The sequence below is a fragment of the Oculina patagonica genome, chromosome 1 (genome assembly GCF_052425735.1).
Source record: "Oculina patagonica isolate OP01 chromosome 1, crgOcupat, whole genome shotgun sequence".
NCBI classification, from domain to species: Eukaryota; Metazoa; Cnidaria; class Anthozoa; order Scleractinia; family Oculinidae; genus Oculina; species Oculina patagonica.
In genome coordinates this window covers 15,324,924-15,396,568 of record NC_135758.1, presented here as the reverse complement: position 1 = coordinate 15,396,568, position 71,645 = coordinate 15,324,924, and the positions used below count along the sequence as shown (strand labels likewise).

At 42.2% G+C, this 71,645-nt stretch overlaps 1 protein-coding gene across 4 annotated transcripts; it reads right to left on the bottom strand.

Annotated features, from left to right (window-relative positions):
* Positions 1-36,260: 36,260 nt before the first annotated feature.
* Positions 36,261-71,431, bottom strand: LOC144658877 (uncharacterized). Of its 4 annotated transcripts, XM_078519366.1 has the most exons (4): positions 70,980-71,050; positions 68,047-68,126; positions 60,216-60,435; positions 36,261-37,402 (listed from the first exon to the last, which is right to left on the bottom strand). In XM_078519366.1, the coding sequence occupies exons 3-4, from the start codon at positions 60,406-60,408 to the stop codon at positions 37,242-37,244; spliced, it is 354 nt and encodes a 117-aa protein (XP_078375492.1). In that variant the 5' UTR covers positions 60,409-60,435; positions 68,047-68,126; positions 70,980-71,050; the 3' UTR covers positions 36,261-37,241. The 4 variants fall into 4 exon arrangements, with proteins under 4 accessions (XP_078375492.1, XP_078375509.1, XP_078375501.1 ...); XM_078519383.1 differs by lacking the exons at positions 68,047-68,126; positions 70,980-71,050 and adding an exon at positions 71,334-71,431; XM_078519375.1 differs by lacking the exon at positions 68,047-68,126 and having other exon boundaries at positions 70,980-71,056.
* Between the last annotated feature and the right edge of the window lie 214 nt (positions 71,432-71,645).

The following is a 71,645-nucleotide window of genomic DNA, read 5'->3' as shown; positions in this document are numbered from 1 at the left end:
CCTGGGCTCACCAAAAAGCGGCCTTTAGCAAAATCGAACCGAAACGCTCAGACAGGCCTGCAAAACCGTTTGCAGCCTTTTTCAAGGGGTTAGCTCACCAAATGGCGGCCTGTTGAAAAATCGCTCAGAAACGCTCAGAACGGCCTGCAAACCTTTTTCCCCCAGAGTGAAAATGGTTTCCAGGAAATTTCAAGACGTTTGCTCGCAAAAAAAATTTCAGCTCATAATTTGACCTGGGCTCACCAAAAAGCGGACTTCAGCAAAATCGAGCCAAAACGCTCCGAGAGGCCTCCCAAACCGTTTGCAGCCTTTTTCAAGGGGTTAGCTCACCAAATAACGGCCTGTTGAAAAATCGCTCAGAAACGCTCAGAACGGCCTGCAAACCTTTTTCCCCCAGAGTGAAAATCGTTTGCAGCCAATTTCAAGACGTTTGCTCAAAAAAAATTTCAGCTCGTAATTTGACATGGCTCACCAAAAAGCGGACTTCAGCAAAAACAGCCAAAACGCTCCGAGAGGCCTGCAAAACCGTTTGCAGCCTTTTTTTAGGGATTAGTTCACCAAATGGCGGCCTGTTGAAAAATCGCTCAGAAACGCTCAGAACGGCCTGCAAACCTTTTTCCCCCAGAGTGAAAATCGTTTCCAGGAAATTTCAAGACGTTTGCTCGCAAAAAAAAATTTCAGCTCATAATTTGACCTGGGCGCACCAAAAAGCGGACTTCAGCAAAATCGAGCCAAAACGCTCCGAGAGGCCTGCAAAACCGTTTGCAGCCTTTTTCCAGGGGTTAGTTCACCAAATGGCGGCCTGTTGAAAAATCGCTTAGAAACGCTCAGAACGGCCTGCAAACCTTTTTCCCCCCCAGAGTCAAAATTGTTTCCAGGAAATTTCAAGACGTTTGCTCGCAAAAAAAATTTCAGCTCATAATTTGACCTGGGCTCACCTAAAAGCGGACTTCAGCAAAATCGAGCCAAAACGCTCCGAGAGGCCTGCAAAACCGTTTGCAGCCTTTTTCAAGGGGTAAGCTCACCAAATGGCGGTCTGTTGAAAAATCGCTCAGAAACGCTCAGAACGGCCTGCAAACCTTTTTCCCCCAGAGTGAAAATCGTTTCCAGGAAATTTCAAGACGTTTGCTCGCAAAAAAAATTTCAGCTCATAATTTGACCTGGGCTCACCAAAAAGCCGACTTCAGAAAAATCGAGCCGAAACACTTAGACAGGCCTCCCAAACCGTTTGCAGCCTTTTTCAAGGGGTTAGCTCACCATATAACGGCCTGTTGAAAAATCGCTTAGAAACGCTCAGAACGGCCTCCAAACCTTTTTCCCCCAGAGTGAAAATCGTTTTCAGCGAATTTCAAGACGTTTGCTCACCAAATGGCGGCCTGTTAAAAAATCGCTGAGAAACGCTCAGAATGGCCTGCAAACCTTTTCCCCCAGAGTGAAAATCGTTTGCAGCCAACTTCAAGAGGTTTGCTCACAAAAAAAATTTCAGCTCATAATGTGACATGTACTCACCAAAAAGCGGACTTTAGCAAAATCAAGCCGAAACGATCAGAGAGGCCAGCAAAACCGTTTGCAGCCTTTTTCAAGGGGTTAGCTCACCAAATGGCGGCCTGTTGAAAAATCGCTGAGAAACGCTCAGAAGGGCATGCAAACCTTTTTCCCCCAGAGTTAAAATCGTTTCCAGGAAATTTCAGGACGTTTGCTCAAAAAAAATTTCAGCTCGTAATTTGAAATGGGCTCACCAAAAAGCGGACTTCAGCAAAATCGAGCCAAAACGCTCCGAGAGGCCTGCAAAACCGTTTGCAGCCTTTTTCCAGGGGTTAGTTCACCAAATGGCGGCCTGTTGAAAAATCGCTTAGAAACGCTCAGAACGGCCTGCAAACCTTTTTCCCCCAGAGTGAAAATCGTTTTCAGCCAATTTCAAGACGTTTGCTCACCAAATGGCGGCCTGTTAAAAAATCGCTGAGAAACGCTCAGAATGGTATGCAAACCTTTTTCCCCCAGAGTGAAAATCGTTTGCAGCCAATTTCAAGACGTTTGCTCAAAAAAATTTTAGCTCGTAATTTGACATAGGCTAACCAAAAAGCGGACTTCAGCAAAATCGAGCCAAAACGCTCCGAGAGGCCTGCAAAACCGTTTGCAGCCTTTTTCAAGGGGTTAGCTCACCAAATGGCGACCTGTTTAAAAATCGCTGAGAAACGCTCAGAATGGCCTGCAAACCTTTTTTACCCAGAGTGAAAATCGTTTGCTTCCAAGTTCAAGACGTTTGCACACAAAAAAAATTTCAGCTCATAATTTGACCTGGGCTCACCAAAAAGCGGACTTCAGCAAAATCGAGCCAAAACGCTCCGAGAGGCCTGCAAAACCGTTTGCAGCCTTTTCCAAGGGGTTAGCTCACCAAATGGCGACCTGTTGAAAAATCGCTGAGAAACGCTCAGAATGGCCTGCAAACCTTTTTTACCCAGAGTGAAAATCGTTTGCTTCCAATTTCAAGACGTTTGCACACAAAAAAAATTTCAGCTCATAATTTGACCTGGGCTCACCAAAAAGCGGACTTCAGCAAAATCGAGCCAAAACGCTCCGAGAGGCCTGCAATACCGTTTGCAGCCTTTTTCAAGGGGTTAGCTCACCAAATGGACGCCTGTTAAAAAATCGTTGAGAAACGCTCAGAATGGCCTGCAAACCTTTTCCCCCAGAGTGAAAATCGTTTGCAGCCAACTTCAAGAGGTTTGCTCACAAAAAAAATTTCAGCTCATAATGTGACATGTACTCACCAAAAAGCGGACTTTAGCAAGATCAAGCCGAAACGATCAGAGAGGCCAGCAAAACCGTTTGCAGCCTTTTTCAAGGGGTTAGCTCACCAAATGGCGGCCTGTTGAAAAATCGCTGAGAAACGCTCAGAATGGCCTGGAAACCTTTTTTACCCAGAGTGAAAATCGTTTGCTTCCAATTTCAAGACGTTTGCACACAAAAAAAATTACAGCTCATAATTTGACCTGGGCTCACCAAAAAGCGGCCTTTAGCAAAATCGAACCGAAACGCTCAGACAGGCCTGCAAAACCGTTTGCAGCCTTTTTCAAGGGGTTAGCTCACCAAATGGCGGCCTGTTGAAAAATCGTTCAGAAACGCTCAGAACGGCCTGCAAACCTTTTTCCCCCAGAGAGAAAATGGTTTCCAGGAAATTTCAAGACGTTTGCTCGCAAAAAAAATTTCAGCTCATAATTTGACCTGGGCTCACCAAAAACCGGACTTCAGCAAAATCGAGCCAAAACGCTCCGAGAGGCCTCCCAAACCGTTTGCAGCCTTTTTCAAGGGGTTAGCTCACCAAATAACGGCCTGTTGAAAAATCGCTCAGAAACGCTCAGAACGGCCTGCAAACCTTTTTCCCCCAGAGTGAAAATCGTTTGCAGCCAATTTCAAGACGTTTGCTCAAAAAAAATTTCAGCTCGTAATTTGACATGGCTCACCAAAAAGCGGACTTCAGCAAAAACAGCCAAAACGCTCCGAGAGGCCTGCAAAACCGTTTGCAGCCTTTTTCCAGGGATTAGTTCACCAAATGGCGGCCTGTTGAAAAATCGCTCAGAAACGCTCAGAACGGCCTGCAAACCTTTTTCCCCCAGAGTGAAAATCGTTTCCAGGAAATTTCAAGACGTTTGCTCGCAAAAAAAATTTCAGCTCATAATTTGACCTGGGCGCACCAAAAAGCGGACTTTAGCAAAATCGAGCCAAAACGCTCCGAGAGGCCTGCAAAACCGTTTGCAGCCTTTTTCCAGGGGTTACTTCACCAAATGGCGGCCTGTTGAAAAATCGCTTAGAAACGCTCAGAACGGCCTGCAAACCTTTTTCCCCCCAGAGTGAAAATCGTTTTTAGCCAATTTCAAGACGTTTCCTCACCAAATGGCGGCCTGTTAAAAAATCGCTGAGAAACGCTCAGAATGGTATGCAAACCTTTTTCCCCCAGAGTAAAAATCGTTTGCAGCCAATTTCAAGACGTTTGCTCAAAAAAATTTCAGCTCGTAATTTGACATAGGCTAACCAAAAAGCGGACTTCAGCAAAATCGAGCCAAAACGCTCCGAGAGGCCTGCAAAACCGTTTGCAGCCTTTTTCAAGGGGTTAGCTCACCAAATGGCGACCTGTTGAAAAATCGCTGAGAAACGCTCAGAATGGCCTGCAAACCTTTTTTACCCAGAGTGAAAATAGTTTGCTTCCAATTTCAAGACGTTTGCACACAAAAAAAATTTTAGCTCATAATTTGACCTGGGCTCACCAAAAAGCGGACTTTAGCTAAACCGAGCCGAAACGCTCAGAGGGGCATAGAAAACCGTTTGAGGCCTTTTTCCAGGGGTTAGTTCACCAAATGGCGGCCTGTTGAAAAATCGCACAGATACGCTCAGAATGGCCTGCAAACCATTTTCCCCCAGAGTGAAAACCGTTTGCAGCCAATTTCAAGATGTTTTCTCACAAAAATATTTCAGCTCATAATTTGACCTGGGCTCATCAAAAAGCGGACTTCAGTAAAATCGAGCCGAAACACTTAGACAGGCCTCCCAAACCGTTTGCAGCCTTTTTCAAGGGTTTAGGTCACCAAATGGCGGCCGTTTGAAAAATCACTTAGAAACGCTCAGAACGGCCTGCAAACCTTTTTCCCCCAGAGTGAAAATCGTTTCCAGCCAATTTCAAGACGTTTGCTCGCAAAAAAAATTTCATCGCTTAGAAACGCTCAGAACGGCCTGCAAACCTTTTTCCCCCAGAGTGAAAATCGTTTTCAGCCAATTTCAAGACGTTTGCTCACCAAATGGCGGCCTGTTAAAAAAACGCTGAGAAACGCTTTGAATGGCCTGCAAACCTTTTTCCCCTAGAGTGAAAACCGTTTGCTGCCAATTTCAAGACGTTTGCACACACAAAAAAATTCAGCTCATAATTTGACCTGGGCTCACCAAAAAGCGGACTTTAGGAAAATCGAGCCAAAACGCTCAGACAGGCCTGCAAAACCGTTTGCAGCCTTTTTCAAGGGGTTAGCCTACCAAATGGCGGCCTGTTGAAAAATCGCTGAGAAACGCTCAGAATGGCCTGGTAACCTTTCTTACCCAGAGTGAAAATCGTTTGCTGCCAATTTCAAGACGTTTGCACACAAAAAAAATTACCGCTCATTATCTGACCTGGGCTCACCAAAAAGCGGACTTTAGCAAAATCGAGCCGAAACGCTCAGACAGGGCTGAAAAACCGTTTGCAGCCTTTTTCAAGGGGTCACCTCACCAAATGGCGGCCTTTTGAAAAATCGCTGAGAAACACTCAGAAAGGTCTGCAAACCTTTTTCCCCCAGCGTCAAAATCGTTTGCAGCCAATTTCAAGACGTTTGCTCAAAAAAATATTTCAGCTAATAATTTGACCTGGACTCACCAAAAAGCGGACTTTAGCAAAATCGAGCCGAAACGCTCAGACAGGCCTGAAAAACCGTCTCCAGCTTTTTTCAAGGGGTTAGCTCACCAAATGGCGGCCTGTTGAAAAATCGCTTACAAACACTTAGAAAGGTCTGCAAACCTTTTTCCCCCAGCGTCAAAATCGTTTGCAGCCAATTTCAAGACGTTCGCTCACAAAAAAACTTTCAGCTCATAATTTGACCTGGACTCACCAAAAAGCGGACTTCAGTAAAACCGAGTCGAAACGCACAGACAGGCCTCCCAAACCGTTTGCAGCCTTTTTGAAGGGGTCACCTTACCAAATGGCGGCCTGTTGAAAAATCGCTCAGAAACGCTCAGAATGGCCTGCAAACCTTTTTCCCCCAGAGTGAAAATCGTTTCCAGCCAATTTCAAGACGTTTGCTCAAAAAAATATTTCAGCTCATAATTTGACGTGGGCTCACCAAAAAGCGGACTTCAGTAAAATCGAGCCAAAACGCTTAGACAGGCCTCCCAAACCGTTTGCAGCCTTTTTCAAGGGGTTAGCTCACCAAATGGCGGACTGTTAAAAAATCAGTTAGAAACGCTCATAACGGCCTGCAAACCTTTTTCCCCCAGAGTGAAAATCGTTTCCAGCCAATTTCAAGACGTTTGCTCGCAAAAAAATTTCAGCTCATAATTTGACCTGGGCTCACCAAAAAGCGGACTTTAGCAAAATCGAGCCGAAACGCTCAGACAGGCCTGAAAAACCGTCTCCAGCTTTTTTCAAGGGGTTAGCTCACCAAATGGCGGACTGTTAAAAAATCAGTTAGAAACGCTCATAACGGCCTGCAAACCTTTTTCCCCCAGAGTGAAAATCGTTTCCAGCCAATTTCAAGACGTTTGCTCGCAAAAAAATTTCAGCTCATAATTTGACATGGGCTCACCAAAAAGCGGACTTTAGCAAAATCGAGCCGAAACGCTCAGGTAGGCCTGCAAAACCGTTTACAGCCTTTTTCAAGGGGTTAGCTCACCAAATGGCGGCCTGTTGAAAAATCGCTTAGAACGCTCAGCACGGCTGCAAACCTTTTCCCCCAAAGTGAAAATCGTTTCCAGCCAATTTCAAGACGTGTGCTCACAAAAAAAATTTCAGCTCATAATTTGACCTGGGCTCACCAAAAAGCGGACTTTAGCAAAATCGAGCCGAAACGCTCAGACAGGCCTGAAAAACCGTCTCCAGCTTTTTTCAAGGGGTTAGCTCACCAAATGGCGGCCTGTAGAGAAATCGCTGAGAAACGCTCAGAATGGCCTGCAAACCTTTCTTACCCAGAGTGAAAATAGGGCTTTCCACAAGTTGCTCGGCAACTTTTTGGCAACTTTTCACATTTCGAGCAACTTTTTCCCCTTCGAGCAACTTTTTTCCTCTCAAGCAACTAGTTGCATTTTGAGCAATTTCCAGACCGAAGATCTCCGAAGATTATCCGAGTGTTGTTCTAAAGCCATACGAACGTTTCCGGCGATTTACGAAGTTTTCCGAAGATTTTCGAGGAACATCTGAAGACGTTTCAACTTTCGGCTCATTCTGCATTAAAACAATACAAACTCAGTCAGCAAACATGACGTCATCAATATCTTCACGATTTTTCTCAGTGAAAGAAATCCTTGTTATTTGACAAATTTTCCCTTTAACACGTTAATTTAGATACTTCTTTTGCTGTAAAATCGGATAAAACAGCTAAGAAATCTTTCCCTCAAAGGGAAACTAGTACATATTTAGTGAAATTCTCTTGATTAGAAGCAGCGTTTTGGATTTTTTGGAGCAACTTTAGAGCAACTTTTGTTATCAGAAGCAACTTTTTGGGATTTTTGGAGCAACTTTTGAGCAACTTTTTGAGAAATTGCGGGCAACTTTTTGGGAAATCTCGAGCAACTTGTCGAAAGCCCTAAGTAAAAATCGTTTCCAACCAATTTCAAGACGTTTGCACACAAAAAAAAATTTCAGCTCATAATCTGACCTGGGCTCACCAAAAGCGGACTTTAGCAAAATCGAGCCGAAACGCTCAGGTAGGACTGCAAAACCGTTTGCAGCCTTTTTGAAGGGGTCACCTCACCAAATGGCGGCCTGTTGAAAAATCGCTCAGAAACGCTCAGAATGGCCTGCAAACCTTTTTCCCCCAGAGTGAAAATCGTTTCCAGCCAATTTCAAGACGTTTGCTCACAAAAAAAATTTCAGCTCATAATTTGACCTGGGCTCACCAAAAAGCGGACTTTAGCAAAATCGAGCCGAAACGCTCAGAAAGGCCTGAAAAACCGTTTCCAGCCTTTTTCAAGGGGTCACCTCACCAAATGGCGGCCTGTTGAAAAATCGCTGAGAAACGCTCAGAATGGCCTGCAAACCTTTTTCCCCCAGAGTGAAAATCGTTTGCAGCGAATTTCAAGACGTTTGCTCAAAAAAATATTTCAGCTAATAATTTGACCTGGACTCACCAAAAAGCGGACTTTAGCAAAATCGAGCCGAAAGGCTCAGACAGGCCTGAAAAACCGTCTCCAGCTTTTTTCAAGGGGTTAGCTCACCAAATGGCGGCCTTTTGAAAAATCGCTCAGAAACGCTCAGAATGGCCTGCAAACCTTTTTCCCCCAGAGTGAAAATCGTTTCCAGCCAATTTCAAGACGTTTGCTCACAAAAAAAATTTCAGCTCATAATTTGACCTGGGCTCACCAAAAAGCGGACTTTAGCAAAATCCAGCCGAAACACTCAGACAGGCCTGAAAAACCGTTTGCAGCCTTTTTGAAGGGGTCACCTCACCAAATGGCGGCCTGTTGAAAAATCGCTGAAAAACGCTCAGAATGGCCTGCAAACCTTTTTCCCCCAGAGTGAAAATCGTTTGCAAAGCCAATTTCAAGACGTTTGCTCACAAAAAAAATTTCAGCTCATAATTTGACCTGGACTCACCAAAAAGCGAACTTTAGCAAAATCGAGCGGAAATGCTCAGAGAGGGCTGCAAAACCGTTTGCAGCCATTTTGAAGAGGATAACTCACCAAATGGCGGCCTGTTGAAAAATCGCTGAGAAACGCTCAGAATGGCCTGCAAACCTTTTTCCCCCAGAGTGAAAATCGTTTGATGCCAATTTCAAGACGTTTGCTCAAAAAAATATTTCAGCTAATAATTTGACCTGGACTCACCAAAAAGCGGACTTTAGCTAAACCGAGCCGAAACGCTCAGAGGGGCCTAGAAAACCGTTTGAGGCCTTTTTTTAGGGGTTAGTTCACCAAATGGCGGCCTATTGAAAAATCGCTCAGATACGCTCAGAATGGCCTGCAAACCATTTTCCCCCAGAGTGAAAACCGATTGCAGCCAATTTCAAGATGTTTTCTCACAAAAATATTTCAGCTCATAATTTGACCTGGGCTCATCAAAAAGCGGACTTCAGTAAAATCGAGCCGAAACACTTAGACAGGCCTCCCAAACCGTTTGCAGCCTTTTTCAAGGGGTTAGCTCACCAAATGGCGGCCTGTTGAAAAATCACTTAGAAACGCTCAGAACGGCCTGCAAACCTTTTTCCCCCAGAGTGAAAATCGTTTTCAGCCAATTTCAAGACGATTGCTCACCAAATGGCGGCCTGTTAAAAAATCGCTGAGAAACGCTCAGAATGGCCTGCAAACCTTTTTCCCCCAGAGTAAAAATCAATTGCTGCCAATTTGAAGACGTTTGCATACAAAAAAAATTTCAGCTCATAATTTGACCTGGGCTCACCAAAAAGCGGACTTTAGCAAAATCGAGCCGAAACGCTCAGACAGGCCTGCAAAACCGTTTGCAGCCTTTTTCAAGGGGTTAGCTCACCAAATGGAGGCCTGTTGAAAAATCGCTGAGAAACGCTCAGAATGGCCTGGTAACCTTTCTTACCCCGAGTGAAAATCGTTTGCTGTTAATTTCAAGACTTTTGCACACAAAAAAAATTTCCGCTCATTATCTGACCTGGGCTCACCAAAAAGCGGACTTTAGCAAAATCGAGCCGAAACGCTCAGACAGGCCTGAAAAACCGTCTCCAGCTTTTTTCAAGGGGTTAGCTCACCAAATGGCGGCCTGTTCAAAAATCGCTGAGAAACACTCAGACAGGTCTGCAAACCTTTTTCCTCCAGCGTCAAAATCGTTTGCAGCCAATTTCAAGACGTTCGCTCACAAAAAAACTTTCAGCTCATAATTTGACCTGGACTCACCAAAAAGCGGACTTCAGTAAAACCGAGCCGAAACGCACAGACAGGCCTCCCAAACCGTTTGCAGCCTTTTTGAAGGGGTCACCTCACCAAATGGCGGCCTGTTGAAAAATCGCTGAGAAACACTCAGAAAGGTCTGCAAACCTTTTTCCCTCAGAGTGAAAATCGTTTCCAGCCAATTTCAAGACGTTTGCTCACAAAAAAAATTTCAGCTCATAATCTGACCTGGACTCACCAAAAGCGGACTTTAGCAAAATCGAGCCGAAACGCTCAGGTAGGCCTGCAAAACCCTTTGCAGCCATTTTGAAGGGGATAACTCACCAAATGGCGGCCTGTTGAAAAATCGCATAGAAACTCTCAGCACGGCCTGCAAACCTTTTTCCCCCAGAGTGAAAACCGTTTGCAGCCAATTTCAAGATGTTTTCTCACAAAAATTTTTCAGCTCATAATTTGACCTGGGCTCATCAAAAAGCGGACTTCAGTAAAATCGAGCCGAAACACTTAGACAGGCCTCCCAAACCGTTTGCAGCCTTTTTCAAGGGATTAGCTCACCAAATGGCGGACTGTTAAAAAATCAGTTAGAAACGCTCATAACGGCCTGCAAACCTTTTTCCCCCAGAGTGAAAATCGTTTCCAGCCAATTTCAAGACGTTTGCTCGCAAAAAAATTTCAGCTCATAATTTGACCTGGGCTCACCAAAAAGCGGACTTTAGCAAAATCGCTTAGAAACGCTCAGACAGGCCTGCAAACCATTTCCCCCACAGTGAAAATCGTTTCCAGCCAATTTCAAGACGTTTGCTCGCAAAAAAAATTTCATCGCTTAGAAACGCTCAGAACGGCCTGCAAACCTTTTCCCCCAGAATGAAAATCGTTTCCAGCCAATTTCAAGACGTTTGCACACAACAAAAATTTCAGTTCATAATTTGACCTGGTGTCACCAAAAAGCGGACTTTAGCAAAATCGAGCCGAAACGCTCAGAGAGGCCTTTAAAACCGTTTGCAGCCTTTTTCAAGGGGTCACCTCACCAAATGGCGGCCTGTTGAAAAATCGCTCAAAAACGCTCAGAACGGCCTGCAAAACTTTTTCCCCCAGGGTGAAAATCGTTTGCAGCCAATTTCAAGACGTTTGCTCAAAAAAATATTTCAGTTCATAATTTGATCTCGGCTCACCAATAAGCGGACTTCAGTAAAATCGAGCAGAAACACTTAGACAGGCCTCCCAAACCGTTTGCAGCCTTTTTCATGGGGTTAGCTCACCAAATGGCGGCCGTTTGAAAAATCACTTAGAAACGCTCAGAACGGCCTGCAAACCTTTTTCCCCCAGAGTGAAAATCGTTTGCTGCCAATTTCAAGACGTTTGCACACAAAAAAAATTTCCGCTCATTATCTGACCTGGCCTCACCAAAAAGCGGACTTTAGCAAAATCGAGCCGAAACGCTCAGACAGGGCTGAAAAACCGTTTGCAGCCTTTTTCAAGGGGTCACCTCACCAAATGGCGGCCTGTTGAAAAATCGCTGAGAAACACTTAGAATGGCCTGCAAACCTTTTTCCCCCAGAGTGAAAATCGTTTGCAAAGCCAATTTGAAGACGTTTGCTCACAAAAAAAAATTTCAGCTCATAATTTGACCTGGGCTCACCAAAAAATCGAGCCGAAACGCTCAGAAAGGCCTGAACAACTGTTTGCAGCCTTTTTCAGGGGGTTAGCTCACCAAATGGCGGCCTGTTGAAAAATCGCTGAGAAACGCTCATAATGGCCTGGAAACCTTTTTTACCCAGAGTGAAAATCGTTTGCTTCCAATTTGAAGACGTTTGCACACAAAAAAAATTTCAGCTCATAATTTGACCTGGGCTCACCAAAAAGCGGACTTTAGCAAAATCGAGCCGAAACGATCAGAGAGGCCTGCAAAAGCGTTTGCAGCCTTTTTCAAGGGGTCACCTCACCAAATGGCGGGCTGTTGAAAAATCGCTGAGAAACGTTCAGAATGGCCTGCAAACCTTTTTCCCCCAGAGTGAAAATCGTTTGCAGCCAATTTCATGACGTTTGCTCAAAAAAATATTTCAGCTCATAATTTGACCTGGGCTCACCAAAAAGCGGAGTTCAGTAAAATCGAGCCGAAACACTTAGACAGGTCTCCCAAACCGTTTGCTGCCTTTTTCAAGGGGTTAGCTCACCAAATGGCGGCCTGTTGAAAAATCGCTTAGAAACGCTCAGAACGGACTGCAAGCCTTTTTCCCCCAGAGTGAAAATCGTCTTCAGCCAATTTCAAGACGTTTGCTCACCAAATGGCGGCCTGTTAAAAAATCGCTGAGAAACGCTCAGAATGGCCTGCAAACCTTTTTCCCCCAGAGTGAAAATCGTTTGCAAAGCCAATTTCAAGACGTTTGCTCACAAAAAAATTTCAGCTCATAATTTGACCTGGACTCACCAAAAAGCGAACTTTAGCAAAATCGAGCGGAAATGCTCAGAGAGGCCTGCAAAACCGTTTGCAGCCATTTTGAAGGGGATAACTCACCAAATGGCGGCCTGTTGAAAAATCGCTTAGAAACTCTCAGCACGGCCTGCAAACCTTTTTCCCCCAGAGTGAAAATCGTTTCCTGCCAATTTCAAGACCTTTGCTCACAAAAAAAATTTCAGCTCCTAATTTGACCTGGGCTCACCAAAAAGCGGACTTTAGCTAAACCGAGCCGAAACGCTCAGAGGGGCCTAGAAAACCGTTTGAGGCCTTTTTCCAGGGGTTAGTTCACCAAATGGCGGCCTGTTGGAAAATCGCTGAGAAACGCTCAGAATGGCCTGCAAACCATTTTCCCCCAGAGTGAAAACCGTTTGCAGCCAATTTCAAGACGTTTTCTCACAAAAATATTTCAGCTCATAATTTGACCTGGGCTCATCAAAAAGCCGACTTCAGTAGAATCGAGCCGAAACACTTAGACAGGCCTCCCAAACCGTTTGCAGCCTTTTTCAAGGGGTTAGCTCACCAAATGGCGGCCTGTTGAAAAATCGCTTAGAAACGCTCATAATGGCCTGCAAACCTTTTTCCCCCAGAGTGAAAATCGTTTGCTTCCAATTTCAAGACGTTTGCACACAAAAAAAAATTTCAGCTCATAATTTGACCTTGGCTCACCAAAAAGCGGACTTCAGCAAAAAAAGCCAAAACGCTCCGAGAGGCCTGCAAAACCGTTTGCAGCCTTTTTCCAGGGATTAGTTCACCAAATGGCGGCCTGTTGAAAAAACGCTCAGAAACGCTTAGAACGGCCTGCAAACCTTTTTCCCCCAGAGTGAAAATCGTTTCCAGGAAATTTCAAGACGTTTGCTCGCAAAAAAAATTTCAGCTCATAATTTGACCTGGGCGCACCAAAAAGCGGACTTCAGCAAAATCGAGCCAAAACGCTCCGAGAAGCCTGCAAAACCGTTTGCAGCCTTTTTCCAGGGGTTAGTTCACCAAATGGCGGCCTGTTGAAAAATCGCTTATAAACGCTTAGAACGGCCTGCAAACCTTTTTCCCCCAGAGTGAAAATCGTTTTCAGCCAATTTCAAGACGTTTGCTCACCAAATGGCGGCCTGTTAAAAAATCGCTGAGAAACGCTCAGAATGGTATGCAAACCTTTTTCCCCCAGAGTGAAAATCGTTTGCAGCCAATTTCAAGACGTTTGCTCAAAAAAATTTCAGCTCGTAATTTGACATGGGCTAACCAAAAAGCGGACTTTAGCAAAATCGAGCCGAAACGCTCAGTAAGGCCTGAACAACCGTTTGAAGCCTTTTTCAAGAGGTTAGCCCACCAAATGGCGGCCTGTTGAAAAATCGCTTAGAAACGCTCAGAATGGACTGCAAAGCTTTTTCTCCAGAGTGAAAACCGTTTGCAGCCAATTTAGAGACGTTTGCTCACAAAAAATTTTCAGCTCATAATGTGACCTGGACTCACCAAAAAGCGGACTTTAGCAAAATCGAGCCGAAACGATCAGAGAGGCCTGTAAAAGCGTTTGCAGCTTTTTCAAGGGGTTAGCTCACCAAATGGCGGCCTGTTGAAAAATCGCTGAGAAACGCTCAGAATGGCCTGCAAACCTTTTTTACCCAGAGTGAAAATCGTTTGCTTCCAATTTCAAGACGTTTGCACACAAAAAAAATTTCAGCTCATAATTTGACCTGGGCTCACCAAAAAGCGGACTTTAGCAAAATCGAGCCAAAACGCTCCGAGAGGCCTGCAAAACCGTTTGCAGCCTTTTTCAAGGGGTTAGCTCACCAAATGGCGACCTGTTGAAAAATCGCTGAGAAAGGCTCAGAATGGCCTGCAAACCTTTTTTACCCAGAGTGAAAATCGTTTGCTTCCAATTTCAAGACGTTTGCACACAAAAAAAATTTCAGCTCATAATTTGACCTGGGCTTACCAAAAAGCAGACTTCAGCAAAATCGAGCCAAAACGCTCCGAGAGGCCTGCAAAACCGTTTGCAGCCTTTTTCAAGGGGTTAGCTCACCAAATGGCGGTCTGTTGAAAAATCGCTCAGAAACGCTCAGAACGGCCTGCAAACCTTTTTCCCCCAGAGTGAAAATCGTTTCCAGGAAATTTCAAGACGTTTGCTCGCAAAAAAAATTTCAGCTCATAATTTGACCTGGGCTCACCTAAAAGCGGACTTCAGCAAAATCGAGCCAAAACGCTCCGAGAGGCCTGCAAAACCGTTTGCAGCCTTTTTCAAGGGGTAAGCTCACCAATTGGCGGTCTGTTGAAAAATCGCTCAGAAACGCTCAGCACGGCCTGCAAACCTTTTTCCCCCAGAGTGAAAATCGTTTCCAGGTAATTTCAAGACGTTTGCTCGCAAAAAAAATTTCAGCTCATAATTTGTCCTGGGCTCACCAAAAAGCGGACTTCAGTAAAATCGAGCCGAAACACTTAGACAGGCCTCCCAAACCGTTTGCAGCCTTTTTCAAGGGGTTAGCTCACCAAATAACGGCCTGTTGAAAAATCGCTTAGAAACGCTCAGAACGGCCTGCAAACCTTTTTCCCCCAGAGTGAAAATCGTTTTCAGCCAATTTCAAGACGTTTGCTCACCAAATGGCGGCCTGTTAAAAAATCGCTGAGAAACGCTCAGAATGGTTTGCAAACCTTTTCCCCCAGAGTGAAAATCGTTTGCAGCCAATTTCAAGACGTTTGCTCACAAAAAAAATTTCAGCTCATAATGTGACGTCGATTCCCCAAAAAGCGGACTTTAGCAAAATCGAGCCGAAACGCTGAGAGAGGCCTGAACAACCGTTTGCAGCCTTTTTCAAGGGGTTAGCTCACCAAATGGCGGCCTGTTGAAAAATCGCTTAGAAACGCTCATAATGGCCTGCAAAGCTTTTTCCACCAGAGTGAAAACCGTTCCAGGAAATTTTAAGACGTTTGCTCACAAAAAAAATTTCAGCTCATAATTTGACCTGGGCTCACCAAAAAGCGGACTTCAGCAAAATCGAGCCAAAACGCTTTGAGAGGCCTGCAAAAGCGTTTGCAGCCTTTTTCAAGGGGTTAGCTCACCAAATGGCGGCCTGTTGAAAAATCGCTGAGAAACGCACAGAATGGCGTGGAAACCTTTTTTACCCAGAGTGAAAATCGTTTGCTTCCAATTTCAAGACGTTTGCACACAAAAAAAATTACAGCTCATAATTTGACCTGGGCTCACCAAAAAGCGGACTTTAGCAAAATCGAGCCGAAACGATCAGAGAGGCCAGCAAAACCGTTTGCAGCCTTTTTCAAGGGGTTAGCTCACCAAATGGCGGCCTGTTGAAAAATCGCTTAGAAACGCTCAGAACGGCCTGCAAACCTTTTTCCCCCAGAGTGAAAATCGTTTGCAGCTAATTTCAAGACGTTTGCTCACCAAATGGCGGCCTGTTGAAAAATCTCTCAGAAACGCTCAGAACGGCCTGCAAACCTTTTTCCCCCAGAGTGAAAACCGTTTCCAGGAAATTTCAAGACGTTTCCTCGCAAAAAAAATTTCAACTCATAATTTGACCTGGGCCTACCAAAAAGCGGACTTTAGTAAAATCGAGCCGAAACACTTAGACAGGACTCCCAAACCGTTTGCAGCCTTTTTCAAGGGGTTAGCTCACCAAATAACGGCCTGTTGAAAAATCGCTTAGAGACGCTCAGAACGGCCTGCAAACCTTTTTCCCCCAGAGTGAAACTCGTTTTCAGCCAATTTCAAGACGTTTGCTCACCAAATGGCGGCCTGTTAATAAATCGCTTAGAAACGCTCAAAACGGCCTGTAAACCTTTTTCCCCCAGAGTGAAAATCGTTTGCAGCCAATTTCAAGACGTTTGCTCACCAAAAAAATTTCAGCTCATAATGTGCCGTGGACTCTCCAAAAAGCGGACTTTTATCAAAATCGAGCCGAAACGCTCAGAGAGGCCTGAACAACCGTTTGCAGCCTTTTTCAAGGGGTTAGCTCACCAAATGGCGGCCTGTTGAAAAATCGCTTAGAAACGCTCATAATGGCCTCCAAAGCTTTTTCCCCCAGAGTGAAAACCGTTTCCAGGAAATTTCAAGACGTTTGCTCGCAAAAAAAATTTCAGCTCATAATTTGACCTGGGCTCACCAAAAAGCGGACTTCAGCAAAATCGAGCCAAAACGCTCCGAGAAGCCTGCAAAACCGTTTGCAGCCTTTTTCCAGGGGTTAGTTCACCAAATGGCGGCCTGTTGAAAAATCGCTCAGAAACGCTCAGAACGGCCTGCAAACCTTTTTTACCCAGAGTGAAAATCGTTTTCAGCCAATTTCAAGACGTTTGCTCGGAAAAAAATTTCAGCTCATAATGTGACCTGCACTCACCAAAAAGCGGACTTTAGCAAAATCGAGCCGAAACGATCAGAGAGGCCTGCAAAAGCGTTTGCAGCCTTTTTCAAGGGGTTAGCTCACCAAATGGCGGCCTGTTGAAAAATCGCTAAGAAACGCTCAGAATGGCCTGGAAACCTTTTTTACCTAGAGTGAAAATCGTTTGCTTCCAATTTCAAGACGTTTGCACACAAAAAAAATTACAGCTCATAATTTGACCTGGGCTCACCAAAAAGCAGACTTTAGCAAAATCGAACCGAAACGCTCAGACAGGCCTGCAAAACCGTTTGCAGCCTTTTTCAAGGGGTTAGCTCACCAAATGGCGGCCTGTTGAAAAATCGCTGAGAAACGCACAGAATGGCGTGGAAACCTTTTTTACCCAGAGTGAAAATCGTTTGCTTCCAATTTCAAGACGTTTGCACACAAAAAAAAATTACAGCTCATAATTTGACCTGGGCTCACCAAAAAGCGGACTTTAGCAAAATCGAGCCGAAACGATCAGAGAGGCCAGCAAAACCGTTTGCAGCCTTTTTCAAGGGGTTAGCTCACCAAATGGCGGCCTGTTGAAAAATCGCTTAGAAACGCTCAGAACGGCCTGCAAACCTTTTTCCCCCAGAGTGAAAATCGTTTGCAGCTAATTTCAAGACGTTTGCTCACCAAATGGCGGCCTGTTGAAAAATCTCTCAGAAACGCTCAGAACGGCCTGCAAACCTTTTTCCCCCAGAGTGAAAACCGTTTCCAGGAAATTTCAAGACGTTTCCTCGCAAAAAAAATTTCAACTCATAATTTGACCTGGGCCTACCAAAAAGCGGACTTTAGTAAAATCGAGCCGAAACACTTAGACAGGACTCCCAAACCGTTTGCAGCCTTTTTCAAGGGGTTAGCTCACCAAATAACGGCCTGTTGAAAAATCGCTTAGAGACGCTCAGAACGGCCTGCAAACCTTTTTCCCCCAGAGTGAAACTCGTTTTCAGCCAATTTCAAGACGTTTGCTCACCAAATGGCGGCCTGTTAATAAATCGCTTAGAAACGCTCAAAACGGCCTGTAAACCTTTTTCCCCCAGAGTGAAAATCGTTTGCAGCCAATTTCAAGACGTTTGCTCACAAAAAAAATTTCAGCTCATAATGTGCCGTGGACTCTCCAAAAAGCGGACTTTTATCAAAATCGAGCCGAAACGCTCAGAGAGGCCTGAACAACCGTTTGCAGCCTTTTTCAAGGGGTTAGCTCACCAAATGGCGGCCTGTTGAAAAATCGCTTAGAAACGCTCATAATGGCCTCCAAAGCTTTTTCCCCCAGAGTGAAAACCGTTTCCAGGAAATTTCAAGACGTTTGCTCGCAAAAAAAATTTCAGCTCATAATTTGACCTGGGCTCACCAAAAAGCGGACTTCAGCAAAATCGAGCCAAAACGCTCCGAGAGGCCTGCAAAACCGTTTGCAGCCTTTTTCAAGAGGTAAGCTCACCAAATGGCGGTCTGTTGAAAAATCGCTCAGAAACGCTCAGAACGGCCTGCAAACCTTTTTCCCCCAGAGTGAAAATCGTTTCCAGGAAATTTCAAGACGTTTGCTCGCAAAAAAAATTTCAGCTTATAATTTGAAATGGGCTCACCAAAAAGCGGACTTTAGCAAAATCGAGCCGAAACGCTCCGAGAGGCCTCCCAAACCGTTTGCAGCCTTTTTCAAGGGGTTAGCTCACCAAATAACGGCCTGTTGAAAAATCGCTTAGAAACGCTCAGAACGGCCTGCAAACCTTTTTCCCCCAGAGTGAAAATCGTTTTCAGCCAATTGCAAGACGTTTGCTCACCAAATGGCGGCCTGTTAAAAAATCGCTGAGAAACGCTCAGAATGGCCTGCAAACCTTTTCCCCCAGAGTGAAAATCGTTTGCAGCCAACTTCAAGAGGTTTGCTCACAAAAAAAATTTCAGCTCATAATGTGACATGTACTCACCAAAAAGCGGACTTTAGCAAAATCGAGCCGAAACGATCAGAGAGGCCAGCAAAACCGTTTGCAGCCTTTTTCAAGGGGTTAGCTCACGAAATGGTGGCCTGTTGAAAAATCGCTCAGAAACGCCCAGAACGGAGTTCAAACCTTTTTCCCCCAGAGTGAAAATCGTTTTCAGCCAATTGCAAGACGTTTGCTCACCAAATGGCGGCCTGTTAAAAAATCGCTTAGAAACGCTCAGAATGGCATGCAAACCTTTTTCCCCCAGAGTGAAAATCGTTTGCAGCCAATTTCAAGACGTTTGCTCAAAAAAAATTTCAGCTCGTAATTTGAAATGGGCTCACCAAAGAGCGGACTTTAGCAAAATCGAGCTGAAACGCTCAGTAAGGCCTGAACAACCGTTTGCAGCCTTTTTCAACGGGTAAGCTCACCAAATGGCGGCCTGTTGAAAAATCGCTTAGAAACGCTCATAATGGCCTGCAAAGCTTTTTCCCCCAGAGTGAAAACCGTTTGCAGCCAATTTAGAGACGTTTGCTCACAAAAAAATTTTAGCTCATAATGTGATTTTGACTCACCAAAAAGCGGACTTTAGCAAAATCGAGCCGAAACGATCAGAGAGGCCTGCAAAAGCGTTTGCAGCGTTTTTCAAGGGGTTAGCTCACCAAATGGCGGCCTGTTGAAAAATCGCTTAGAAACGCTCAGAATGGCCTGCAAACCTTTTTTACCCAGAGTGAAAATCGTTTGCTTCCAATTTCAAGACGTTTGCACACAAAAAAAATTTCAGCTCATAATTTGACCTGGGCTCACCAAAAAGCGGACTTCAGTAAAATCGAGCCGAAACACTTAGACAGGCCTCCCAAACCGTTTGCAGCCTTTTTCAAGGGGTTAGCTCACCAAATAACGGCCTGTTGAAAAATCGCTTAGAAACGCTCAGAACGGCCTGCAAACCTTTTTCCCCCAGAGTAAAAATCGTTTTCAGCCAATTTCAAGACGTTTGCTCACCAAATGGCGGCCTGTTAAAAAATCGCTGAGAAACGCTCAGAATGGCCTGCAAACCTTTTCCCCCCCAGAGTGAAAATCGTTTTCAGCCAATTTCAAGACGTTTGCTCACCAAATGGCGGCCTGTTAAAAAATCGCTGAGAAACGCTCAGAATGGCCTGCAAACCTTTTCCCCCACAGTGAAAATCGTTTGCAGCCAATTTCAAGACGTTTGCTCACAAAAAAATTTCAGCTCATAATGTGACGTGGACTCTCCAAAGAGCGGACTTAGGCAAAATCGAGCCGAAACGCTCAGAGAGGCCTAAACAACCGTTTGCAGCCTTTTTCAAGGGGTTAGCTCACCAAATGGCGGCCTGTTGAAAAATCGCTGAGAAACGCTCAGAATGGCCTGCAAACCTTTTTACCCAGAGGGAAAATCGTTTGCTGCCAATTTCAAGACGTTTGCACACAAAAAAAATTTCAGCTCATAATTTGAAGCGGACTTTAGCAAAATCGAGCCGAAACGATCAGAGAGGCCTGCAAAAGCGTTTGCAGCCTTTTTCAAGGGGTTAGCTCACCAAATGGCGGCCTGTTGAAAAATCGCTGAGAAACGCTCAGAATGGCCTGCAAACCTTTTTTACCCAGAGTGAAAATCGCGTGCTTCCAATTTCAAGACGTTTGCACATAAAAAAAAATTTCAGCTCATAATTTGACCTGGGCTCACCAAAAAGCGGACTTCAGCAAAATCGAGCCAAAACGCTCCGAGAGGCCTGCAAAACCGTTTGCAGCCTTTTTCAAGGGGTTAGCTCACCAAATGGCGACCTGTTGAAAAATCGCTGAGAAAGGCTCAGAATGGCCTGCAAACCTTTTTTACCCAGAGTGAAAATCCTTTGCTTCCAATTTCAAGACGTTTGCACACAAAAAAAATTTCAGCTCATAATTTGACCTGGGCTCACCAAAAAGCGGACTTCAGCAAAATCGAGCCAAAACGCTCCGAGAGGAGCCAATTTCAAGACGTTTGCTCAAAAAATTTCAGCTCGTAATTTGACATGGGCTAACCAAAAAGCGGACTTTAGCAAAATCGAGCCGAAACGCTCAGTAAGGCCTGAACAACCGTTTGCAGCCTTTTTCAAGGGGTTAGCTCACCAAATGGCGGCCTGTTGAAAAATCGCTGAGAAACGCTCAGAATGGCCTGCAAACCTTTTTTACCCAGAGTGAAAATCGTTTGCTGCCAATTTCAAGACGTTTGCACATAAAAAAAATTTCAGCTCATAATTTGACCTGGGCTCACCAAAAAGCGGACATTAGCAAAATCGAGCCGAAACGATCAGAGAGGCATGCAAAAGCGTTTGCAGCCTTTTTCAAGGGGTTAGCTCACCAAATGGCGGCCTGTTGAAAAATCGCTGAGAAACGCTCAGAATGGCCTGCAAACCTTTTTTACCCAGAGTGAAAATCGTTTGCTGCCAATTTCAAGACGTTTGCACGCAAAAAAAATTTCAGCTCATAATGTGACATGTACTCACCAAAAAGCGGACTTTAGCAAAATCGAGCCGAAACGATCAGAAAAGCCAGCAAAACCGTTTGCAGCCTTTTTCAAGGGGTTAGCTCACCAAATGGCGGCCTGTTGAAAAATCGCTCAGAAACGCTCAGAACGGCCTGCAAACCTTTTTCCCCCAGAGCGAAAATCGTTTCCAGGAAATTTCAAGACGTTTGCTCGCAAAAAAAATTTCAGCTCATAATTTGACCTGGGCTCACCAAAAAGCGGACTTCAGCAAAATCGAGCCAAAACGCTCCGAGAGGCCTGCAAAACCGTTTGCAGCCTTTTTCCAGGGGTTAGTTCACCAAATGGCGGCCTGTTGAAAAATCGCTTAGAAACGCTCAGAACAGCCTGCAAACCTTTTTCCCCCAGAGTGAAAATCGTTTTCAGCCAATTTCAAGACGTTTGCTCACAAATGGCGGCCTGTTAAAAAATCGCTGAGAAACGCTCAGAATGGCATGCAAACCTTTTTCCCCCATAGTGAAAATCGTTTGCAGCCAATTTCAAGACGTTTGCACACAAAAAAAATTTCAGCTCACAATTTGACATGGGCTCACCAAAAAGCGGACTTCAGCAAAATCGAGCCAAAACGCTCCGAGAGGCCTGCAAAACCGTTTGCAGCCTTTTTCAAGGGGTAAGCTCACCAAATGGCGGCCTGTTGAGAAATCGCTCAGAAACGCTTAGAACGGCCTGTAAACCTTTTTCCCCCAGAGTGAAAATCGTTTGCAGCCAATTTCAAGACGTTTGCTCAAAAAAAATTTCAGCTCGTAATTTGACATGGGCTCACCAAAAAGCGGACTTTAGCAAAATCGAGCCGAAACGATCAGAGAGGCCTGCAAAAGCGTTTGCAGCCTTTTTCAAGGGGTTAGCTCACCAAATGGCGGCCTGTTGAAAAATCGCTTAGAAACGCTCATAATGGCCTGCAAAGCTTTTTCCCCCAGAATGAAAACCGTTTCCAGGAAATTTCAAGACGTTTGCTCGCAAAAAAAAATTCAGCTCATAATTTGACCTGGGCTAACCAAAAAGCGGACTTCAGCAAAATCGAGCCAAAACGCTCCGAGAGGCCTGCAAAACCGTTTCCAGCCATTTTTAAGGGGTAAGCTCACCAAATGGCGGCCTGTTGAGAAATCGCTCAGAAACGCTTATAACGGCCTGCAAACCTTTTTCCCCCAGAGTTAAAATCGTTTGCAGCCAATTTCAAGACGTTTGCTCAAAAAAAATTTCAGCTCGTAATTTGACATGGGCTCACCAAAAAGCGGACTTCAGCAAAATCGAGCCAAAACGCTCCGAGAGGCCTGCAAAACCGTTTCCAGCCTTTTTCAAGGGGTAAGCTCACCAAATGGCCGCCTGTTGAGAAATCGCTCAGAAACGCTTAGAACGGCCTGCAAACCTTTTTCCCCCAGAGTGAAAATCGTTTGCAGCCAATTTCAAGACGTTTGCTCAAAAAAAATTTCAGCTCGTAATTTGACATGGGCTCACCAAAAAGCGGACTTTAGCAAAATCGAGCCGAAACGATCAGAGAGGCCTGCAAAAGCGTTTGCAGCCTTTTTCAAGGGGTTAGCTCACCAAATGGCGGCCTGTTGAAAAATCGCTTAGAAACGCTCATAATGGCCTGCAAAGCTTTTTCCCCCAGAATGAAAACCGTTTCCAGGAAATTTCAAGACGTTTGCTCGCAAAAAAAATTTCAGCTCATAATTTGACCTGGGCTCACCAAAAAGCGGACTTTAGCAAAATCGAGCCAAAACGCTCCGAGAGGCCTGCAAAACTGATTGCAGCCTTTTTCCAGGCCTGTTGAAAAATCGCTTAGAAACGATCAGAACGGCCTGCAAACCTTTTTCCCCCAGAGTTAAAATCGTTTTCAGCCAATTTCAAGACGTTTGCTTACCAAATGGCGGCCTGTTAAAAAATCGCTGAGAAACGCTCAGAATGGCATGCAAACCTTTTTCTCCCAGAGTGAAAATTGTTTGCAGCCAATTTCAAGACGTTTGCTCAAAAAAAATTTCAACTCGTAATTTGACATGGGCTCACCAAAAAGCGGACTTTAGCAAAATCGAGCCGAAACGCTCAGAAAGGCCTGAACAACCGTTTGCAACCTTTTTCAAGGGGTTAGCTCACCAAATGGCGGCCTGTTGAAAAATCGCTGAGAAACGCTCAGAATGGCCATCAAAGCTTTTTTACCCACAGTGAAAATCGTTTGCTTCCAATTTGAAGACGTTTGCACACAAAAAAATTTCAGCTCATAATTTGACATGGGCTCACCAAAAAGCGGACTTTAGCAAAATCGAGCCGAAACTCTCAGACAAGCCTGCAAAACCGTTTGCAGTCTTTTTCAAGGGGTTAGCTCACCAAATAACGGCCTGTTGAAAAATCGCTTAGAAACGCTCAGAACGGCCTGCAAACCTTTTTCCCCCAGAGTAAAAATCGTTTTAGGCCAATTTCAAGACGTTTGCTCACCAAATGGCGGCCTGTTAAAAAATCGCTGAGAAACGCTCAGAATGGCCTGCAAACCTTTTTCCCCCAGAGTGAAAATCGTTTCCAGGAAATTTCAAGACGTTTGCTCGCAAAAAAAATTTCAGCTCATTATTTGACCTGGGCTCACCAAAAAGCGGACTTCAGCAAAATCGAGCCAAAACTCTCCGACAGGCCTGCAAAACCGTTTGCAGCCTTTTTCCAGGCCTGTTGAAAAATCGCTTAGAAACGCTCAGAACGGCCTGCAAACCTTTTTCCCCCAGAGTTAAAATCGTTTTCAGCCAATTTCAAGACGTTTGCTCACCAAATGGCGGCCTGTTGAAAAATCGCTGAGAAACGCTCAGAATGGCATGCAAACCTTTTTCCCCCAGAGTGAAAATCGTTTGCTGCCAATTTCAAGACGTTTGCTCAAAAAAAACTTCAACTCGTAATTTGACATAGGCTCACCAAAAAGCGGACTTTAGCAAAATCGAGCCGAAACGATCAGAGAGGCATGCAAAAGCGTTTGCAGCCTTTTTCAAGGGGTTAGCTCACCAAATGGCGGCCTGTTGAAAAATCGCTCAGAAACGCTCAGAACGGCCTGCAAACCTTTTTCCCCCAGAGTGAAAATCGTTTCCAGGAAATTTGAAGACGTTTGCTCGCAAAAAAAATTTCAGCTCATAATTTGACCTGGGCTCACCAAAAAGCGGACTTCAGCAAAATCGAGCCAAAACGCTCCGAGAGGCCTGCAAAACCGTTTGCAGCCTTTTTCCAGGGGTTAGTTCACCAAATGGCGGCCTGTTGAAAAATCGCTTAGAAACGCTCAGAACGGCCTGCAAACCTTTTTCCCCCAGAGTTAAAATCGTTTTCAGCCAATTTCAAGACGTTTGCTCAAAAAAAATTTGAACTCGTTATTTGACATGGGCTCACCAAGAAGCGGACTTTAGCAAAATCGAGCCGAAACGCTCAGAAAGGCCTGAACAACCGTTTGCAGCCTTTTTCAAGGGGTTAGCTCACCAAATGGTGGCCTGTTGAAAAATTGCTGAGAAACGCTCATAATGGCCTGCAAACCTTTTTCCCCCAGAGTGAAAATCGTTTGCAGCCAATTTCAAGACGTTTGCTCACAAAAAAACTTTACGCTCATAATGTGACCTGTACTCACCAAAAAGCGGACTTTAGCAAAATCGAGCCGAAACGATCAGAGAGGCCAGCAAAACCGTTTGCAGCCTTTTTCAAGGGGTTAGCTCACCAAATGGCGGCCTGTTAAAAAAATCGCTTAGAAACGCTCATAATAGCCTGCAAAGCTTTTTCCCCCAGAGTGAAAATTGTTTCCAGGAAATTTCAAGACGTTTGCTCGCAAAAAAAATTTCAGCTCATAATTTGACCTGGGCTCACCCAAAAGCGGACTTTAGCAAAATCGAGCCGAAACGCTCAGAAAGGCCTGAACAACCGTTTGCAGTTTTTTTGAAGGGGTTAGCTCACCAAATGGCGGCCTGTTGAAAAATCGCTTAGAAACGCTCATAATGGCCTGCAAAGCTTTTTCCCCCAGAGTGAAAACCGTTTGCAGCCAATTTAGAGACGTTTGCTCACAAAAAAATTTCAGCTCATAATTTGACCTGGGCTCACCAAAAAGCGGACTTTAGCAAAATCGAACCGAAACGCTCCGAGAGGCCTGCAAAACCGTTTGCAGCCTTTTTCCAGGGGTTAGTTCACCAAATGGCGGCCTATTGAAAAATCGCTTAGAAACGCTCAGAACGGCCTGCAAACCTTTTTCCCCCAGAGTGAAAATCGTTTTCAGCCAATTTCAAGACGTTTGCTCACCAAATGGCGGCCTGTTAAAAAATCGCTGAGAAACGCTCAGAATGGCCAGCAAACCTTTTCCCCCAGAGTGAAAATCGTTTTCAGCCAATTTCAAGACGTTTGCTCAAAAAAAATTTCAACTCGTAATTTGACATGGGCTCACCAAAAATCGGACTTAGGCAAAATCGAGCCGAAACGCTCAGAAAGACCTGAACAACCGTTTGCAGCCTTTTTCAAGGGGTTAGCTCACCAAATGGCGGCCTGTTGAAAAATCGCTTAGAAACGCTCATAATGGCCTGCAAAGCTTTTTCCCCCAGAGTGAAAACCGTTTGCAGCCAATTTAGAAACGTTTCCTCACAAAAAAATTTCAGCTCATAATGTGACCTGGACTCACCAAAAAGCGGACTTTAGCAAAATCGAGCCGAAACGATCAGAGAGGCCTGCAAAAGCGTTTGCCGCCTTTTTCAAGGAGTTAGCTCACCAAATGGCGGCCTGTTGAAAAGTCGCTGAGAAACGCTCAGAATGGCCTGCAAACCTTTTTTACCCAGAGTGAAAATCGTTTGCTTCCAATTTCAAGACGTTTGCACACAAAAAAAATTTCAGCTCATAATTTGACATGGGCTCACCAAAAAGCGGACTTTAGCAAAATCGAGCCGAAACTCTCAGACTGGCCTGCAAAACCGTTTGCAGCCTTTTTCCAGGGGTTAGCTCACCAAATGGCGGCCTGTTGAAAAATCGCTCAGAAACGCTCAGAATGGCCTGCAAACCTTTTTCCCCCAGAGTGAAAATCGTTTGCAGCCAATTTTAAGACGTTTGCTCACAAAAAAAATTTCAGCTCATAATGTGACCTGTACTCACCAAAAGGCGGACTTTAGCAAAATCGAGCCGAAACGATCAGACAGGCCTGCAAAACCGTTTGCAACCTTTTTCCAGGGGTTAGTTCACCAAATGGCGGCCTCTTGAAAAATCGCTTAGAAACGCTCAGAACGGCCTGCAAACCTTTTTCCCCCAGAGTGAAAATCGTTTTCAGCCAATTTCAAGACGTTTGCTCACCAAATGGCGGCCTGTTAAAAAATCGCTGAGAAACGCTCAGAATGGCATGCAAACCTTTTTCCCCCAGAGTGAAAATCGTTTGCAGCCAATTTCAAGACGTTTGCTCAAAAAAAATTTCAACTCGTAATTTGATATGGGCTCACCAAAAAGCGGACTTTAGCAAAATCGAGCCGAAACGCTCAGAAAGGCCTGAACAACCGTTTGCAGCCTTTTTCAAGGGGTTAGCTCACCAAATGGCGGCCTGTTGAAAAATCGCTTAGAAACGCTCATAATGGCCTGCAAAGCTTTTTCCCCCAGAGTGAAAACCGTTTGCAGCCAATTTAAAGACGTTTGCTCACAAAAAAAATTTCAGCTCATAATTTGACCTGGACTCACCAAAAAGCGGACTTTAGCAAAATCGAGCCGAAACGATCAGAGAGGCCTGCAAAAGCGTTTGCAGCCTTTTTCAAGGGGTTAGCTCACCAAATGGCGGCCTGTTGAAAAATCGCTTAGCAACGCTCAGAACGGCCTGCAAACCTATTTCCCCCAGAGTGAAAATCGTTTTCAGCCAATTTCAAGACGTTTCCTCACCAAATGGCGGCCTGTTGAAAAATCGCTGAGAAACGCTCAGAATGGCCTGCAAACCTTTTTCCCCCAGAGTGAAAATCGTTTGCAGGCAATTTCAAGACGTTTGCTCACAAAAAAAATTTCAGCTCATAATGTGACGTGGACTCTCCAAAAAGCGGACTTAGGCAAAATCGAGCCGAAACGCTCAGAGAGGCCTGAACAACCGTTTCCAGCCTTTTTCAAGGGGTTAGCTCACCAAATGGCGGCCTGTTGAAAAATCGCTCAGAAACGCTCAGAACGGACTACAAACCATTTTCCCCCATAGTGAAAACCGTTTGCAGCCAACTTCAAGAGTTTTGCTCACAAAAAAAATTTCAGCTCATAATTTGACATGGGTTCACCAAAAAGCAGACTTTAGCAAAATCGAGCCGAAACGCTCAGACAGGCCTGCAAAACCGTTTGCAGCCTTTTTCAAGGGGTTAGCTCACCAAATGGCGGCCTGTTGAAAAATCGCTGAGAAACGCTCAGAATGGCATGCAAACCTTTTTCCCTTAGAGTGAAAATCGTTTGCAGGCAATTTCAAGACGTTTGCTCACAAAAAAAATTTTAGCTCATAATGTGACCTGTGCTCACCAAAAAGCGGACTTTAGCAAAATCGAGCCGAAACGCTCAGAGAGGCCTGAACAACCGTTTGCAGCCTTTTTCAAGGGGTTAGCTCACCAAATGCCAGCCTGTTGAAAAATTGCTAAGAAACGCTCAGAACGGACTACAAACCATTTTCCCCCATAGTGAAAACCGTTTGCAGCCAACTTCAAGAGTTTTGCTCACAAAAAAAATTTCAGCTCATAATTTGACATGGGCTCACCAAAAAGCGGACTTTAGCAAAATCGAGCCGAAACGCTCAGAGGGGTCTGCGAAACCGTTTGCAGCCTTTTTCAAGGGGTTAGCTCACCAAATGGCGGCCTGTTGAAAAATCGCTCAGAAACGCTAAGAACGGCCTGCAAAACTTTTTCCCCCAGCGTCAAAATCGTTTGCAGCCAATTTCAAGACGTTTGCTCACCAAATGGCGGCCTGTTAAAAAATCGCTGAGAAACGCTCAGAATAGCATGCAACCCTTTTTCCCCTCAGAGTGAAAATCGTTTGCAGCCAATTTCAAGACGTTTGCTCAAAAAAATTTCAACTCGTAATTTGACATGGGCTCACCAAAAAGCGGACTTTAGCAAAATCGAGCCGAAACGCTCAGAAAGGCCTGAACAACCGTTTGCAGCCTTTTTCAAGGGGTTAGCTCACCAAATGGCGGCCTGTTGAAAAATCGCTTAGAAACGCTCATAATGGCCTGCAAAGCTTTTTCCCCCAGAGTGAAAACCGTTTCCAGCCAATTTAGAGTCGTTTGCTCAGAAAAAAATTTCAGCTCATAATGTGACCTGGACTCACCAAAAAGCGGACTTTAGCAAAATCGAGCCGAAACGATCAGAGAGGCCTGCAAAAGCGTTTGCAGCCTTTTTCAAGGGGTTAGCTCACCAAATGGCGGTCTGTTAAAAAATCGCTGAGAAACGCTCAGAATGGCCTGCAAACCTTTTTTACCCAGAGTGAAAATCGTTTGCTTCCAATTTCCAGACGTTTGCACACAAAAAAAATTTCAGCTCATAATTTGACCTGGGCTCACCAAAAAGCGGACTTTAGCAAAATCGAGCCAAAACGCTCAGACAGGCCTGCAAAACCGTTTGCAGCCTTTTTCCAGGGGTTAGTTCACCAAATGGCGGCCTCTTTGAAAATCGCTCAGAAACGCTCAGAACGGCCTGCAGAACTTTTTCCCCCAGAGTGAAAATCGGTTGCAGCCAATTTCAAGACGTTTGCTCAAAAAAATATTCCAGCTCATAATTTGTCCTGGGCTCACCAAAAAGCAGACTTCAGTAAAATCGAGCCGAAACACTTAGACAGGCCTCCCAAACCGTTTGCAGCCTTTTTCAAGGGGTTAGCTCACCAAATAACGGCCTGTTGAAAAATCGCTTAGAAACGCTCAGAACGGCCTGCAAACCTTTTTCCCCCAGAGTGAAAATCGTTTTCAGCCAATTTCAAGACGTTTGCTCACCAAATGGCGGCCTGTTAAAAAATCGCTGAGAAACGCTCAGAATGGCCTGCAAACCTTTTTCCCCCAGAGTGAAAATCAATTGCTGCCAATTTCAAGACGTTTGCACACAAAAAAAATTTCAGCTCATAATTTGACCTGGGCTCACCAAAAAGCGGACTTTAGCAAAATCGAGCCGAAACGCTCAGACAGGCCTGCAAAACCGTTTGCAGCCTTTTTCAAGGGGTTAGCTCACCAAATGGAGGCCTGTTGAAAAATCGCTGAGAAACGCTCAGAATGGCCTGCAAACCTTTTCCCCCAGAGTGAAAATCGTTTGCAGCCAATTTCAAGACGTTTGCTCAAAAAAAAAATTTCAGCTCATAATGTGACGTGGACTCTCCACAAAGCGGACTTAGGCAAAATCGAGCCGAAACGCTCAGAGAGGCCTGAACAACCGTTTGCAGCATTTTTCAAGGGGTTAGCTCACCAAATGGCGGCCTGTTGAAAAATCGCTCAGAAACGCTCAGAACGGCCTGCAAACCTTTTTCCCCCAGAGTGAAAATCGTTTCCAGGAAATTTCAAGACGTTTGCTCGCAAAAAAATTTCAGCTCATAATTTGACATGGGCTCACCAAAAAGCGGACTTTAGCAAAATCGAGCCGAAACGCTCAGAGGGGTCTGCGAAACCGTTTGCAGCCTTTTTCAAGGGGTTAGCTCACCAAATGGCGGCCTGTTGAAAAATCGCTCAGAAACGCTAAGAACGGCCTGCAAAACTTTTTCCCCCAGCGTCAAAATCGTTTGCAGCCAATTTCAAGACGTTTGCTCACCAAATGGCGGCCTGTTAAAAAATCGCTGAGAAACGCTCAGAATAGCATGCAACCCTTTTTCCCCCCAGAGTGAAAATCGTTTGCAGCCAATTTCAAGACGTTTGCTCAAAAAAATTTCAACTCGTAATTTGACATGGGCTCACCAAAAAGCGGACTTTAGCAAAATCGAGCCGAAACGCTCAGAAAGGCCTGAACAACCGTTTGCAGCCTTTTTCAAGGGGTTAGCTCACCAAATGGCGGCCTGTTGAAAAATCGCTTAGAAACGCTCATAATGGCCTGCAAAGCTTTTTCCCCCAGAGTGAAAACCGTTTCCAGCCAATTTAGAGTCGTTTGCTCAGAAAAAAATTTCAGCTCATAATGTGACCTGGACTCACCAAAAAGCGGACTTTAGCAAAATCGAGCCGAAACGATCAGAGAGGCCTGCAAAAGCGTTTGCAGCCTTTTTCAAGGGGTTAGCTCACCAAATGGCGGTCTGTTAAAAAATCGCTGAGAAACGCTCAGAATGGCCTGCAAACCTTTTTTACCCAGAGTGAAAATCGTTTGCTTCCAATTTCCAGACGTTTGCACACAAAAAAAATTTCAGCTCATAATTTGACCTGGGCTCACCAAAAAGCGGACTTTAGCAAAATCGAGCCAAAACGCTCAGACAGGCCTGCAAAACTGTTTGCAGCCTTTTTCCAGGGGTTAGTTCACCAAATGGCGGCCTCTTTAAAAATCGCTCAGAAACGCTCAGAACGGCCTGCAGAACTTTTTCCCCCAGAGTGAAAATCGGTTGCAGCCAATTTCAAGACGTTTGCTCAAAAAAATATTCCAGCTCATAATTTGTCCTGGGCTCACCAAAAAGCAGACTTCAGTAAAATCGAGCCGAAACACTTAGACAGGCCTCCCAAACCGTTTGCAGCCTTTTTCAAGGGGTTAGCTCACCAAATAACGGCCTGTTGAAAAATCGCTTAGAAACGCTCAGAACGGCCTGCAAACCTTTTTCCCCCAGAGTGAAAATCGTTTTCAGCCAATTTCAAGACGTTTGCTCACCAAATGGCGGCCTGTTAAAAAATCGCTGAGAAACGCTCAGAATGGCCTGCAAACCTTTTTCCCCCAGAGTGAAAATCAATTGCTGCCAATTTCAAGACGTTTGCACACAAAAAAAATTTCAGCTCATAATTTGACCTGGGCTCCCCAAAAAGCGGACTTTAGCAAAATCGAGCCGAAACGCTCAGACAGGCCTGCAAAACCGTTTGCAGCCTTTTTCAAGGGGTTAGCTCACCAAATGGAGGCCTGTTGAAAAATCGCTGAGAAACGCTCAGAATGGCCTGCAAACCTTTTCCCCCAGAGTGAAAATCGTTTGCAGCCAATTTCAAGACGTTTGCTCAAAAAAAAAATTTCAGCTCATAATGTGACGTGGACTTTCCACAAAGCGGACTTAGGCAAAATCGAGCCGAAACGCTCAGAGAGGCCTGAACAACCGTTTGCAGCATTTTTCAAGGGGTTAGCTCACCAAATGGCGGCCTGTTGAAAAATCGCTCAGAAACGCTCAGAACGGCCTGCAAACCTTTTTCCCCCAGAGTGAAAATCGTTTCCAGGAAATTTCAAGACGTTTGCTCGCAAAAAAATTTCAGCTCATAATTTGACATGGGCTCACCAAAAAGCGGACTTTAGCAAAATCGAGCCGAAACGCTCAGAGGGGTCTGCGAAACCGTTTGCAGCCTTTTTCAAGGGGTTAGCTCACCAAATGGCGGCCTGTTGAAAAATCGCTCAGAAACGCTAAGAACGGCCTGCAAAACTTTTTCCCCCAGCGTCAAAATCGTTTGCAGCCAATTTCAAGACGTTTGCTCACCAAATGGCGGCCTGTTAAAAAATCGCTGAGAAACGCTCAGAATAGCATGCAACCCTTTTTCCCCCCAGAGTGAAAATCGTTTGCAGCCAATTTCAAGACGTTTGCTCAAAAAAATTTCAACTCGTAATTTGACATGGGCTCACCAAAAAGCGGACTTTAGCAAAATCGAGCCGAAACGCTCAGAAAGGCCTGAACAACCGTTTGCAGCCTTTTTCAAGGGGTTAGCTCACCAAATGGCGGCCTGTTGAAAAATCGCTTAGAAACGCTCATAATGGCCTGCAAAGCTTTTTCCCCCAGAGTGAAAACCGTTTCCAGCCAATTTAGAGTCGTTTGCTCAGAAAAAAATTTCAGCTCATAATGTGACCTGGACTCACCAAAAAGCGGACTTTAGCAAAATCGAGCCGAAACGATCAGAGAGGCCTGCAAAAGCGTTTGCAGCCTTTTTCAAGGGGTTAGCTCACCAAATGGCGGTCTGTTAAAAAATCGCTGAGAAACGCTCAGAATGGCCTGCAAACCTTTTTTACCCAGAGTGAAAATCGTTTGCTTCCAATTTCCAGACGTTTGCACACAAAAAAAATTTCAGCTCATAATTTGACCTGGGCTCACCAAAAAGCGGACTTTAGCAAAATCGAGCCAAAACGCTCAGACAGGCCTGCAAAACTGTTTGCAGCCTTTTTCCAGGGGTTAGTTCACCAAATGGCGGCCTCTTTAAAAATCGCTCAGAAACGCTCAGAACGGCCTGCAGAACTTTTTCCCCCAGAGTGAAAATCGGTTGCAGCCAATTTCAAGACGTTTGCTCAAAAAAATATTCCAGCTCATAATTTGTCCTGGGCTCACCAAAAAGCAGACTTCAGTAAAATCGAGCCGAAACACTTAGACAGGCCTCCCAAACCGTTTGCAGCCTTTTTCAAGGGGTTAGCTCACCAAATAACGGCCTGTTGAAAAATCGCTTAGAAACGCTCAGAACGGCCTGCAAACCTTTTTCCCCCAGAGTGAAAATCGTTTTCAGCCAATTTCAAGACGTTTGCTCACCAAATGGCGGCCTGTTAAAAAATCGCTGAGAAACGCTCAGAATGGCCTGCAAACCTTTTTCCCCCAGAGTGAAAATCAATTGCTGCCAATTTCAAGACGTTTGCACACAAAAAAAATTTCAGCTCATAATTTGACCTGGGCTCCCCAAAAAGCGGACTTTAGCAAAATCGAGCCGAAACGCTCAGACAGGCCTGCAAAACCGTTTGCAGCCTTTTTCAAGGGGTTAGCTCACCAAATGGAGGCCTGTTGAAAAATCGCTGAGAAACGCTCAGAATGGCCTGCAAACCTTTTCCCCCAGAGTGAAAATCGTTTGCAGCCAATTTCAAGACGTTTGCTCAAAAAAAAATTTCAGCTCATAATGTGACGTGGACTTTCCACAAAGCGGACTTAGGCAAAATCGAGCCGAAACGCTCAGAGAGGCCTGAACAACCGTTTGCAGCATTTTTCAAGGGGTTAGCTCACCAAATGGCGGCCTGTTGAAAAATCGCTCAGAAACGCTCAGAACGGCCTGCAAACCTTTTTCCCCCAGAGTGAAAATCGTTTCCAGGAAATTTCAAGACGTTTGCTCGCAAAAAAATTTCAGCTCATAATTTGACCTGGGCTCACCAAAAAGCGGACTTCAGCAAAATCGAGCCAAAACGCTCCGAGAGGCCTGCAAAACCGTTTGCAGCCTTTTTCAAGGGGTTAGTTCACCAAATGGCGGCCTCTTTAAAAATCGCTCAGAAACGCTCAGAACGGCCTGCAAAACTTTTTCCCCCAGAGTGAAAATCGTTTTCAGCCAATTTCAAGACGTTTGCTCACCAAATGGCGGCCTGTTAAAAAATCGCTGAGAACCGCTCAGAATGGCCTGCAAACCTTTTCCCCCAGAGTGAAAATCGTTTGCAGCCACTTTCAAGACGTTTGCTCAAAAAAAAAATTTCAGCTCATAATGTGACGTGGACTCTCCAAAAAGCGGACTTAGGCAAAATCGAGCCGAAACGCTCAGAGAGGCCTGAACAACCGTTTGCAGCATTTTTCAAGGGGTTAGCTCACCAAATGGCGGCCTGTTGAAAAATCGCTCAGAAACGCTCAGAACGGCCTGCAAACCTTTTTCCCCCAGAGTGAAAATCGTTTCCAGGAAATTTCAAGACGTTTGCTCGCAAAAAAAATTTCAGCTCATAATTTGACCTGGGCTCACCAAAAAGCGGACTTCAGCAAAATCGAGCCAAAACGCTCCGAGAGGCCTGCAAAACCGTTTGCAGCCTTTTTCAAGGGGTTAGTTCACCAAATGGCGGCCTCTTTAAAAATCGCTCAGAAACGCTCAGAACGGCCTGCAAACCTTTTTCCCCCAGAGTGAAAATCGTTTGCAGGCAATTTCGAGACGTTTGCTCACAAAAAAAATTTCAGCTCATAATGTGACCTGTACTCACCAAAAAGCGGACTTTAGCAAAATCGAGCCGAAACGCTCAGAGAGGCCTGAACAACCGTTTGCAGCCTTTTTCAAGGGGTTAGCTCACCAAATGGCGGCCTGTTGAAAAATCGCTCAGAAACGCTCAGAACGGACTACAAACCATATTCCCCCATAGTGAAAACCGTTTGCAGCCAACTTCAAGAGTTTTGCTCACAAAAAAAATTTCAGCTCATAATTTGACATGGGCTCACCAAAAAGCGGACTTAAGCAAAATCGAGCCGAAACGCTCAGAGGGGTCTGCAAAACCGTTTGCAGCCTTTTTCAAGGGGTCACCTCACCAAATGGCGGCCTGTTGAAAAATCGCTCAGAAACGCTAAGAACGGCCTGCAAACCTTTTTCCCCCAGCGTCAAAATCGTTTGCAGCCAATTTCAGGACGTTTGCTCACAAAAAAAGTTTCAGCTCATAATTTGACCTGGGCTCACGAAAAAGCGGACTTTAGCAAAATCGAGCCGAAACGCTCCGAGAGGCCTGCAAAACCGTTTGCAGCCTTTTTCAAGGGGGTTAGCTCACCAAATGGCGGCCTGTTGAAAAAATCGCTGAGAAACGCTTAGAGTGGCCTGCAAACCTTTTTCCCCCAGAGTGAAAATCGTTTGCAGTCAATTTCAAGACGTTTGCTCAAAAAAAATTTCAGCTCGTAATTTGACATGGGCTCACCAAAAAGCTGACTTTAGCAAAATCGAGCCGAAACGCTCAGAGAGGCCTGAACAACCATTTGCAGCCTTTTTCAAGGGGTTAGCTCACCAAATGGCGGCCTGTTGAAAAAACGCTGAGAAACGTTAAGAATGGCCTGCAAACCTTTTTCCCCCAGAGTTAAAATCGTTTGCAGCCAATTTCAGGACGTTTGCTCACAAAAAAAGTTTCAGCTCATAATTTGACCTGGACTCACCAAAAAGCGGACTTTAGAAAAATCGAGCCTAAACGCTAGGAGAGGACTAAAACCATTTGCAGCCTTTTTCAAGGGGTCAGCTCACCAAATGGCGGCCTGTTGAAAAAATCGCTCGGAAACGCTCAGAACAGCCTGGGAACTATTTTCCCCCAGAGTGAAAACCGTTTGCAGCCGTCTTCAAGACGTTTGCTCACAAAAAAAATTTCAGCTCATCATTTGATCTGGGCTCACCAAAAAGCGGACTTAAGCAAAATCGAGCCGAAACGCTCAGACAGGCCTGTAAAACCGTTTGGAGCCTTTTTCAAGGGGATAGCTCACCAAATGGCGGCCTGTTGAAGAATCGCTTAGAAACGCTCAGCACGGCCTGCAAACCTTTTTCCCCCAGAGTGAAAATCGTTTGCAGCCAATTTCAAGACGTTTGCTCACAAAAAAAATTTCAGCTCATAATTTGACCTGGGCTCACCAAAAAGCGGACTTTAGAAAAATCGAGCCTAAACGCTCAGAGAGGCCTTTAAAACCGTTTGCAGCCTTTTTCCAGGGGTAAGTTCACCAAATGGCGGCCTGTTGAAAAATTGCTCAGAAACGCTCAGCACGGCCTGCAAACCATTTTCCCCCAGAGTGAAAACCGTGTGCAGCCATTTTCAAGATCTTTGCTCACAAAAAAAATTTATGCTCAAAATTTGACCTGGGCTCACCAAAAAGCGGACTTTAGAAAAATCGCGCCGAAACGCTCAGAGAGGCCTGCCAGACCGTTCGCGGCCTTTTTCAAGGGGTTAGCTCACCAAATGGCGGCCTGTTGAAAAATCGCTCAGAAACGCTCAGAACGGCCCTCAAACTTTTTTCCCCCAGAGTGAAAATCGTTTGCAAAGCCAATTTCAAGACGTTTGCTCACACTTCTTGTACCCCCATTGGTTGTTATTTGCAAGGTCATGTGTGCTAACATATGAAGTGACTGTAGCTGCGACACAAAACTCCATTATCTTGCCAGGCACACTAAGAAGTGAGATCGGTCGATAATTTAATTTATCAGTCTCGTCATGGTTCTTGTATACAGAGGACACGTTAGCGGATTTCCACATTACTTTAACCGTATTGGTTAACGCACTTTATTTAATTATTGACAGCAGTGATGGCACGATCGCATTTCTTGCTAGCTTGAGGAGCTTGGGTGCTACTTTATCTGGACCACTTGCCTTGTCTTTCTTTAGTTTTGTCGAGTTGTAGCGTTACGCGAGCCAACTACGAGCCCGAGTCAAGCTGTTGTCGAACTTTTGGAAAATATTCTTCTGTAAAGGGAAGTCATGCCTCTGTGATCCTTCAGAGTATTTTTTTTACACTATATAGTGCTAAAAAAACTATATAGTGCTAAAAAAACAAGTTTGGCTTGACTCGGGCTCTTAGTTGGCTCGCGTAACGCAACAACTCATGTGAAGAATGAAAACAAGGTCTTCAAATACTCTTTAGGCTCTTTAATTCGATGACTCGCTTGATGTACAGACTCAATTCTAAGATTTTCTAACGAACGAGATTTTCCTTCTGCAATGGATGAATGAACAGCTACTGAAAGTTTCAGCATAAAAGAGTACATCCTCTTTTCAAAAAATCTTAAGGGGTGGAATCACCCCCCCCCCCCCCTTGTACGTCCGAGGGTGAAAAAAATCGTCATTAATTTATGTGCAAAATCATGCTACATTAGAGATAGTTCTTAAGACAGCAAAACCCGTGTTAGTATGTTCATATTAGGACATTTTATCCATCTGCTGTATTTAAGTTACAGTTTTAAACGTATGCCGGCTCAGTAGAGCTTGCTAAGAACTCCAGCCATTTTATAATGTTATCTGTAGTGTCATGTCAATTTTTGACACTGAAAGTATAAAGGACAAATAAAGGAAACAACGACCCTCTTAACGTTCGGATTTAGCAACCTTTTTCTATCGCTCCTGTTGGTGGTTCGTAACTTTCCAGGGGATCGCTACTTACGGGTACATAAAAGGTGTACACTCTTTTTTTAAGAACCATTTTTATAAGAACGTTGAGGCTGAGATTTGTTCCAAAATTTAAGAAAATGTATGAACTAAAATAAGAACATCCTCAGGCTCAGCCAAATTTTACGCGTTCTTATAAAAAAAGAGTGTATCAGAAATCAGAAATGACAAATTTTGTTGTATAACTGATATTGTCTGCGAAAAAAGTGTCATCTTAAGATCATTTTAATGAACCTACCTGTTATTTCCATTGTTTGTCATAACACGTCAAATTATGCCTCTGTGGTCCCTTCGAAATTGTACGTTCGGAACTTTACAGTAATTAGATTATTGATTATTGATTTCTATCCTAAAATATGGTGTCCGTTATTTACGGCAGGTTAAGCAACCTGATTCTGTGATATCTGAAATTCTGAAATGTCTTTAATCACGAGATTATCCGCTTCATCTGTAAAATCACAAGACTTCCTTTAACAGTCAATTTCAGAATCCGTGCTCAGCCTTCTGTTGCCATTTTGTTCTCTTGTAAATTCACCCAAAGAGGCTTCTTGATCATTCCCAGCAGTTGATGGTTTCTTTATCTTAGGAATCCTGACTGAGTAACGTTCGCAGCAGTAGCAAGAAACCGCACCTAAAAACAACATATATTCTGAGTGTGACCTTGTCTTTTCCACTAATCGTCATTACCTTAGGAAACGTTATGTGGCATAAGCTGGAAAGTAGAGAATTTCCTCTATAGCCTGTCAACATTTTGCTCCCACTGAGCTTGGGGAGTGAGTAGAGTGGAATGGGGCTAGGATGAGCCTGTTCACAAAGCAATTCGGAAATAAAGGAAACAGATAGGGAATACAGTGTAACCCCCCTTCCCTTGACGACCACTTTACCAGACCCCCAAGTTACTTCGTCCACTATTTTGGTCCAAACAGAAATTCAGTCAAGTTTTTGTCCGAAAACTCCGTTGATCCAACCACATTTTTAATCCGCCCAATGAGCATTATTTTAGTGTCCCTAATCATTATTTTGTTTTTTAATCTTCCCTTCAATACGAGTTTTCGAAATGACCGGCGAGATAGATGACACCAAGTTAATAGAAATTGATTAACAACAGCTATATACGAAAGGAATTTAAATGATGACGTCAACAATCTGGCAACTTGGTTTTGCAAGAATGAACTGATCATTAATCTCAAAAGAAGGAAAACAGAAACGATGATCTTCAGAACTGTAAAAAGGTTGAGTCGTAGCCAAGGTAAACAGCTCAATCTGACGGTAAATGGATTACCCATCAACAGTGCAACGACCTACAAGTACTTGGGTATCCACTTATATCCTACATTGAATATTGAAACCCACTTCAACAAAATCTACAAGAAAGCGGCCGGGAGAGTCAATCTACTGCGGAAAATTCGTTCCTCGATTACTTGTGCAGCTGCAGAAAGCATTTACAGGGCTATGATCATGCCTGTTTTTACCTATTGTAGTTTAATTACACTAAGTAACTAAAATACACGCAGGCAACTTATTCGCAATATTGAATATCGTGGCCTAAGCTGCATATCTTCAGGTCTGGAAAACAAGACTGACATTCGTATTCCATCAGTTGACAGCTATTTGAAAAGAAAAGTTTGTTTGTATGTGTTTCATTGTTTACTTGGTAATGTATGTACGCCTTTTAAGAACTATTTCAAAAGGAGAAGTCACAGTGTCAACGCAAGGAATAGATTTTCCTCAATCGAACTGCCGAAAATGAACCTGGAGTTTGGCCGCCGGAGTTTTGCGTTTTTAGGAGCCTCACTTTTTAACAGTTTACCGTTCGACACAAGAAAACAGAACTCTATTATTATTTGTTTTCACTGTTCTGCGAACAGTCGATTGAGACTCGCAATTAGGTTTAACGTTTCGTGGCATCATCAAAAAGGTCCTTGTTCTGGTGCTCACCGTATGAATATGACAACTGCATACAACCACCCCGCGTATCATTTGGTTGCATAAACGGGCTTCCATTGTTATAATTCATTAAGGTCGTGCAGGACCCTTCTTCGCAGTTTGTATATATTTATATAGAGGAGCTCCCCAGCGCGTCCCAGCATTGTCACTAGAAGTGAACGAAGTGCAAACAAAAATGGAGAGTACTTTTCGTCGGCGACACGAAGGTAAGGTACTTTTTAAGCAGTTGCAGAAAACAATACATTAGGAATGAACTCGATTTAAGAGTGTGTCCATGAGAGAACAGGGCAGAACCAGGGAACAGGTGATACAGCTCAAATCACCGATTTCGCCCAAACTTAGCATAAATGTTGGATATGATGAGCTATTCACTCTGGCAAAACATTAGCTCAAAATATTTTATTCCCTTCAAGTTATGGCACCTTTTGCAAAAATGGCCATTTCTCGCTAATTTATGCATATTTAATTAGCTGACTTTGATTGACCAGTTCCACAAGAAAAAAAAGACTTCTGAAAATAAAATTCACTGCATTATATTCTATGGTTATTAGGCTTTAAGTACAATAATTCACTTTAACCGTCCGATTTGATTTCTTCTCCTCAAACGGTCTTTTGGAAGGTACACATTTCGTACTGTTGGAAATAGCCTTTAACTAGTGCCCAATATCTCCCATGACCAACAACTTATATAGATTATTCTTACATGGGTAATGAAATCCATCATTAAACTTCACAAAAATGCTACAAAATGTTTGGGGACTTCATTAATTTATTCGTACTGAGGAACTAAACACACGTGACTTAACGATTTCTTGCTATTTCATCAAAATTCACCGAAACACAGAAGCCATTTATTTGCCTCAATTTGGCACAAAATCGGTACGAAATAGCTAATCAAGCATAAATCTATCGATGTTGGCGAAGAAAAGGCAGTTAGGGCATTTTTCGGAGCGTTTTCAGAGCCATATAATTCGGCAATGTTGTGATAGCAAATGTAAAAATAGCAGCGAAAGATTTTCTTCACAAGTTCGCTCAATTTATATTCAACATTTAGGCACATCAAAGTTAAGAAACAAGAAAGTAATACTACGTACATGCCACTTATCGACACTCAGATGCTTTCTTTTGAAGATTTTGTTCTTCCTCGTTGCACTTCGATCCTTCGATCGATCTCAATTGACATGTACAGTTGCTTTGAGGCGCGCTGAACTTAGGGTTTTTAGCTCAATAGCATTCACTGTCTTTAAGATAGAGCAATTTGAATTTCGGAGTTTCACGCCACACGAGATCAAAGATGGCCGCCAGAAGGCTGTCACGTATACTTAAAAAATGCTTCACCTTGTGATTTTTAATAATAATAATAATAATAATAATAATAATAATAATAATAATAATTTATGAATTTATATTGCGCTTTTTAACATATAAATGAGCAAAAGCGCATTACAATATTAAAACTTAAAAATATTAAAATATACTAACTATATACATTAGATTCTGCAAGAAGGGTTTATCTATATGTTAACTTGTTCATGATGGCGATCTGACCGCTTTTTGTAGCAGAAGTGACTGATGTGTAATTTGCACTGGTGTTACAACTGAACTGCACTGCTCTTAGCCAATCAGAATCAAGTAATTTTTTCATGTAACTAGTAAAGGGGGTTACCTTATCCTGCACTAAATATTCAAAATGGTGGCCGATTTCAACGAATATAAAATAATAGTAAAAAGGGGGTGGGGAAATGTAAAATGAAACGCGTAATGTCACGAAGAAATGTAGGGGGATGTGTAAAGGTACAAAAAATCTGGACGAGAACAGGAATAGCAGGTTTTAAGACATGTAACGTGATAGAGCTCCCCATAGGTTTGAACAGGTAAAAGACACTGAACCGTATGATTTGTGATGTCGTGGCCAGAAACCATCAACACTCTACAACTTGCCATAATGGCTGTTGTCTGTGACGTCATATGATGTCATGTGACGTCATTAGAGCCGCTATCTTGGATTTCACCAGCCTCGTTCCCAGGGCCTCTCTTCCTTTCTTCCGAGGAAAATAGCGGAAATTGACACAAATCAAGCTAGAACGCTTAAAGAAAGTTAAATAAAAACAAATTGTATCATTGTTGCTTTAAAGAACTGGAAAAATAATGAAATATGTCAAAAAAGAGAAAGGATGAATAAAAAAGCTGAGAGCAAACAAGTAAATTTTCACAGCGTTTATTTAACAGATAGGATATTTGTTTGTTTACACATTACATTATTAGCTAAAAAACATTATTACAAGGCCGTAAAAGTAGAATCAATTAGCTTTTAACTCAAGGCAACTATCTTGTTGTAACAATGTCTGTTTTTCTCAGACGAGACTGGTTTACTGCTTGCCTCATCTTGATCTTTCGTGAGCCATCTCTATCAATGTAGCCAATGGAATTCTTGAAAATATGGTTTCCAGGGTGGTGTTCTTGGCAAGATTGCCTAAGCTTTTCTTCTTTGTGATCTTTCCTTTCTTTCTCTTGAGTGTTGATTGTTTCTTTTGTAAAGGGACCTTTCTTCTGGTAGTTTTATCAGTCTGAACCGTTTCTTCAGTAAGAACAGGGTTTTCGCTTGGTATGCTTTCAATCACGTGTTCTCTGTTGTCGTCACCTTTTCCCAAGTTGGGAATATCGGGTGAGGATGCGGTTGAAGATACGCTTTCTGCCTTTACTCTTTCCATCGCTGAGATGCAAGTAATATGATATGTCAATTTTCGGTAGATTTTATATCCACTTTATGGTTAATTTCCCTTACAAATGAGCATGAGTAACTCGGTAAAAATAACTTTGCTCAAAATGAGTCACTCACATCTATAAGTGAGATCGCAACAAACCAACGTGCTCATTTTAAGACGGGCGATTGACGAGTGTGCTTAGCGTATGAGTTATTTTTGTCAATTTTGTCAAAAATCATTTAGCCGAAGTTACAACAGAAATCGCCACGAGAAGAAAGGTTGCTTGGAACGCTTTGAGGAAAACACTAATCAGAATTCAATGGATAAAGATTCGCCAGACGTTTTTGATGATGTGGAGACAGAGGAAGAAGAATATGACCACAACGAAGACGAACAAGAAGAGGATGATGAAGATGTGGAAGAGGATGATGGTGATGATGATGAATCCAGCATTGAAAGTGACGAAGAAAATGACGAAAGACCTTGGAAAAAGCTGCGTCTAGAAGTTATAGATGATCTGAGTCCAAATTATGATGAACAAGTAGAACGATACCAGGAAGAGGGTGTAGTGTCCCTTGGATCAATAACACATTTAAGCTTCCAGATTTAACTCAACATGTTTTATTCGGCCGACAACATGGCCGCCGCTTCCAAAAGCACATGGAAGGTTTTCCCAACGTGCTTTGCGGCCCAGTACATTACATCTCCCCTTTTCTCTGATAAATGCTTCTTTACATAAACAAGTATTTCTAACTGCAGAAACGATAAAGTCAGGGGGGGGGGGGGGTTCCCCAATGAAACATGTAACAAATTAAACTTAACTGTTCAAACTGTTTTAGTTTAAGTGAAATCAGTGTTCTCTTGAGAAAGCTACTGTAATAAACAACACTGTCTCTTAAGCTTTCTGTTTAAACAGAATCAATGTTCAGTGTTCATGTTCCCCAGAGAAAGTTAACAACATAGTCTCTCAATCTCTCTGGTAATCTGCGTGTCCTCTGGGGTCGCGGGGTACTTAGTGTCTCTGATCTTGCCCCAACGCTCTCCGGTGTGTCAAGGTAAACTTCACTGTTCAGCGGCCCCGTAGCTGGTTCCTCTGCGGGTAGTGGGGCAGGTGTTACCAAGACATCTGGTTCTTTCTGGGAAGAGGGGTCCCCTTCCGTGATGTAACGCTTCACATGGCTTGTGTTTCTGGAGTACTGATTCCCTGCTGGACTTTCAATCACAAGACTGTTTCCGCTCTTACTGATTACTTTGAACGGGTTCGGGTTGAAAGCTGTGCTGAGCTTGTTAGTTTTGTCCTGTTTGACTAGGACTTCATCACCTGCTTCGACATTGGAGTGACTGGCTCTGCGTTGTGTATCTGCATAGTCTTTGGTCTTAGCTTTCTGTTCGGCATCGCGATCGTGTAATTCATGGTCATAAGCGTGATCAATGCTTAAATCAGGGATCTTTCCTTTAACTTTGCGGTTAAACAATAGCTCAGCAGGGCTCCTACCAGTCGTACCGTGGGGAATGCTTCTGTAGGCAGTGAGATACTTCCTTAATTCTGCCCTCCAGGGTTTGTTTTCTGCCTGAGCAATCTGCAACGCTTCAGTAGTGACCGTTCTGCCTCTCCACCTCCCCGTTGGCTTGGGCCCACTTGGCGGTAACTTTGTGATGAAATCCTTGTGTTTCTCTCACTTGTTTGAACTGTGGACCATTTCAGACTTGATGGTGGCTGGTAACCCATGTCTAGAGAAAGTGTCTGCCAGGCGGTCATGACCTTTTCAGCGGTAGTGGATTGCATGACCTCTGTGACCGGCTATAGTAATCGACATACAAATAATGTCCGGACGGTAGTGGTCCCATCAGTCAACCTATCCTGCCAGGGCCCATCTGGTAGTGTCGGGACCGGATTGGTTCAGGAGGATCTGGCCGTGCCACTAACTACATCATGGTTCGGGTGTCTCGCTGCCCTGTCCTTCCTGGCCACCACACCTTGGTCCTGAGATTTTGTTTTGTGCCAACCACCCCCAAGTGGCCTTCATGAGCGAGGGCTAGGGTCCTCGGTCGAAACTTTTGGGGAATAACAATGCGCGTACCTCGAAGCACAAGCTGGCCAATGACACACAACTCCCCAGCCACCGCCATGTATTGTTTACACTTCTCAAACTGCCCGGTTGCATGGCCCTTCTTACTTCTATCATTCTTCATCAACAGCTGATGCTTCCTCTATCTCGCGGGTTGTGAGTGCTGTCGGAGTCGCATACGGCAAAAATTAAATATTTTTCTGCACACTGCTGGTGGTTGTCAGGTTTGACCTCCCTGTGGAGCAGCCGTGACAGTGGATCGGCATGTTCCCTGACCCGCCTGTGACCTATTGTGAATCTGAGAACCCATCTTCTTCCGTGCACATGGCCTCGACCGTGGACCGTAATCACCTCAATGGCTTGTGGTCGGTCTCCACAAAAACTTCATTCCATACAGATAAATGGAACCTCTCACACGCCCACACCACACCTAATGCTTCCTTTTCTGTTTGATTTCTCTCATAATCAATTTTACTGTGTCCACGCCCACCCTTTCCTGTACGAAACCGCTCCTACAACTGGCTGGCTCTGTAAACCTTGTGGGTGCGGTTTTATCGAAATACGCCAGCGTGCATGCCTCTGCCATCTTCTGTTTGAGTATTCGAAGGATTTTCTCTGTTCTGGTCCATTCGCGGCGTCTCTTCCTGTCTCTTCGCAGTGGTTCAAAACGTGGCAAGTGAGGTATGAACCTACTACTGTAGTTGGCCAAACCAGGAAACTGCGTACATCCGTGGCATTCTCTGGTTCCTTCCTTCTATACTGCTTTGACTCGATCTTCTGTGGGACCAATCCCTTTCTCTGAAAGCAACATGCCCATAAACACCAACCTGTCCATGTTGAACAAACATTTCTCAGCATTCAAAGTGAGACCGCACTCTTGCAGGCGCTGGATCGTTTGCCGGAGCCTCTTGTCATGTGTTTCTGTGTCAGGACCATGCACCACAATATCATCCGAGATGTTTTCTGCACCTTCGATACCTGCGAGGACTGAAGCGATTTCATGTTGATATTGTTCACTGGCAGAACATACACCAAAGAGTAAGCGTTTGTAGCGAAACAACCCATCGGGTGTGGCAAATGTTGTAATTTCTCTGGACTCTGGGCTCAACTCTAACTGATGGTATCCCCACTTGAGGTCCAATTTACTGAAGACCTTAGAACCATTCATGGTGTGTAACACATCGTCAACTGTGGGTATTGGATATCGCCTTCGCATTATTGCCTGATTTGCATGTCTCATGTCAATGCAGAGGCGGATCTCCCCATTGTTCTTTGGAACAATTACCACAGGGTTGACCCAAGGGGCAGGTCCCTCAACTGGTTCAATTATTCCCAATTCCAAGAGTTCTGTGGTTTTGTCTTGGACCTTTTCCCTGAGATTGAAAGGTATTCTTCTGTATGGCTGTGCCACAGGTTTCACAGTATATCCAGGGATATCTGCTTGTTTTTTAGCTTTCCGACACCCTCAAACACTTCTGGGTATTGCAGTTTCAAATCATGGGCCTTTGTGGTTACTGCAGCAATGTTAATACCAACTTTTAGCACCCCCAATTCTGTTGCTGTTACTTTTCCAAGTAGTGACATCCCTCTACCCTTAATTACCAAGAACTCTGCTCTGGTGGATCTATCACAAACGGCCACCGTACACTTAAAACTTCCTTTCACTGGCAATGGCTGATTTGATGCATATGGGTATAACTTTTTGTCTGGGGAAGCAGCCTGTGATTCACATTTCACCCCCTTCGCCTTCAGCTGTTCCCACGTCCCTTCGTCAACAATATTGCTGTTAGCCCCAGAATCGATTAGCATCTTAAGGTCCACCCCTCCTACTTGCACGGTGATCATTTCTGATTGTTCACCTTCATTGATACTGAATGCATAGTCATGTTGGGGGTCACTGGGTCCCTTTCCAACCTGGTGAGCATATGATTTCGTCTTGCAGACTTTCTCAAAATGATCCCTCCCACGACACTTTCTGCACGTCTTGCCTTTTGCTGGGCACTGGGGATCACGACCAAAATGCCCCTTTAAACCGCATCTATAACAAGTTTGATCTCTCGTTTGGGATCTCCCCTGTGTGCTAGTGCTCGGATTGTTATCCCTCTCATTGACTTTGTTAATACTTTCTGGTTCCTCCCCTTTTGCAGAAAGTGCAGCCAGTTGTGTTTCAATTTTTTTCGCATTGTTCAGCGATCTCTAAAGTGCGTTTTAAGTTAAGGCCTTGCCCTTCTTCAAGCAATTTGCGTTTTATGTAGGTTGAAGCACATTTATTCAAAACTGCATCTCGAATCTGGTTATCGGCATCGGTGCCAATCACAATCTTTAGCTGCTTTCTTTAAGCGTGTAGCAAATTGTTGAACGGTCTCACCTGGTTTCTGTGTGATCTGATGAAAGGTCTGGCGGGCGAACGCCGAGTTCACTTGTGGTACGAAATAGGCGTTTAGAATGTTGACTGCACGGGTGTAATCTGTAGCGTCCCCGGTTTCGGTTAAGGTGGTAAATATTTCCTGTACGTCAGGCCCAGCCAAGTGGAGTAACATGGCTCTTCGCCTCTGCTTCGTTGCTGCCGTAGTTGTTTCGTTTATAATAAGCCCTTTCCCGTCGGCGTACAGCTCGAATGAATTCAACCATCTTGTCCATCGTGGACCAATCGTCGCTGGGTCAGAAAAACAATCAAATTTTGGTAACACGTTCTTTTCCATCGCCAAATTGCTCTAATGTGCGATGATGCAACTATCCTCGTCGCCAGTGTAGTGTCCCTTGGATCAATAACACATTTAAGCTTCCAGATTTAACTCAACATGTTTTATTCGGCCTACAACATGGCCGCCGCTTCCAAAAGCACATGGAAGGTTTTCCCAACATGCTTTGCGGCCCAGTACATTACAGAGGGGTCGTCTAAAAACGTGGCCGAGGCCAAGGCCTCTAATTTTCTATTACCTTCATATAGAAAAAAGCTACGAGGCCTGTATTTGCATTATCTAAAGTGGATTCGTCATCTCAAATCTGATCATATACACAAAGAGGTGATGGCAACTCTACGTCGCTACATGGACGACGATGACATGGATTTTGAGGAAGCCGCGGAAGCAGCTGTGAATAAACGGAAGTTTTTATTGAACAGAGTTTTTGAGCCAATAGAAGTACCGGACGAATCGCCCGACGAAGAGGCTGACGACGTCAGGAGACATCCACTAGCAAAATGGTAGAAAAAAGAAACAAAAACCACTCCTGAAAGTTGACATGGGAACCACTGACATTTGCAAAAAGCCCGCAAAATGAATTACGCAGGCCATAAGACAATGACGCTAGCTAAAGTGAAACACGTTAATGTATTGTTGTGCAAAATAAATAAAGCAGTATTAATCAATATGATATTGTCGTTTGCGTGTCTACCATCAGTTTCTTTGCATTTACGCTTGCCGTTTGCTGAAAGTTAACTACTCCAAGTTACCCTTGAACTTATTTAGAGTCACCCTGAGCTACTCCGAGGAACTTACGTCCTAACGCCCCTGTACCTAGTTTGCGAGTAACCAAGAGGGACAGATTAGTGCCAATCATTCGCATTGCTACTTACGAGTCAGCGGATACTACCAATCTACTTTGACCCAATACTCCTGTTGCAGAAGTTTATAGCACGGACATTTTGCAGCCACTTTTTTTAGCAACACTCAACTTGCTCACGAGTTACTCTGAGTTAGTCCCAACTTGCTCGTGAGTTACCCTTTAGCTACTCCCAACTTACTCATGAGCTACTCTGAGCTATTCCCAACTTGCTCATGAGTTACTCTGAATTACTCCTAGCCAACTTGCTCATGAGCTACTCTCTTTGAGTTACTCATTTTGAGTTGCTCATTTGCTCATTTACTCATTTTGAGTTGCTCATTTGCTCATTTGCTCATGTTGAGTTGCTCAGTTGCTCATTTTCAGTTGCTCATTTGCTCATTTTGAATTGCTCATTTTGAGTTGCCCATTTGCTCATTTTGAGTTGCTCATTTGCTCATTTTGAATTGCTCATTTGCTCATTTTAATTTTGAGTTGCTCATTTGCTCATTTTGAGTTGCTCATTTGCTCACTGAACAGGTAAAAGACACTGAACCGCATGATTTGTGACGTCGTGTGACGTCACAGGCAACAGCTGTTATGGCAACTTGTAGCGTGTTGATCGTTTCTGGCCACGACGCCACAAATCGTGCGGTTCAGTGTCTTTTACCTGTTCAGTGAGCAAATGAGCAACTCAAAATGAGCAAATGAGCAACTGAGCAACTGAGCAACTGAGCAACACAAAATGAGCAAATGAACAACTCAAAATTAAAATGAGCAAATGAGCAACTGAGCAACTCAAAATGAGCAAATGAGCACTGAGCAAATCAAAATGAGCAAATGAGCAACTCAAAATGAGCAAATGAGCAAATGAGCAATTCAAAATGAGCAAATGAGCAACTGAGCAACTCAAAATGAGCAAATGAGCAAATGAGCAATTCAAAATGAGCACTGAGCAAATCAAAATGAGCAAATGAGCAATTCAAAATGAGCAAATGAGCAACTCAAAATGAGAAAATGAGCAACTCAAAATGAGAAAATGAGCAAATGAGCAACTCAAAATGAGCAAATGAGTAAATGAGCAATTCAAAATGAGCAAATGAGCTAATGAGCAACTGAGCAACTCAAAATGAGCAAATGAGCAAATGAGCAATTCAAAATGAGCAAATGAGCAACTCAAAATGAGCAACTGAGCAACTCACCATGAGCAAATGAGCAAATGAGCAACTCAAAATGAGTAAATGAGCAAATAAGCAACTCAAAATGAGTAACTCAAAGAGAGTAGCTCATGAGCAAGTTGGCTAGGAGTAATTCAGAGTAACTCATGAGCAAGTTGGGAATAGCTCAGAGTAGCTCATGAGTAAGTTGGGAGTAGCTAAAGGGTAACTCACGAGCAAGTTGGGACTAACTCAGAGTAACTCGTGAGTAAGTTGAGTGTTGCTAAAAAAAAGTGGCTGCAAAATGTCCGTGCTATAAACTTCTGCAACAGGAGTATTGGGTCAAAGTAGATTGGTAGTATCCGCTGACCAGTAAGTAGCAATGCGAATGATTGGCACTAATCTGTCCCTCTTGGTTACTCGCAAACTAGGTACAGGGGCGTTAGGACGTAAGTTCCTCGGAGTAGCTCAGGGTGACTCTAAATAAGTTCAAGGGTAACTTGGAGTAGTTAACTTTCAGCAAACGGCAAGCGTAAATGCAAAGAAACTGATGGTAGACACGCAAACGACAATATCATATTGATTAATACTGCTTTATTTATTTTGCACAACAATACATTAACGTGTTTCACTTTAGCTAGCGTCATTGTCTTATAGCCTGCGTAATTCATTTTGCGGGCTTTTCGCAAATTTCAGTGGTTCCCATGTCAACTTTCAGGAGTGGTTTTTGTTTCTTTTTTCTACCATTTTGCTAGTGGATGTCTCCTGACGTCGTCAGCCTCTTCGTCGGGCGATTCGTCCGGTACTTCTATTGGCTCAAAAACTCTGTTCAATAAAAACTTCCGTTTATTCACAGCTGCTTCCGCGGCTTCCTCAAAATCCATGTCATCGTCGTCCATGTAGCGACGTAGAGTTGCCATCACCTCTTTGTGTATATGATCAGATTTGAGATGACGAATCCACTTTAGATAATGCAAATACAGGCCTCGTAACTTTTTTCTATATGAAGGTAATAGAAAATTAGAGGCCTTGGCCTCGGCCACGTTTTTAGACGACCCCTCTTCCTGGTATCGTTCTACTTGTTCATCATAATTTGAACTCAGATCATCTATAACTTCTAGACGCAGCTTTTTCCAAGGTCTTTCGTCATTTTCTTCGTCACTTTCAATGCTGGATTCATCATCATCACCATCATCCTCTTCCACATCTTCATCATCCTCTTCTTGTTCGTCTTCGTTGTGGTCATATTCTTCTTCCTCTGTCTCCACATCATCAAAAACGTCTGGCGAATCTTTATCCATTGAATTCTGATAAGTGTTTTCCTCAAAGCGTTCCAAGCAACCTTTCTTCTCGTGGCGATTTCTGTTGTAACTTCGGCTAAATGATTTTTGACAAAATTGACAAAAATAACCCATACGCTAAGCACACTCGTCAATCGCCCGTCTTAAAATGAGCACGTTGGTTTGTTGCGATCTCACTTATAGATGTGAGTGACTCATTTTGAGCAAAGTTATTTTTACCGAGTTACTCATGCTCATTTGTAAGGGAAATTAACCATAAAGTGGATATAAAATCTACCGAAAATTGACATATAATATTACTTGCATCTCAGCGATGGAAAGAGTAAAGGCAGAAAGCGTATCTTCAACCGCATCCTCACCCGATATTCCCAACTTGGGAAAAGGTGACGACAACAGAGAACACGTGATTGAAAGCATACCAAGCGAAAACCCTGTTCTTACTGAAGAAACGGTTCAGACTGATAAAACTACCAGAAGAAAGGTCCCTTTACAAAAGAAACAATCAACACTCAAGAGAAAGAAAGGAAAGATCACAAAGAAGAAAAGCTTAGGCAATCTTGCCAAGAACACCACCCTGGAAACCATATTTTCAAGAATTCCATTGGCTACATTGATAGAGATGGCTCACGAAAGATCAAGATGAGGCAAGCAGTAAACCAGTCTCGTCTGAGAAAAACAGACATTGTTACAACAAGATAGTTGCCTTGAGTTAAAAGCTAATTGATTATTCTTTTACGGCCTTGTAATAATGTTTTTTAGCTAATAATGTAATGTGTAAACAAACAAATATCCTATCTGTTAAATAAACGCTGTGAAAATTTACTTGTTTGCTCTCAGCTTTTTTATTCATCCTTTCTCTTTTTTGACATATTTCATTATTTTTCCAGTTCTTTAAAGCAACAATGATACAATTTGTTTTTATTTAACTTTCTTTAAGCGTTCTAGCTTGATTTGTGTCAATTTCCGCTATTTTCCTCGGAAGAAAGGAAGAGAGGCCCTGGGAACGAGGCTGGTGAAATCCAAGATGGCGGCTCTAATGACGTCACATGACATCATATGACGTCACAGACAACAGCCATTATGGCAAGTTGTAGAGTGTTGATGGTTTCTGGCCACGACATCACAAATCATACGGTTCAGTGTCTTTAACCTGTTCAAACCTATGGGGAGCTCTATCACGTTACATGTCTTAAAACCTGCTATTCCTGTTCTCGTCCAGATTTTTTGTATCTTTACACATCCCCCTACATTTCTTCGTGACATTACGCGTTTCATTTTACATTTCCCCACCCCCTTTTTACTATTATTTTATATTCGTTGAAATCGGCCACCATTTTGAATATTAAGTGCAGGATAAGGTAGCCCCCTTTACTACTCATGTATGTTATTAGTATTGGTAATCAAATGGTGACGAGTGAAATTAGGAAATAATTGCACGCGCGTTTTGTCAAAATGCTAATAATTTCCCTCGCCTAAAAGCTCGGGAAATTATTAGCATTTTGACAAAATGCAAGTGAAATTATTTCCTAACTTCACGAGTATATCATTTGATTACATTTTAATATCATAGGTGACAAATTACGCTTGCAATCGTAGGTTTTTGACTGGTATATTGCATCGCGAACTCCGGGCTTTGAAAAGTTGAAAGCATACATTTTGCTCAAGTTCGCAAGTTTTTTAGTCTTTGAAGAAAACCTTTTAGATATTTCTTTTTGCTGTTGACAAAAAGTTTCAAAGATGAATCAACTGTCAATTATTTCTCACATTATGACCGTAGTTCGTCTTGAATGAACTGAAAACGGTGCCCCTGTAAAACGCTTAAAAATCCGCTTGATGCCATTTACGTAATTGCCTTAAGTATAAAAGTCGTTCCTGCCGCTAATTACGTTGCCATTGCAATTTTATGATTTCACATGTGAAATTATAAAATAACGTTAAAATTTCGCGCCAAAATTAAGGAGTAATTTGTCACCTATGATATTAATATAATAAAATTGTGTATTAAGAAATATATAATATATAATATTTTCGACAACTACTCAGCAGGCTGGAATTTTTTGAGAACGTTGGGGACAAGTTTTTGTTTCACTGTAACTTTGGTTATAAGAAATTACCAGTTGCTGTTCTAGAGTTTTACAAAGAATGTATCCAAACCTGGTCCTCATAAAATGAAAACAATCCAGTACAACTAAAAATGTTGCGAATCAGATCCTCTGGATGTCTACTCTTGTGACGAAGAAAGCGATAGCGACTACAAATCAAAGATCTCTTCGAGATATCGACTTTTTTTGCATGAAGTTAGTATGAGTAGAAGGTTTATCCTGGGCATTGTTGTTCTAACATATCATGGAAGAATTCAAACGTCTTTCAGTCAAGCGTTTTTTTATTTTCGCGGAGTAAATGCTGTACTTGTCAGTCGCGACGGCTGGGTGCTTTGCGACTCATATACTTTGGCTTGGTTATAAAAAGGTAAACTTTGACGTTTGTCTTTAACATGTTTAATCGAAATAGTTGTTTCCTTTCGAGTTAGAAAGATTTCTACTCGGCTTAATGCAGAAAAATAACGCCTGATCGCAGGAAAGGTTACGCACGACAGAGTTACCTTTTGTCTCGTCACGCAATCTTAACCCCACATTGAGAGTTAAATTTTCGTTTGGATATTACCAAAAGCCGCTTCTCCTCGTTATTCTTTACCTTACGGTTACACATCCCATTTCTAACGACTACATTTCCAGCAAAACAGTTGCTGTTTATTTTTCTAATGGCGTGTATTAACTTCTGAACGGAAGAAACGTTTTTAAAACGTTTACTGCTTCCACCGGAAGTAATTTCACAACAGGCTACAAAACCGACACTTAAAAGAAGACCACCAGCTGCAAGTCTACAATGTACAAGACCAGTTTTCTGTTTTAAAGAAATGCCGCACGAAGTTGGACTGTTTAATTACTAGTAATTATTAGAAACATAAAGCCGAAACTTAACACGCAATCAGATTCTGTGCGTGCTAAACTGTTTATAAATCTTAATATGCTAATATATTATCACACCCTAGATCACTATATAAGCCTGAACTCCGTATTATAATTTTAACTTGATAATGATGACATGGCGTCATCGAAACGTTGTTCTATTTTCCTATCGCTTATTTTTCTTCTCAAATGTTTCTTCTCAAATGTTTCACAAAATTATGTGTTGCAAGCGCACTAATGACGTCAAATTGACCCCCGGTGTGAGTCAAAATTCGGACAAAAAACCGCTCTGTAAGAGCAATGTATGGTTGGCGGGCACTTTGGAGGCATATTTAGCGATTGCTTCACAAAACCATGGCCAGATTGGCTCGGACTTCGGAAAGCCTTACCTGTGCAACGTAGAAAGCTCAAACCGTGGTTTGAAACAAAAGGTTTGTCAAACAGAGCGATTATTCTGATTATTCAATAAATGTGTAAAATGTTTTACTCTCAGTTATTGAATGGATTATAAAGGCCCGATTTGCTGCCGGGATTTGCTGAAAGAAAACATTTATTTTTATGAGAAATGCAAAGCGTTTACACTGTTCTTAGCATAATAATTTCGCCCTCTATCTATCATGTGTCGAAACAGATCGGATGGCCGGCGATCAGTGCCGTCAAATTCGGGAAGAATTCTGAACTTCTTGCAACCGACGATCTTTCCGGTGCCTAAATGAAGCAAACATACAAGTGCTATCCTTCGCAATTATATAATTCGATAGTAATTCGCTATCCGCCGCTTAAATTTCTCGGCAGCCTGAATAATTTTGCAGTGGAAATCAAGGTGTCATTACCGGATCTTCGACTAATAAATTCAATTTTGGGCCATTTTGTGGATACCTTCAATCTGTTTTTCACTTACAGTTACTAAAGCAAAAATGTTTGAAATCTATCATTTTTCGAGCCTTTCGAGAATCTCGGCCTCAAATTGTGCCTTTCTCGCCCTTTTTTTCTTGTCAAGAATGCGTCCCCTCCATACTAAGCCTTTGCCAAAACTAAAATTGTTGTCCGACTCACGACTCACTGTGGTGAAATCTATTTTTAGTAATAGTGCGCTTTGCTAGATGATGTTGCAATTCTAAATTGTGCAACTCAGCAGAAATAATCAATTGTCATGAAATGAGTTCCTTTGGTTAACTATTAGCAACGTTTTAGTGTGTTCGTGCGGGTAATGTCATGATTTCCTTTACCACGTCATCTTTTGCTTATTAAGGTCGCGGGGAATACCAACAGCATGAATGAATTCATGAAGGGAAATTTTGCTTGACCAGCATCTTTTAAAACGCTTATTTCTCGGCTGTTATGGGTGCGATTAAGCTCAAAATTTACAGAGAATAACGAAATGATGAAAGATTATGAATGTCATCTTTTATTTGGTAGATTGCATTTTACGACGATGTTATAGCCTCATTAGTGCCAAATTGGGAAAAAATGATTTTGTGGCAGAGTTTGCGGAACGAGTAGAAGACAGCACACTGCGATTTTGACAAAAATAATCATCAAACCTCTAGAGTGTCAAAAGAGGGATTTTTAATTAAAGTTGCAGTGGCGGTAAGTGCGCAATTTGAATTTAATGTCTTCTACCTCTTTCTAAAAGCGCTCTTTTAAAATTCCGCTTCTGTTATGACACACTACAGTATTCATAGTTTACCTATCTGCAGTGGCAAGTCATGAAGTTCTGTATCCGCGCTGTATTCTCTGCCACAAAATTGTCGGAAAAGTCCAAACTTTGAGATTTCCGAAGGTGTCCCGACCTAAATACGATCATTTTGCCAAGGAGAGATGTAATTATGGTAATTGCCAACGAGACAGCCGAGCCAAGAGGTGAGGCTGTCGAGGCGGCAGAATCATAGAGCCGTGTGCGTATGAGTGTATAGGCAGAGAAAATCTTAAGTTCTGCGTAAGGGACTTTTTTTGACCATATTTGGGTGTAAGTAAACCCCATATTTGGGTTGTATTGTTCTTCCCAACTGGTTCCCAGTCTCTCACTCCTTGCTAGAGAGCAAATGACCAAAATATCGTCCACGCGGCTCGCTGTTAAAATTTTCAATGTTGCCATTCATTACATCCCTTTACCGATAAATACACCTTTAGGGAATTATAAATCGAAAGAAAATACCCTACAGAATATTCGACCGCCGAAAAAGTAAACATCAAGGTCTTCAAAGCGATGAAATAAATTTTGACTTTGGAGTCCTTTGATTTACGATCGAAGAGAGACATGAAAATCAAAAGCGGACTGTTGACTTCAAATAGAGTTTTCTTGACTTATGAGAATGCTGAATGCTGAATGCTGAATGCTGTGACATTTTAACGTTGAAAAGAATATAAAGATTTGTCAAGAGTCAAGAGTTATCAATCTGTCAAACCCGTAGCCTGCGTAGCAGACATACGTTTTTTAGTGTGTTTAAAAGAGTGCGCGATCGCGAGAATACGCGCGCTTGAAACTACAGCGCCTGCTACGCAGGCTATCAAGCCTGTGTCATTTATGAACATCAAGAAATAGCACTTTTTCGCATATTACCTAAAATACAATTTACCATATCAGTGGTCATTTCAAATATAGTTCTATCAAAAACCATTCAATATCTGTTCTTATAAACAAACATGAGTATTTCGCTCGTTGGCACTTACCGATAGGTACAACTAGTTATATTCCACGCTTTTATGGTGAGAACAATGCGTTTTCAAAAACTGGGACACGATTGTTTATGCCGAATATTTTTGTGATTACTCTGAGTACACTAGTTGCAGAAATAGTCAAATTTAAATAAAAATAAGCTCAAAGACGCCTACAATCTATATGAACGTATATCGCTAAGTGTTGTTTTAAATTGGTTAAAATATCAAAGAAACAGGGATTTTTTACAAATCACGCGCACGCGCCCATATTTTTCTCCAGTCATAAATATCTCGTAAAGTTGTCGATGTGAGTCGTTGTACTTCGTGCATACGCTTTAAATAAATGCATAATGATGAGCCTAAGGTGTCCCCCGCGACCTTAAAACCACATGCCTAGTCGGAAAAATGCCTGCTTAGCATGCAAATATTTATTTTGTTCCGAATGTTCAATAAAATAACCCAAACCAGTTCATTTAAAAGAAAGCCAAATCAAGCCAAAAAAAGAGTAGACTATAAAGGCTATCCCATTGTGTTTCTCCGTTTAGCGTCTTCCGACAAGCTTTTGGTAATCCCCTGGCGCGATGACGTGTATCCCGTGCTTTGACACATTCTTGCTGAGCTTGCAACTTACGTTTCGAAACGTTTCGATTCTCAAATACCGTAAACTCAAAACAAAAATTGGGATATCCAGAAAATAAGTCGTTGTTTTGCAATATTTAACACGTTCCGGGTAATTGTACGACTTGTACTCGCTCCGAGCCAAACGCTTGAGTAACACAACAATAAATATTTCACACAAAAGAGCGCAGAGTTTTCAAACTGAAACTAGGTGAATGATTATTTATAGCTACAAGCGAGAGATCGCGTGACATGGGTCTGACGTAGTGGTAGTTTTAAATAGCTTGGACATGTCCAAGCGGTCTTTGTTTTCGCTATGTGATTTTAGGTTAAATTAATATTAGCCCCTAAAGACTTGTACTAGTAAAAATTGCGTTCTTAATCGTTTTAAACTTCGCAGCCTTCGAGCGCTGAACCCCTTACATTCTTAATTGGTTATGTGACGTAAGATTTGGGCTACTCACGTTTTTTATTCTTATATAATGTTTGTAAATTTGGCAAGTCACGTTTTTTCTACAAGAACGGAAGTGCTGAAGCACAGCTATAGAGTGACACTTTACAAGTCACGCGCTTTGATCACCCACAGCGGAAAGTATTCCCTTGAGAAATTAAAACAGTCCCTTGAGAGTTAACAAGAATGCAATCCCTTCCGGGTAAACGCTATTCTACTTTTTTTGCTTGTAAACAAGCAAAAAAAGTCGAAAAAAGGAGGAAAACGAAACTTTTGGGGTTATAGATATTTTAAAAGGAAGCATCTATCTCCATTTCTTTCGCTCCTCGAGTCCACGCTTGTGCCTTTTTGTTTTCTGTCTTAACTCCTACGAACAACTTCGGAAAACGTTTATCAAAATCAACCGCGGCCTCTGCGACTTTTGTCAAATGCTGGAACGATTGCTTTAATTGGCTAGACACGGCCAGACGTAAACAATGTTCTTGTGCTTATGCGATGTTTCGTTTTCACACAAACGCAAGCAAAAGCGCAAGCATAAGAAAAGGAAAAAATTTAATTTTTTGTGCTTGTGCTTATGCTTGCATCGAAGCCGTTTTTTACGGTGAAATAAGAACTGTTATGCTAGCGCTTGTCCTTGCATCGCTAGTGAAAACCAGGCTTAATAAACTGGAATTAAATCTCCAGTACGACGGACCATATGGTTGTTTGTCTTAACTGCTGAAAAGCAGGGTAAGCGCCGAGTGTTCTGACTAAATTGCTAGAATAATCTCAGTTTTAGATATATCATCTGGAGTTTTACTACTTATGAGTCAGTAGTCTCGCCGGCGTCTGATAAACGGATTTTCTAAGTCCAAGTGAGTCCAAGTAAAGTTCTTTTTATCGGGGTGATGTATGGCCAAATATCAATTAGATCATAAGCAATCATCAGTTCTTTAATCCTTCGCACTGAAGGTTTCGTCTCAATTCTTCCCCCGAGGTTAGCCAGCGTAGGATTAAGGTGGGTATTGAAATCGCCTTCGGCTAATTTGTGGGTGCGTATAGGTTTACCAACAGGAAAGGCGAATCTTGAATGATTGTTTTTCCACGGATGTACATGCCTTCGATGTCAACATGCTCACTTTTTAAATCGCAATGAAGGTCGCATTTGGATAGGATTAACACGCTTCTGAGAGTTGCCTTGATATTCGCCATGATAGTTAACAACTATTCACCGAAGTGGAGTCTTTGTTGCAGTAGCTCAAAAGGCAATCCACCTTCCTTCAGAGAGGATTGTTTGGTGTTATTCTCAGTGGCAACCTGCTTACAGCGGGTTATTGGTGACGATACCAGGAATTGAATTCATCAAGGGTATCCCTTCTACTCTTGAACAAGATCTTCTTTGATGATAATATACGAATTTTGTTTGTCATTGATGAATAAATGATTGAAGCTGGAAGTGATAATCGGTTCGTGAACCTGTTTAAAAAGGGCTCGCATCATCGGAACTTGAGTTCATTTACATCAGAAAAAACCTATTCCATCAAGGCAAAAGCAACCAAAGCATCTGCCTAAAAAGTCATTACTTGCTACTTTTCAAGACTCCTCGCGATAAACTACAGGTTCTAACGCAAGCAAAACAAATGTATCCTCGACAAACTGCTTGGTTTATAAAACAATACATGTACGAAGAAGCGGTGCGGAGACCGTTTGGTTATCTATTTGTTGACCTTAAGCCAACGACTCAGGAGAGTTACAGATTGCGAACAAATGTTTTGCCCAGTGAAGAACGATTCCACAAAGGTGAAGTGGAAGACAACGTTTCTATGGAGTTACTGCAATATCTCAAGCAGCAACACCTGATGGCACCCCCGGTAATACCAAAGATGCAACGCTTGCAGAATAATATGGACGGCATTCTCTCTGGTAGAGATCTTGGAGTAGATGAAAAAAAAAAAAAACAAGGCAGTATATACAACTACAAAACAGGTTTTTGACAAACACGAGCTCAATTCCAAACCTGAAACAACAACGTGGGTCCAGCCCAGAGAGCAGACACAACTTTCCACCAATCTTCTTACGGGGAAATTACCAACAGTACCACCTTCGAGTTAAGAACCAGCGACAACACCAGCCACTCCAGCTCAAGCCCAGTGGATGTTCCAGCAACCATAATGGCACCCTCCTTCCTTTATCCCATCTGCTTACGTGGTAAGTGTCAAGCATCTGCTATATCCGTCACTTCAACTGGTCATAACTTAAATGGGACCATTAGCAAGAGGACGAGTCAAAAGATATCCATTGCAAGATAAAGAAGAGATTTAAAGCCTGCCCTAAATGATAATGTGGGCATTGAAAAACTTTATCTTTAATGGTTGAATTTCGTTATATGCAAATTATTAATTTATTTTGTTTTATTTTTTTCATCATCTGGTTTTCTTTATCTGTCAGTCTTATTGTTCTTCGAATTTAAAATTTAGTTATTACTTCCATTTCAACGGTCACTTCTAAAGATGTATGTTGAAGCATGCAAAACGTCAAGTAAAGCTGTATAATTTTTTCAACAATGCATTTGTTCGTAATGTTTATCACCGTAGTTTGCATGTTACTTGTCCCCTAAAGTCGCGACATCATTATTCCGTTAAGACATGTATCATCTAGTCATGAATGCGCGGGAAAGTACGACGTCACCGACGTTAATGTATAAAGTAAAAAACACCCACGGATTTGCGTTTACAAACCGCTAGGTAATGCGTCTAGGAAACAGGCAGGAAAAATTAAAAAGGTGTGATATATTTTAAGCGTGACATAACTATTTGGGGCCCACAGTTTTAGCTGAAACTGTGGGCCCCAAATAGTTATGTCACGCTTAAAATTTGATTCTTTTTTTCATAATTAATTTTTTTGAGTTCAGTGGATCATACATTACCTTCAGTATCAAACAAAAAGTTCAACCAAACGTTGTACATGTATTTTGAAGGGGTCTCTCCAATAAAACTTAAACTACAACCCTTTTTCCACAGGTTGTGGTTGTTATTATGACTACCAGTAACCACGTGTCCTCTAAGAGGGCATTTATTATTGAATGAATCGCGCTTTGCCGCATGCTGTAGCCCTTAAAGTTACCTTAAGTTTCTGAGGAACACAAAGAAACTTGAGTTTACCATTCAGTGATCAACATGTCTTTTGTGTCATAGATGACTCGGATTTTTTAATTTCAAGTTTCACTGAGAGTTACTAGCTTTTAAAAGCAGAAAAAAAAACGTGCTAGAATTTAAAGATCTTCCCTTATTTAAAATGGTTGTCAGAATGTATCTTATTCTCGGACAAAATCTTCTTTTTACGCTACAAAGCTTCGCAAGCAAACACGAGTAAACTGATCGGCAAAAAGGGTGCTTATATTTCACGCTTTAATGTTGGATCAAAAAGGATCAACGCCTTTTAAAAAGAACACGTTTTTTATTATTTTAATACATTTTACTGTTGTAGAATCTTTGGACCTGTTTTTATTGTGCGGAGGAGAGTTGACCCTGGCAAAGGGTAAACCTCTTCCCGAGCCATATATCTTTTGTTGGGCGTATAATTTTTAATAATAATAGTAATAATAATATTAATTTATTTTTTATAATAATAATCAACTTTATTTCATTTAATCAGTAAAAAAAACAAATTCAAAAACTCAAAAACAACTGGTATGATATATAAAGAAGTAAATATAATAATAATAATAATAATAATAATAATAAAAAAAAAATCATAATAATAATAATGATAATGATAATAAATATAACAATAACTTTATTTCAAGCAATCATTAAAAATACAAGCACCGATAAAAAGGATTAAGAATTAAAAAAAAGCTTTATAAAAAGGTACAATGTCTTTGTAAAGCGAGAATTAAAATCTTAAAATCATTTCTAATATGTAATTTATTTATTAATAATAATAATAATAATAATAAATTTTAACATAATGGACAATAAATAAACTGATTAAAATAGAACTTTCGAGAGACAGCTTGCATGCACAAAAACAAAGGCTACTTACAAACTAACACGAGGCCAAGGAGAAAGATACCAACAACTTGCCATAGCAGCAAACCCCAGAGAGGTTGATCTGGAACTGTAGAGTCTTCAGACGCTTTACGGAATGCGGAATACGGGTCCAGAGACTCCTCAAAATTTACAGCGTCATATTTTAATTTTGTTGCATGGAAGGTAATGTTGTGTTTCCAAGCCATCTGTTAGCATGTGAACTGCGCCTTCCACTAGAAAAAGAATATGCATTCACAATCAACCGGCGAATTAAATACTAATACTTATAATAGTAATAATAATAACAATAATAAAAACAATATATAATTATAATAAGAATCTTCCCATTATCCTTTGCAACTGAAAAAGTTTGATTGTCAAATAACTTTGTTAATTTGAAGCTAAGAAGGATACTATGCCAAAAAGAAGGAACCCTAAGCATAAAATGCCTCTCGTACAAAACTTAGGATGGTGACGTTATTAGTCACGTGACTATGCTCAAAAGTGTTTTTTGCCCACGGTGAGAAAAATACTACGTCAGTTCAAAAGCAGTCAATTTCATTTAAATGATATTGATTTGGGGTATTTTAAAATTGCCAGGTTACATCTGGCGTCTGAAAAAATACGTGGGAGTCTGGGTCCTAGTGCGTATCTTGGCTTACTTTGAACGTAGGAAAACAAAAATTTGCATGTTAAAAGATATTTTTATAAAGATACGATTTGTAATAACGTTTTTGCTGTGACGTCATCGGCACGTGATTAGAGCGCGTGGGATATTTTATATCGCCTGAAAACTTTATTCAAGTCCTTAAATAAGGATCTTTTTTAGCCAAGTTGTAGAGTTTTAATACTTTCCATTAAGCCAGATATTTCGGAAACTTCGGTCGTTAGTCAAATGGAAAGGTCCGTTTCGGTTCGGAGGGACCGGAATATTGGACCACCTCTGGAGGTGGTCCACTTTGACCGGTCGGACTGATCAGACCGAAATTTAAGCGTTCCATTTTGACAAACTGATCAGTTGTCTTACTTTAGTTCAGTCGCTTTTCACAGATGCAGGGAACTGGGGAAAGGAATGCAAAATGGAAACGACCGTTTCACTCGGTCAGCCGCAAGCTTGCATGAGCCCAAGCCTAACATCGTAACCCAGCAATGTGTTGTTTATTTGTTTAAGTGTGACCTGTGCGATGCAGGATGTGTCGGTTACACAAAGGGCCACCTTAACAAGCGCGTTGAGGGACACCGTCAAAAGGCGTCATCCATATACAAGTATTATTCGAAAGGACATAACACTGCTGTTCCGAACAATTTTATAGCACACTTCAATGTAATTAAGAAATGCACGACTGCCTTGTTAATGAAATGTTGTGTATTCAAGATCTTCAACCAACACTGAATGTACAGTGCTAAAGTATTCATGTAATTAGCTTGGCACTCATTATGTAAATTCGCTTTCAACTTAGGCTTTTCATAACCGCTTTTTATCACTAATTATGTACCCTTGATAATGGCGCAAGATGCACCAAAACGTCGGTTCTTATCCGCTTGTAACATTTTAATTAAAAAATTAATTTAATTAATTTAATCTTGTGGAGCTGGTAGGAGGGGAGTGCACATGACTGTGTCTGGCAATGGGCAAAACTCGAAGCACAACTTAAGGCTAAAGGCTATATATTTGTTTCTGAAGGCTATATATTTGTTACTGCTCTCCTTATGGTGCTATATATTTCCAAGCTCACGGACTATGATCTTTGTATGACCCTTTGTTGTTACATTAACTATGAAAATATATCAGTACGTGTCGCAGGATTTACGAAAGTAATCGCGCTTTCCCAAAGGAAACTCCATGTATCCTCTGTAATCTTTATCACGTATTCGTTATAATTAGCTACCATGTATGATATAAGAACGTTGATTCAAGCAATGAACTAGATAAAGTTAATTGTACAGCAGTTGAGTGTGTTTCACTCCGTGAGTGTGCTCTGATATGCCAAGAGCGAGCCCAAACATCGCAACAGTTCGACTCTAATCATCCCTCGGCCGTAAAAACCGTGACATTGCAATTTTACAATGAATTTAGACAACGTTGATTTAATGCATACCGTATTTACTTGAATAAGCGCCGCGGCGCTTGTTAAATTTTTCGCGCCTCAAGTGCGGCGCTTATTCGAGGGCGGCGCTTATTTGAGGGCGGCGCTTATTTAAAATTTGGACGCCACAAAGAATCTTATATTTTACAGTTATTAAAAAGAGCGTCTTTTGATTGTCAGTATTTGTCTCTTGCTGAGACAGAAGTGGCGCTAGCTGTCCTGGCAAAGTTTGCGGCCTTCACAACATTTAATTTACAGAACTACGTATTGTAAGAGTGTTGAATAGAAAAACTAATGGGAGAGCGATAAAACAATCCCTCATAACTGCAAAACATCGCTTTTGATGCAAAGAAATGTTCAAGCTTGTTTTAGAGTTGCTTTGTAGTGCCGTTTTAAGTTAAACGAAATTCTTCAGATAAGCGCCGCATCGGGGCTGCGGCGCTTATTAACTTTTTTGTCCCAAATGCGGCGCTTATTCGAGGGCGGCGGTTATTCGGGGGCGGCGCTTATTCGAGTAAATACGGTAACTATCGGAAATATGATCTTTGTATGACACTTTGTTGTTGAATATATTTCAATGCGTACCTGCGTGTCGCATTAGACATAGTTCTTTTCTTCCTTCTTAAAACGCCTAGAAAGGCTAGTTCCTTCTAGTAACAAGCTTAATAAGCGTAGAATTCTGTTCGCATAAACGCCTAGTTCCACAGGATTAACGTACTTCTATTTCAACTTGTATTTTTTTACACATAGAAAGGTGTCACGCAACAATGTAGTGACGTACAAGGCACAGCAAGAGAGGAAAGCCTAATTCTTGGTTTTCATGTTACGTCATAAATTTCTGAAATCAAAATTCACTAGGCCTGCTAAATTTTCGTTGTCATTAGGCGAAAGATAAACTACAAAATATATATTTTTGCAAATTTCCAGATCGATAGTGTCATTCGTTTTTAAAACAGAGCATTTTGAATATTTGAGTTCTCCGTCGTATGTGACATCAAGCTGAGTGCCGTGACAAAGCTGTTTTGTTTGAAAAAAGGCCTTTCCTTTCCATTTTGTGCAGATTGAACATTTCAGATATAATCCCCCCCCCCCCCCCCCCCCACCCACCCAACTATACAAAGTGGTGTTTATGTAAAAGTGTACTAGCTCTTAAGCCAAGGATAGCCGCTGTTGTAAACAGAATTGAGTTCCAGATGGTTTCTCTGACATCACGGCGGCCATAACTGACTCATAACTGTGTCCCTCGGAAGGACACAGTTATGGCGTCTCCATACTAAGCTTTATAAATTTGCGTGGAAAGGTTCGGAAAATAACTCGCGAACGGTACACCGCATAGACCCGAAACTTGGAGAAATTGTTTATCTATTTATCATCTATAATATTTGAAATTCATAGCTTCTGTAGTTGAATAAGTTGAATGGTTTTGAATTTATTTTTTGATTGCGTGACAGTGAAAACCAGCAATACATCGACTCCAATAAAATAAAGGCATCAAATAAACTACAGCAACTACACTTGGATAATTGCTGTAAAAAAAGATAAAACATAGGCGGGGGCAGCTTAATGAGAACTATTACTAGTTCAGTTCGGAAAACTATTTGGTGTCGTGGAATTCATTCATCAGAAGAAGGCTACTTGGAGGATTTTTTTCGTTTCTCAAATTTATAAAATTAATGTCCTATACTTCAATTTTTTTTCTCGGGCAACCGGGCCTGTAATTTTCCTAAAAACTTGTTGCCCGAACGCAATTTGCGGCGTCTCAGACGACCAAACAACAATTCACCGTGACATTTGAGACGGCTCCCATTGCGCGTGACAATAATAACAAGTAGATTTGTTGCTGGAAAAGTAGCAACAAATGGGGATGCTAAGGATTGTTTATGGTGTATATGATAATTGATAAACCGTAGCCTGGATTGGTCGGAAGAGTTCCGTTAAAGTATTTTTTTTATGATAAGGGCAACAGCGGAAGACGTTATCCGCCAAAAAGTTCTCGTCACTGATATAGTTCAGGCCGCATTATATAAAATATTTTTTTTTTTTTTTTTTTTTTTTTCCCCTAGCAAAAAAAAAAAAAAAAAAAAAGGACGTAACGCTTTCGAACAACCCGGCCCAGGATAAGTAATTTAAAACTGAGAACAGTTAAGGACCGCAAAAATGAACAACATTTCAATTAATTCATTCAAGGTGGAGTACTACGGTGCAGAACCTGATAAGCCTCTCTCTTATTGTCCCTCGCGCGATAGGAGCGAGAAAAAAAATAAGATCGACAAAAGATTCTTGGAATTGATTGTCCGCTTTATTTATACATGGGGACCTGTGGGCAAGGGGCAACCTCCTCCGATGGAAAACGAATTGTTTCTCGGAAAGCATTTTGAAAGTTTAAGGACGTTCGCGCTAATTGTTTATGCGCATCCTTACTGCGCACGTAATTCATGTCGCAACGTCACGCCACGCCATGCATCGAGCGCGCGCGCTGAAGAATTTTTCTAAGCACATATAGGGCTGGTAGTCGTTGCGTGAACTTTGCTTTCAATTAACTCTCTTAGATGCTCGGTGACCCCTACATTTTTTTCAACGTATCCCTTTTATTGACGATTATCCACGTTCTGCGAAAAAATGAAAAAAATCTATCGATTAAAAGTTCGATTTTTTTTCGTCCCACGTACGTTGGAATGCCTCTTTTTGAGCTTTTCGTTTTGCTGTACGACGGTTTCAAATACCGCTTTCAGGGTTAAGTCTTACAAAAGGTTGCCAACACTAGAATTTTTTTATGCAACAGACCCACGTCTACAAAATATGACTAAGATCATTTGCCTCTCGTTTCTCATCTTCGATATTTTTACCTGTAAACCCTGTAAACCATGTTGAATTACGTGCGCCAATTTTTCAAAATCAGGGTAGTTTTTCACACGCTTTTTCTATGAAATGAATTCGGTGACCCCCACATTTTTTAGCATTTCTAACACATGTAACCCATTGTCTGGCTGCTGTAAAAATTTTAAAAAAATCTATCGACTAGAAATTTTTCGCGCGAACGTCCTTAAGTAATATTGGATGTAATTATTGAAACTATTCCGCAGAATTTCTTTCCTTTGATGCATGTTTCCAATCATTATTCTAAGATAAAGAACTGCGCATTATAAAAAATTACTTTTGAAATAAGGCTCGAGAGAAACGTTGCGTTGCTGTTTTTGGTTGGTTTCCTCTGAAACGAAACGGTATTGTTTTGGATTCGATCTGAACTATTAACACAGCATGGTCGCAGCATTAACGCAGAAGAACGCTCGTAACCCGTCATGTCAACACGTTGTACTGAAGGCAAACAAACTCGTTTTCCATGTTCTTCAAATATCGGAAAGATAATCCTCAGCAACACCAAAAAATATTGAAATTTTTGACGACTACAATGCTTTTAAGTTCGAATAAAGCGATGTATTGGCGAAAAATATAAAGCGAGCTCTTTCCGTGTCTTTCTTAAAAACACCCACTCAAATTCGCGTCAAAAAAAATTTGCCTAAAACTCTGGCAACTGAAAGACTTTACCGAGGCTAGAACTAAAACAGATTTGGTTTGATTCAAAATGATTTTCCGGCCGCGTTAGGAGCCATCAAATATTTTGCCCCTTCGAGATCCACCGCAACGTCTGAAAAATGAAAAATAGGCATTTTTCTAGCCGCTGTCAAATATTTTGTGCGCATCGAACACCGACAATTTTTATATCAATTTGTTTATAAACATTTCTAACGCGGCCAGAAAATCATTTTGAATCAAACCAAATCTGTTTTAGTTTTAGCCTCGGTAAAGTCTTTCAGTTGCCAGAGTTTCCGGCAAAATTATTTTTTGACGCGAATTTGAGTGGGTGTTTTTAAGATAGAAAGCCTCTTAAGTAAACATTCTACTAGTGGTAACCACAGGTTAGAAAGAGGGACGAGGATGGTGCGGGCCTAGATGCACCTTCCTTCACCTCCATCTGACAGAAGCGTCGATCAGTTGACAAATGTTATTGACACTTTCTTCGCATTCTAATCGAAAACGTTTCTCAACTTCCTGTTTGAACGACATCATTTTCGGATCCTTTTGCAATTTTGAAGAACCAATAACTTAGGTCACCTCATTTTTTCGACGTTTTTGCTTGTTTACAAGCTAAAAACGTAGAATAGGGGTTAGTGGACAAAATTTGGAACCACATATTTGTAAACTCTCAAGGGACTTTTTAATTTCTCAAGGGACTGTTTTAATTTCTCAGGGATTACTTTCCGCTGTGGGTGATCACTTGCGATCTCGTGAAAAAACGTGACATGTCGCTTTCTTTCTCCACACGTGTGTCTGAAAGGCGATCTATAAAAAGCGTCGCACAAACAATGGATTGCGTAACTAAAACACGAATAAAAATCACTAGCACTTACATCGTTTAAAAATTACAAACGTCAAAAATAAACATACAAAACTCGCTCTTTTCAGATATTATTGAAGTTAAAACAAATGCAAGAGATGGGGGCTTCTTTTAGCTTAGGGCAGTTAAAAATTAGGCAATTGTCGCACGGCGCAACTCTATTCGTCATCGCCTAGGTCGTTAGGGACGTGACCTCGCGTTGACGGGAATGACGCAATGTTGCATGAATCGGCTTTACAACATGCGATCGTATCTACGCAGTTCGAGTGGAATTTCAGTCAAAGACAGCAAAATTCTTTCGTATTTCATCTTCAAATATAATTCGAAAGCATTCACTGTATATATAGCTTTTGTTTAATCCTGGGTCTTGATATCCGACCCTCGCAGGCCTAGACAAAACGCAGCTTGAGTGTAACGATTTGTTTACGCTGCAATTATATTTTGCTGTTTCATTTGCTATTCGCTGCCGTAATCGACTGCCTTGAGGTCCTTGCATTTTAAGAGATGTCAGTCTCGGTGTGCACTGTTTATTTGTGTATGTTAAGGAATATGTGTAAAACCCGGCGCGGACGAGCCATTTTTGACAAAATTATATGGCTGCATTTCCTCCGCGAGATAGGAATTGTTAAACTAAATACAAAGAAACTGTAATGATAAGTTCGAGAACAATCACAGGAAAACCTTCGACTCGTACTTCATGCAAAAACGTCGATATCTCGAAGAGACTTTGATTACGCTGGCAATTATTCCGACAGGTCGTGAAAATTTCTCAGAAGTGTCGATAAATCGCTTGATAAAGACAATTATTATTCCAAGTAACGCGTCACGCAAGGAATGCACGATTTAATCGAGCACGCGGTGTACACAGGGCGGTGTAATCGAGATGTGATCTTGTTTGGTCGGTGAACTCGCTATGTTGTCAATGTTGTAAGGAATCATTCGTTTTGCCGTGGTTTATCTGTGATACAATCACAGTAAATCTTCTCAAAACCAACGCCTAAACAACGTCGGCCAAACGTAGTTTCCAATCTTCCATGTGACAGAAGGCTTGATCTTATGTGACAAACTGTTGAGATTGACTTAAATTTTGCATTATAATCGCTCTTGAAGAACAGATTTTCAACTTCCGGTGTTTCGACAAACTGTTGTGATTGACACATTTTTCGCATTCTGATCGTTCTTGGTGGAAGAACAAAATTTTCAACTTCCGCTTTGCAGCTAGCCTTTTAGAAGCGTGGCGCGCATGTGTTATACGCAATCCGCTGATCACTGTCAAGATTAGGGTTGCGGGCCTCTCTTGGGCCCGCAAAAAGAAAATTCTTACCAATCAGCACTTGCATGCGCAAACAAAGACACGATACCTTCGCGTGTGTTGTGTTTGCTGGAAGCCACGTAAAAGGGCAAATTAGGAAGTTCCTTGTCATTCTTATTCTTCTGCGATCTGGAAACGAAACAATATTTCTTAGTGAAAAAGCTGTTTGCTTATTGTTTTACGAATTAATTAAATTTTAACAGACATCACGTACGACACTAGCCTGTTCCACGCTCTCGGTAGTTTTTCCTCGCTCACCCGCGTCATTCGCTCTCCCATAACTACCGAGAGCCTGGAACAGGCTAGTACGACACAAAAGTGGCGAAGAACGTCTCAATTCACGATTTTTTTTAGCACTAAAGACAAATAAACACTTTTTTGTTGATAAAAACTTTGTTTAAATTTAATCTTTGTTTAAAGATACATGCAGTATTGATAAAATATTATTGGGAAAAGTCAGCCGCATGTAACTGATTCAGCTGATTTAATTAGCAACGCACTGAAAGTGTAGACATTTGACGGCACAAGAAATTTAAGCTTTCACGAACGAAAATAACAAAAGAATTCGCTTTTGCTTATCGTATTGGCATAGCCTGCGATCACAGACGTATTTCCGCCAGTCGCTTCAACGATATGAGGAAGAAGAGTCCAACTATAACTATGTTAGCTAGTTCGGGCAGTTTATTCCCGGGTTTATTGAAAGCAACCAAAGCGCTTTTGTTTACACGCACAGATAGCTGAACACGAAATTAAATAGAAACGAGAATCACTTCGTGAATTTTACCGGGGCCACATTTGCCTTGGCAACCCACGTTTACACTAGCACGTTAACAAAAAAAGCGAAAGTGATAACAAACATTTCTGCGTTGTATTGTGGTAGTTTTATACAAGTAATAGTTTTTACTAGGCTGCTCCCGCCTTTTCGTAATTTGTTTCGCAGCAATAATCTTTTGGACCACAAAATTAGGCTTCTTTTTTTATTGTGCCATGTACATCACGACAATGTTTGCTGCAGAATTTCTTGTTGTGTGACACCGTTGCGTCCTAAAAAAATTCACAAGTTCAAGTCGAATATATTACCTAGCGGAAATAACACATAACACATTGTTCGTGGTGACAACACGCAAGCTTATTCCCTGGCTTATAACATTCAAAATAAACTTATAATAATTTCCAGGCCAAAAAGCCTAACAATTCCACGGGTAACAAAATAGAAAAACAATTTTTGATCCTTATTCAACCCACTCTTTGGATCAAATAAACTGACAGTTTGTTAGCGAAACGTATAGACTTTCTAAACGTCGTTCGCTTCTCGTTTTGTTTATTACTTATCGTAAGATGTAAACGATTTCCACTTGTTTTCACGACGTTGAGTCGCTGACTAAGATAAGAAACTCTTAGTCCCTGAATGATACGCCTGTTGTGCTTTCCATATCATTTTCGGTATCATTTCAATTTCAGGTACACGTTTCAGCCATTTCTTCAAGCAACAGATGTTTCTTGTGATCACAGTGCGACGGCTATTTTTATCCTTTGCGGCACTGACTTCCGTTGCTCTTTTGTGAGCATTTTGGCAATCTTTTGCTAGCATTTGGGCAATCCTTTGCGAGCCGCTTTGACTAAAATCGCGTTTTTTTCTGGTACCATTCACTGAATGCACACATTTAACCTATCTACGCGGGGACTTCTAAGGTGCCTCCTCGGGTTCCGGCCTCTGGGTCGGAACCTAGCCTCCTACGCAGATGTTCTTTGGGCTCGTCAGAGAAATTAACGCGTGACGAGCCCAAAGAACGTCTGCGTAGGAGGCTAGGTCGGAACCCTGCGGGGGCAAAAATAAACTTGTTCCATATTTGGCCACAAACTTGTCCGACCAGTCCAATTTTGTTAGCTTTTGAAAAATTTACTCGTGCTTATTTATCCCAAATTGCACTCGAAATCCGTTGATTGATCAGGAAATACATACACTGTCTGCTGCGAAATTCCGCAAGTAAAGTTCCGTATATTACTCGTCAATGGTTTTGTGTCTTACTTTTGTTTTGGACTCGTCACGCAAGCTTTTTGAGGGGAAGGGGGCGGGAGAGCATAAAATAAAATGAAATGAAATAGGAACTGGTACGCACCCGTATGTATCCGTATGTTACTCGTATGTATCCGTATATCCGTATGTTACTCGTATGTATCCGTATGTTACTCGTATGTTACCCGTATGTACCCGTATGTTCCGTGTGTTACTCGTATGTTACCCGTATGTTACTCGTAGTACTCGTGTGGTGTATTAGTCATGATCGACCTTTGGTGCTGACGATTCTACTTCCCTCTTTTAAGACAAAGTCGATGGTCAAACCGTTAATAGGAAACGCTAACACGCAGATTTTTCCACTTGAAAATAAAATAAAGCTTCAATTGCCATCTATGAAGTCTAAAGCATATAGTTCGCAAAGATTTTAAAACTTATGGAGCGTGCATGATTATGTCCACAGCCTCTAACTGCAACAAAATGTTGGATTGGAATAATGTACAATAAACGGAAAGTAAATTACATTTTATTTCATACTGCGTTGAAATTGATTTGAATCATCTAAGGTAAAATATAGCTCTACCAAATAAACCCCCCCGAGGACTCTAAGAGGCCTTTTTTGTTTTAAATGCAAATTATGGTTGAATTATAGTTTATTCTTTACTAATAACAAGACAAAATTCAAAATTTTTACTGTTTTTTACTCCCTATCCCATCTTAACTTAGTCCCAGGCAGTACATGTAGAGTCAAGAAAACGTGGCCGATAAAAAGTATAAAATATAACGAAATGTAGCCGAAAACTGGAAAGCCAAGCATACCGGTGAAACCGTGACTTTTTACATAATCTTTTTGCAAACAGATGGGAAGAAAAACAATACTGGAACGGAGATGATATTTTGAAAGTGGAATACCTTCTAATGATCGTGTTTGTAAAGCGATTAACAACATGTTCTAAACATCTTACCTGTTAAATGAAATGTTAGCTGTTGAAAATGAAGGACTTTTGCACTAACCCCTCAATAACGGATTCTTTTTATGTCCTTGGGTATTGCAATTTGGATAGGCAGATGGTTTTTAAGCAAGCTCAGTGTTATGCTAACTAGTACATCAACGAACAAATTTGCATTTTTAGACTAGTGATCGATTAATCATTACCTTGGTGGCCATTCAACACCTGATGTGTGCAATAAACCTTAACTAAATACATTTTTCCCTTTACAGAACTACATTTAGTAGGTGGTCAGAGAGTAGAAGAGATTTAAGATTTCAAGATGTGATCGATGTTTGTGCTTTCAGATAGAACATAAGCTATTTTTACCTTTTGAAACTGCGCAACTTTTCTTTCCGGGTGGATTAGAGAGGATTGATTCTGAGTAGCTAAATCTGCCAAAAACAACAAAAGCATTCAAAACAGAAATTAAACACAAGCGCACTGGAAGGGAGAAACATAGTTGTTATAAGTTTAGTTTCTTTATGTTTGGCAGCTGGGGACGGTTTTAAACTGATTTAATGCCCGTCAGTTAAAAATTTTAAAGATTTTCGAACGGAAAGTCGCATTCAAGCCTCTTGTGAGTATTCTACGCGTTTCTTTGTTTGGAAATATTAAGCGATTCAAAAGATATTTTGGCTT

Coding starts and splice junctions, on each gene's coding strand:
- LOC144658877 (XM_078519383.1), bottom strand. CDS start 60,408: ATGGCTTGGAAACACAACATTACCTTCCATGCAACAAAATTAAAATAT. Junction 37,403..60,215: donor CCTTGGCCTCGTGTTAGTTT/GTAAGTAGCCTT, acceptor TGTTGTTTTTAG/GTGCGGTTTCTTGCTACTGC.